Here is a 72,089-nt window from a genome sequence, read left to right as displayed (position 1 = left end):
GGCAGCCAGCCAGAATAGGATCCCTTTCTTTTTCAAACTTTTTATTAAGTTTCAGATTAATATACATAACAATATTAATGGTACAAAGGGATTGGTATAACATTGATAATTGTTAACATATACAAGCATAATTCGAGTAAAATATATAATTCAAGCCTCCCAATCTCTAAGTAATTGAACATGAAAAAAGAATTTTATAAAGAACCCCCTAAATTAAAAAAAAACAAAACAAAACTGGGCTGTCTCATTCCTTTGGAGTCATTAACTCCACTTCTTCATAGAAAACAAAAAATTATTAAAAAAATAAAAGGGTTCTGAAAGGGACAACTTACATCATATGAAAGTGTTGAATAAACGGTCTCCAGGTTTCTTCAAATTTAACTGAAGAATCAACCATACCACACCTAATTTTTTTCCAGGTTTAAACATAATATGGTTTGAGAAAACCATTGAAAAGTAGTAGGAGAATCAGAATCTTTCCATTTAAGTAAGATGGATCTTTTAGCTATTAGTGTAACAAATGCAATCAAACGGCAAGCTGAAACGGATAAGTGACCAACATCTGTCACTGGTAATCCAAAAACTGCAGTAATAGGGTGAGGTTTTAAATTAATACACAAAACTGTTGAAATAATATCAAAAATATCTTTCCAATATTTATCTAAAAGAGGGCAAGACCAAAACATATGTGTCAGAGAGGCCATGTCAGAATTACATCTGTCACACACAGGATTTATATGTCGGTAAAAACAAACTAATTTATCCTTAGACATATGAGCCCTATGGACTATTTAAAATTGTATCTGTGTGTGTCTATCACACATTCAGGAAGTATTAACTAGTTGAAGAATTTTCTCCTATTTCTCTATAGGTAAAGATACCTGAAGTTCTCTTTCCCATTCATTTTTTATTTTATCAGATGTACCTAGATGTAATTTCGTAATTAAATCATACAAAACTGCTATTAAGCGCTTCTGATAGGGATTTAAACCTAAAATTTTTTATGTAATATTAGTTGGGTGAAATATTGGAAAGTTAGGTAAAATACCATTCAAAAAACTTCTAATCTGCAGATATCTAAAAAAATGTGAATTAGGCAACTTGTATTTATTAGATAATTGTTTAAATGACGTGAAACAATTATCCATGGATAAATCATGGAAGCATGCTATTCCCCTCATTTTCCATAAGGAAAAAGCTTGATCAATTCCTGAAGGTTGAAAGAAAAAATTAGATATAATAGGACTAGATAAAATAAATTCGTTCAATTCAAAAAATTTGCGAAATTGAAACCATATTTGTATTGTATGTTTAATTATTGGATTAATTGTTTGTTTATTCAGTTTGGTTAATACAAAGGGGAGCGAAGCTCCTAAAATAGAAACTAATGAGAACCTCTACACAGGCTCACCCTCAAGGTTCACCCATCGTGGACAATGAATTTCATCCCAATCTTGCGTACAAAACATTAAATATCAGATATTAATTGCCCGATAATAAAATCTAAAATTCGGCAATGCTAAACCACTGTCCTTTTTTGATTTCTGTAGATATTTCTTACTCAATCTAGGATTTTTATTCTGCAATATATATGACGAAATTTTAGAATCAATAATATCAAAAAAGGATTTAGAGATAAAAATTGGTACCATTTGAAATAAATACAGAAATTTAGGTAAAACAGTCATTTTAATAGCATTAATTTGACCAATCAATGATAAGGACAGTGGGGACCATTTAGTAAACAATTATTTAACATGGTCAATTAAGGGTAGAAAGTTAACTTTAAATAGATCTTTACATTTTTTTTTACTAATTTTGACACCCAAATAAGTGAAATAATCAGTAATTAATTCAAATGGTAATTGTCTATAAATTGGAACTTGCATATTTAATGGGAAAAGCTCACTCTTATTAAGACAGCTTATCCACTGATGTCTACTATAAGCCTACTGACTCTCACAGCTATCTGGACTATTCCTCTTCTCACCCTGTCTCTTGCAAAAACGCCATCCCCTTCTCGCAATTCCTCCGTCTCCGCCGCATCTGCTCTCAGGATGAGGCTTTTCATTCTAGGACGAGGGAGATGTCTTCCTTTTTTAAAGAAAGGGGCTTCCCTTCCTCCACTATCAACTCTGCTCTTAAACGCATCTCCCCCATTTCACGTACATCTGCTCTCACTCCATCCTCCCGCCACCCCACTAGGAATAGGGTTCCCCTGGTCCTCACCTACCACCCCACCAGCCTCCGGGTCCAACATATTATTCTCCGTAACTTCCGCCACCTCCAACGGGATCCCACCACTAAGCACATCTTACCCCCCCCCCCCCGCATTCCGCAGGGATCGCTCCCTATGCAACTCCCTTGTCCATTCGTCCCCCCCATCCCTCCCCACTGATCTCCCTCCTGGCACTTATCTGTGTAAGCGGAACAAGTGCTACACATGCCCTTACACTTCCTCCCTTACCACCATTCAGGGCCCCAAACAGTCCTTCCAGGTGAGGCAACACTTCACCTGTGAGTCGACTGGGGTGATATACTGCGTCCAGTGCTCCGGATGTGGCCTTTTATATATTGGCGAGACCCGACGCAGACTGGGAGACCGCTTTGCTGAACATCTAGGCTCTGTCCGCCAGAGAAAGCAGGATCTCCCAGTGGCCACACATTTTAATTCCACATCCCATTCCCATTCTGACATGTCTATCCACGGCCTCCTCTACTGTAAAGATGAAGCCACACTCAGGTTGGAGGAACAACATCTTATATGCCGTCTGGGTAGCCTCCAACCTGATGGTATGAACATCGACTTCTCTAACTTCCGCTAAGGCCCCACCTCCCCCTCGTACCCCATCTGTTACTTATTTTTATGCACACATTCTTTCTCTCACTCTCCTTTTTCTCCCTCTGTCCCTCTGAATATACCTCTTGCCCATCCTCTGGGTCCCCCCGCCCCCGTCTTTCTTCCCGGACCTCCTGTCCCATGATCCTCTCGTATCCCTTTTGCCTATCACCTGTCCAGCTCTTGGCTCTATCCCTCCCCCTCCTGTCTTCTCCTATCATTTTGGATCTCCCCCTCCCCCTCCAACTTTCAAATCCCTTACTCACTCTTCCTTCAGTTAGTCCTGACGAAGGGTCTCGGCCTGAAACGTTGACTGTACCTCTTCCTAGAGATGCTGCCTGGCCTGCTGCGTTCACCAGCAACTTTGATGTGTGTTGCTTGAATTTCCAGCATCTGCAGAATTCCTGTTGTTTGCTCTTATTAAGATTTAGTTTATAACCAGAAAAACTATTAAACTGAGCTAGTGGTGATAAAACTGCCGGGATGGATTTCTCTGGGTTAGAGATATATGGTAACAAGTCATCTGCATACAATGATACCTTATGCGTCTCCTTCCCATGAGTGATTCCAAATATATTGGGTGAATCACGAAAGGCAATTGCCAAGGGTTCCAAAGCTATATCAAATAACAAAGGACTTAATGGACAACCCTGTCTAGTACCTCTGAAAAGCCTAAAGAAGGGGGATCTCTGATTATTGGTAACTGTGGAAACCAAAGGTGAATGATATATCAATTCAATCCAAGAAATAAATTTTGTGCTAAAGTTGAATCTCTCAAGCACATTAAATAAATATTTCCACTCAACTCTGTCAAACGCCTTCTCGGCGTCGAGCGAAATAACACATTCCGGAACTTTAGATGAAGGAGTATATACAATATTCATTAATCTCCTAACATTGAAATACGAAAAGCAATTTTTAATAAATCCTGTCTGGTCATCAGAAATAATTTGTGTCAGTACCTTTTCCAATCTATTTGCCATTATTTTAGAAAAAAATTTGGAATCTACATTCAACAAAGATATAGGTCTAAATGATGTACAGTCAGTAAGGTCTTTATCTTTTTTAGGAATTAAAGAAATGGATGCTTCATAAAAGGATTGTGGTAATTTACCTACAAGTAAGGCATCCTTAAAATTTTTACATAGCCATGGTGAAAGTAAATCTGAAAAAGATTTATCAAATTCTACTGTAAATCCATCCAAACCTGGTACTTTTCCAGTATTCATCACAAAAATTACTTTCTTAATATCACTTCCGTAATGAATGCATCTAGTTCTAAGCATTCATTAAATGGTAATTTCGGAATGTTCAATTTCCTTAAAAATTCATGCATAATGGTAGACTCTTCAGGAAATTCCGATTGATATAGAGAGGTATAAAAATCTTGAAAAGATTTATTAATTTTGTCATGATCAACCGTCAAGGTACCATCCTATTCAAAAACTTTACTAATCAAACATTTAGCAGAAGCAGCTTTCAGTTGGTCTGCCAATAATTTACCCGATTTATCACTATGTGACTCTTAGTTTTAAGTAATTGATTTTCAATCGGGTAAGTTAATAGCAAATTATGTTGCATCTGAAGTTCAACCCTCTTCTTATAGAATTCTAAATTAGGAGCAACAGAATACTTTTTACCAATTTCTTTAATCTTATCAATTTTGTTATTAATTCATTTTTTCAATCCAGCAGAATGTGAAATAATTTGCCCACGAATATATACTTTAAAAGTATCCCACAATATTCCACTGGAAATTTCATCCATAGAATTAGTTGAAATGAAAAAAATCAATTTGTTCTTTAATAAAATTGGCAAAATTTAAATCCTGAAGTAAAGTGGAATTGAACCTCCATTGTCTAGCTCTAGAAGTTACATCAGTGAATTATAGAGCCTCAACATCACATCCCTGCTCTTATATTCTATACCTCTAGAAATGAATGTCAACATTGCATTCACCTTCTGTACCACTGACTCAACTTGGAGGTTAACCTTTAGGGTATCCTGCAAAAAGACTCCTAGGTCTCTTTGCATCTCTACATTTTGAATTCTCTCCCCATCTAAATAATAGTCTGCTCGTTTATTTCTTCCACCAAAGTGCATGACCATACACTTCCCAATATTTGCCACTTCTTTGCCCATTCCCCTAAACTATCTAAGTCTTTCTGCAGGCTTTCTGCTTCCTCAACACTACCTGCTCCTCCAACTATCTTTGTATCATCAGCAAATTTAGCCACAAATCCATTAACCCCAAAGTTCAAATCATTGACATACGTTGTAAAAAGCAGCAGTCCCAACACCGACCCCTGTGGAACTCCACTGGTAACCAGCAGCCAGCCAGAATAGGATCCCTTTGTTCCCACTCTCTGTTTTCTGCTGACCAGTCAATGCTCCACCCATGCTAGTAACTTCCCTATGCAGGAAGGTTGTCATGCAGAATTTTCCTTTCAGGAAACCATGCTGGCTTTGGCCTTTCTTGTCATGTGCCTCCAGGTATTCCGTAATCTCATCCCTAACAATCAATTCCAACAACTTCCCAACCACTGATGTCAGGCTAACAGGTCTATAGTTCCCTTTCTGCTGCCTCCCACCCTTCTTAAATATGAAAGGTCTGAAGGTAGATAAATCACTTAAACCAGATGGACTACATCCCAGGGTTCTGAAAGAGGTAGCTGAAGAGATCGTGGAGGCATTAGTAATGATCTTTGAAGGATCATTAGATTCTAGAATGGTTCCAGAGCACTGGAAAATTGCAAATTTCTCTCCACTCCTTAAGAAGGGAGGGAGGCAGAAGGAAGGGAAATATAGGCCAATTAGCTTGAGATCAGTGGTTGGGAAGATGTTGGGAAACCCATCATTAAATACGAGGCTTTGGGGTACTTGAGGCACATGATAAAATAGGCCAAGGTCAGCGGGGTTTCCTAAAGGGGAAAACTTGCCTGATAAAACTGTTGAAATTCTTTGAGGGAATAATAAGCAGAATAGACAAAGGAGAATCGGTGAATGTTGTTTACTTGGATCTTAAGAAGGCCTTTGACAAGGTGTGGCACATGAGGTTGCTTAGCAAGATAAGAGCACATGGTATCACAGGAAAAATCCTAGCATGGATAGAAGATTGGCTAACTGGATGGAGGCAAAGCATGGGAATAAAGTGGGCCTTTTTGATTGGCTGCCGGTGACTAGTGGTGTTCTGCAGGGGTCGATGTTGGGATTTGGATGACAGAATGAATAACTTTGTGGCTAAGTTTGCGAATGATATGAGAAAGGTGGAGAGGCAAGTAGTGTTCAGGAAGTAAATGGTCTGCAGAAGGACAGACAGGTTAGGAGAATGAGCAAGGAAGTGGCAGATGGTGTAGTGTATAGTGTAGGGAATATATTGTATAGTCATGCACTTTGGCAGAAGGAATAAAAGTATATACTGTTTTCTATATGGGGATAAAATTCAAAAATCAGAGGTGCAAAGGACTTGGGAATCCTTGTACAAGATTCTCTAAAGGTTAACTTACAGGTTGAGTCTGAGACTGAGAAGGTTAATAAATTGCTCATGATAGAATGGCAGAGCAGACTTGGCCTAATTCTGCTCCTGTGGTCATATGGCATACCTTTTCACCTCTATGTGCACTGTAACATCAGATTAAGATTTCACCTTTGTAGTGGATACTCGAACAAACCATCACCGCTGTTAGAGATTTAGAATGGGGAGGGGTTAATCCATTCAAGTCCAACAATAAGGTTTCAAAGTTAAAGAAATGTATTGAGCAACTAGCAAAACAATCTTGAAGCAATAAAACTAATGAAGCTAAAACTAGTGATATAACAAAATAAAGTCTTAGCATAATAAGCATACTTAAGCTTTCAACGTAGTTAAACATAATTGATTTTAAGCAAAGTTAAGCAATGTTTCAGTGAAATTAACTGATCAACAAAAAATATATCATACTCAGCTATTTCTAACTCTAACTCTAGACTTAAGTCAAGACAAATCATGAATAAGCATTGATACATGGCTCCTACAGCTTTCACCATTCTCTTCTACAGTACAGTGAGTCAATTATACAGGACTATCAATAAAGTTTTGCAGATTATATGCAAAGCGTATAGGATTAAGGACAAAGGCCCTTTCTAAGAGCCAAAATGGACACATCACGTCAAATTGTCTCCTCCTCTGAGTTTCTAAGATTCTCTGATGTGAGCACATGCGAGTCCATACTAAACTGTAGAGCTGCAGCAGAAGTGGAAATAAAGGAATAATAGCTTACTTCCTTTAAATAAGATTGATGAACAAGGTACATCACAAAACCTAACACAATTTATTCAAGTCTTAAAGGAAGATACAGTACTGTGCAAAAGTCTTAGGCCCATATACTCGGCTGCCTAAGACTTTTGCACAGTACTATATTTGTCATGTGGAGTGGAGAATGAGTGTGTAAATCTGGCGTGAGCAAAGGATGCTGGGAATGGCATGGATGGAGTGCCATGGGGCAGGTGGCAGAGAACAAGTACTAGGGGCAGCACACAGAAAATGCTGGAGGAACTTAGCAGGCCAGGCTGCATCTATGGAAAAGAGTAAACAGTTGATGTTTTGGAATGAGACCCTTCATCAGGACTGGAGAAAAAAGATGGTCAGTCAGAGCTTCCAGTCTTTTTCCTCCAGACATGAAGAAGGGTCTCTGCCTGAAACATGGAGTATTTACTCTTTTCCATTGATGCTGCCTGGCCAGCTGAGTTTCTCCAGCGTTTTGTGTGTGTTACTTTGGATTTCCAGCTTCTGCAGATTTTCTCCTGTTTGAAGTGCTAGGGCAGCAGTTGGCACCGAAACCAGGCAAGGTCATATGATTCCGACAGTTGGTTTATTGATCATTACAGAATGTCAGAATATCACTCTGGTGCTTCCCACTCCCTGTCCTCTCTCTTCCCCTTTTCCCAGCCATAAATCCCTTCTCCCAAGCCCCCTTCCTACTCTCAGTCCATAAAAGAGACCCATATCAGAATCAGATTTATCATCACTCACATATGTCATGACATTTTTTTGTTTTTGAGGCAGCAGTACAGTGCAATCCATAAAATTACTACAGTACTGTGCAAAAGTTCGAGGCACCCTCACTATGTATGTGCCAAGACTTCTGCATAGCATTGCATTTTACGGCTGCTGGGGTGGAATCAATTCATTTTATCATGAAGCAATTTATTGCCTTTTACAGGATTCAAAATGCCAAGGCAGTAGTACATCTCCATTCCAGGCAAGGATGGAAACAAGTACTGCAGTTTTACTTATTTTGGTAAATCGTGTCAGTATGATTTATTCAGTGGCATAAAAAAGTTATTACCAAAACAACTCAGGTTTGAAGCAGAACTGATGGAATTGGGCAGGAGTTTAGATTCTGTTAAAATAGAATCTAATGCAAATAATTAAATACCAATCATAAGAAAATCTATCCAACTCACCCTGCTGTTTTTTGAATTTAAAACCGAGGGAGATGATTTTGGCCCATATCAGCACTGGTTTAGTTCAACAGAATCAGTCAAATAATAATGTGGCTTTTCATGTCTTTATGCACTTATTTATTTATATAGTTCATGATACATGAAGTTATAGTTCATATCAATTTCTAGTTGTAGCAAACCAGTACATATTCTAAAACCTTTTTTTAAAAAGAAAAAGGGATCAGTTCCTTGAACATTGTAATCAAAATATTAATAGGACAAGAATTCTTGTCAATAATTTCATAACATGTGTAACTGAAATAAACTGATTTTAATGAACTCAATCTATCAAAATTCTTATCAACAGGCATGTAAATTTGCTGCCAAGGATTCTATTACTTCACTTTTTCAATTTTTTAAATAATGTTCACTCAGTATTATGAGCTAGAACTCGGTGAGTCGGCCAGAACAGGCTAATAGTTCACAAAACGTACTGCAAAAAATGAAAGGCAAAAGACATTATGTATAACAGTTTATAATAGAGTCTATGGGCTGTTCCAGATCCAGCTGTTCAGTATATTTTTTTCTTTGGTCAGCTGGATTTCTGACACATGGAAATGCTTCAATTCACTTAATTCTCTATAAATCTAAGTACTGAGAAAACAAGACTTGAAGCTCAAAGTCTCATGATCAGTGAGCCCTGAAGTCCAGACCAGAGATCCAGGATAGAAATCAGCAAGTCCAGAAGTCGAAGGCATAATGTCATAGAGTCATAGAATACTGCAACATAGAAACAGGCCCTTCAGCCCATCTATTCTGTGCTGAACTATTGTTCTGTCTAGTCCCATCTACCTGCACCCAGACCATAACCCTCCCATCCACGTACCAATCTAAATTTCTCTTAAATGTTGAAATCAACCCACATCCGCCACTTATGCTGGCAGTTCGTTCCACGCTCTCAACCCCCCTGAGTGAAGTTCCCCCCCAAGTTCCCCTTAAGCATTTCACCTTTCACCCTTAACTAATGATCTCCAGTTTTACCCTTACACAATCTCAGAGGAAAATTCCTGCTTGCATTTATCATATCGATACCCCTCATAATAGCAGTGGCGTATCTAAGGTATGGAAGGTGTGGCACGTGCCCTGGACGCTACTTGAAGGGGGGTCGCCACTGAGAAGTTTCTATTAAAGTCAGACAAGCCATCCTCGGATAGTGAAGAAAGAATTTTCTTCTGATGTATGATCTGTCTTTGATTATCATGGGTGAGAAGCACTAGGATGGCCTTATTGCAGTGCATTGTGTAAGAAGACCATGGAATGTTTCTTCACGAAGAAGAAGGAAAGCGGAGCTGAAGGATGGAAGGGATGAAAGTTGGAGGCGGAGGAAGCCAAGAAGTCGAGCAAGTTCTTCATGCCCTTCTTGAAAAGCCTGGAACAAGTAGTTCAACACGTTCCATAGAGTCACCTGCACCTGCTACAAGTTTGTTAGAACCCGAAGGTGGATCAAGTACAAATGTGTTACAAGCGGAGGAGGAAGTCAAGTCATATAAAACCAAGGTTAAGAGTGAGGCTGCCACAGAGAACGTGGATACGACAGGAGGGGAAGACGATGGTGGTGGTGGTGATGTTGAGATTATTGATGAGATTTTACCTGACGAGATTGAACCTGACGACACTGAACCTAGTGAACTGGATGGTGTCAAAGAGCCTCGAACTGTCATTCCAGAAGTGATTGAACAGCATGATATTGGACTTCTGAAGTTCGACAAAGATACTGGGAAAGCAATTCTGCCTGACGCGTTGAGAACAGAAATAATAAAGCTGGGTTCGAAGTATTTCCAGAACAATGAGAGGCCTTTCCTACCAACAAATAACCGCTCAATGAACGAAACTTAGTTCAAGAGGAAATTGGGAAATGGTTGTGGTGAGGAAGTGACTTGCTCATGGCTGGCCTATTCCATAAGACCATAAGACAAAGGAGCAGAAGTCGGCCATTCGGCTCATCGAGTCTGCTCTGCCATTTTATCATGAGCTGATCCATTCTCCCATTTAGTCCCACTCCCCCACCTTCTCACCATAACCTTTGATGCCCTGGCTACTCAGATAGCTATCAATCTCTGCCTTAAATACACCCAATGACTTGGCCTCCACTGCTGCCCGTGGCAACAAATTCCATAGATTCACCACCCTCTGACTAAAAAAATTTCTTCGCATTTCTGTTCTGAATGGGCGCCCTTCAATCCTTAAGTCATGCCCTCTCGTACTAGACTCCCCCATCATGGGAAACAACTTTGCCACATCCACTCTGTCCATGCCTTTCAACATTCGAAATGTTTCTATGAGGTCTCCCCTCATTCTTCTAAACTCCAAGGAATACAGTCCAAGAGCGGACAAACGTTCCTCATATGTTAACCCTCTATTTCCCGGAATCATTCTAGTGAATCCTCTCTGTACTCTCTCCAATGTCAGCACATCCTTTCTTAAATAAGGAGACCAAAACTGCCCACAGTACTCCAAGTGGGGTCTCACCAGCGCCTTATAGAGCCTCAACATCACATCCCTGCTCCTGTACTCTATTCCTCTAGAAATGAATGCCAACATTGCATTCGCCTTCTTCACTACTGACTCAACCTGGAGGTTAACTTTAAGGGTAACCTGTACGAGAACTTCCAAGTCCCGTTGCAGCTCCGAACTTTGAATTCTTTCCCCATTTAAATAATAGTCTGCCCATTTATTTCTTCTGCCAAAGTGCATAACCATACACTTTCTAACACTGTACTTCATTTGCCACATCTCTGCCCATTCTTCCAATCTATCCAAGTCTGCCTGCAGACTCTCCGTTTCCTCAGCACTACCGGCCCCTCCACCTATCTTTGTATCATCAGTAAACTTAGCCACAAAGTCATCTATTCCATAATCCAAATCGTTGATGTACAATGTAAAAAGAAGCGGCCCCAACACGGAACCCTGTGGAACACCACTGGTAACTGGCAGCCAACCAGAATAGGATCCCTTTATTCCCACTCTCTGTTTCCTGCCAATCAACCAATGCTCTATCCACGTATGTAACTTTCCCGTAATTCCATGGGCTCTTATCTTGTTAGGTAGCCTCATGTGTGGCACCTTGTCAAAGGCCTTCTGAAAATCCAAATATACATCATCCACTGCATCTCCCTTGTCTAGCCTACTGGTAATTTCCTCAAAAAATTGTAATAGGTTTGTCAGGCAGGATTTTCCTTTAAGGAACCCATGCTGAGTTCTGCCTATCTTGTCATATGCTTCCAGGTACTCTGTAACCTCCTCCTTGACAATCGACTCCAACAACTTCCCAACCCCTGATGTCAAGCTAACAGGTCTATAATTTCCTTTTTGCTTCCTTGCCCCCTTCTTAAATAGCGGAGTGACATTCGCAGTCTTCCAGTCCTCTGGAACTATGCCAGAATCTATCAACTTTTGAAAGATCATCGCTAATGCCTCTGCAATCTCCACAGCTACTTCCTTCAGAACACGAGGGTGCATTCCATCTGGTCCGGGAGATTTATCTACCTTTAGACTATTCAGCTTCCTGAGTACTTTCTCTGTCGTAATTGTGACTGTGCACACTTCTCTTCCCTGCCATCCTTGAGTGTCCGGTATACTGCTGATGTCTTCCTCAGTGAAGACTGATGCAAAATACTGGTTCAGTTCCTCTGCCATCTCCTTATCTCCCATTACAATTTCTCCAGCATCATTTTCTATCGGTCCTATATCTACTCTCACCTGTCTTTTACTCTTTATATACTTGAAAAAGCTTTTAGTATCCTCTTTGATATTATTTGCTAGCTTCCTTTCATAGTTAATCTTTTCCCTCTTAATGACCTCCTTGGTTTCCTTTTGTATGGTTTTGAAAACTTCCCAATCCTCTGTCTTCCCACTAATTTTTGCTTCCTTGTGTACCCTCTCCTTTGCTTTAACTTTGGCTTTGATTTCTCTTGTCAACCACGGTTGCATCCTTTTTCCACTCGAAAATTTCTTCTTTTTTGCAATATACCTGTCTTGCACCTTCCTCGCTTCTTACATAAACTCCAGCTACTGCTGCTCTGCCGTCTTTCCCGCCAGTGTCCCTTTCCAGTCAACTTTGGCCAGTTCCTCTCTCATGCCACTATAATTTCCTTTACTCCACTGAAATACCGACACATCAGATTTCGGTTCCTCTTCTTCAAATTTCACAGTGAACTCAATCATGTTATGATCACTGCCTCTTAAGGGTTCCTTCACCTCAATCTCTCTAATCACCTCTGGTTCATTACACAATACCCAATCCAGTACAGCCGATCCCCTAGTGGGCTCAACAACAAGCTGTTCTAAAAAGCCATCTCGCAGACATTCTACAGATTCTCTCTCTTGAGATCCAGTGCTGACCTGATTTTCCCAATCCACTCGCATGTTAAAATCCCCCACAATTATCATAACACTGCCCTTCTGACAAGCCTTTTCTATTTCCAGTTGTAATTTGTAGTGCACATCCCTGCAGCTGTTTGGAGGCCTATAAATAACTGCCATCAGGGTCCTTTTACCCCTGCTATTTCTTAGCTCAACCTATAAAGATTCTGCACCTTCCAATCCTATATCACCTCTTTCTAACGATTTAATATAATTTCTTACCAATAAAGCCACACCTCCCCCTCTGCCTACCTTCCTATCCTTCCGATACACCGTGTATCCTTGGACGTTCAGCTCCCAGAGACATGCCTCCTTTAGCCAGGAGTCAGTGATGGCCACAATATCATACTGGGGTACTGATTGTGGGTGATCAGCCATGATCACAGTGAATGGCGGTGCTGGCTCGAAGGGCTGGATGGCCTACTCCTGCACCTATTGTCTAAGTAGCGAGGTATGTGGAAGTTGATTTTGAGAGGAAAACAGTCCGTGTTAGAGAGTCCTTCCTTGGTCTTATCCAGATAAGCCAGAAGGATCCTGAGAGCTCGGTTGAAGACATTTTGAAACAGCTAGAGAAGGATGAAATGGAGCTATAAGATTGTCGGTCACAGTGATATGACAACGCTGCTGTGACGGCTGGACACAGCAGTGGTGTTCATCAAAGAAACAGTGAGAAAACACAACCTGGTGGTGTTTGTGAATTGCAACAATCACTCACTCAACTTGGTGGGTGTACATGCAGCCAAGCAGGATACAATGATCGTCATGGTTTTTGGAACTATCGAAGCTCTCTATGTGTTTTTCTTTAGTTCAACACAGCGCTGGGAAAAACTCAAAAATGCCGTGCCTGTGGTTGTTAAGTCGGAGTCCAAAACCAGGTGGAGTGCAAGGACAGAAGCAGTGAAGCCTGTCAACAAGTACCTTGAGGAGATACTTCAAGTTCAGCAAGACATGATAGACAATGAAAACGAGACCAGTGAAATAAGAAGTGATACAAGGCAGCTGTACAACTGCATGTTGAGTTACGATTTTCTGATTTTGTTAGGATTTTGGAACAAGGCACTCATTCGCATTGACCGTATTCAAAAGAGGCTGCAGGATCCTAGCATGAACTTCCATGATGCTGCCCTGGATTTCAAAACCCTCTGAGATCATTTTTATGATGAAAGAGAAGTGTTGGTCAGTGAGTCACTTGAAGAAGGAGTTAGTCTCCGTCAAGAATGGAATATTGAAGTTGAAAGACGTCCGGGACGAAAGAAACGAATGGCTGATGAGAACTCGAGAGATGCTGGGTTAACAGCTAAGGAGGAAATGGAAAGAGTCATGAAGGGAACACTTGACCATCTTCACAGAGAAACGGACAAAAGGTTTGCTCGTTTGCACAACACTGACGCCAAATTTGGGTTCCTTCTCGATGTCAAGGGACTGGCGCCGACAGTAACAACCTAAAGAAGAAGTGTGAAAATTTGGGTGAATTGTACAGCTCTGATGTTGATGGACAGCAGCTATATGAAGAAATTTTGGATTGGAGAATGTTGCTATCAAGGCGGGTCAACATGAAAATATCAAGACCTGAAGAGCTTCTTGAATTTATTGCTCAGTATGGAGATGAGAGCGTCTTCCCCAATCTTCGCAATGCTATTCAGATAATGCTAACTATCGTAGTTTCCATCGCCAGCTGTGAGAGATCATTGAGCAAGTTAAAACAAATACTTTCATATTTGAGAGCCTTCATGGGTCAAGGCAGACTCTGTGATCTTGCTCTGCTGAGTGTAGAAAGAGAAGAAACTGACAAAATGAATTTGATCACATCATAGACCAATTTGCATCAGTGTAAGCAAGGAAGATGCAGTTATAATCATCATGTAGTGCTATAATTTGTTAATTAAAAGATTAATGAGCTCGACTTGTATTTTTGAGCTGATATTATGGTAAAGTTATCTAAAAGATGGGTGTCAGATGTTTGGAAAGGGGTGCAATTTCAGTGCTTGCCATAGGTGCTATTTTCCATAGATACACCCCTGCATAATTGTGTATACCTCTATCAAACCTCCCCTCTATCTTCTACTGCACATTCAAAGAAATAAAGTCCTAATCTATTTGACCTTTTCCTGTAACTTTGATCCTCAAGTCCCGGCAACAACCTTGTAAATTTTCTCTGCACCCTTTCAATCTTATTTATATCTTTGCTGTAGATAGTTGACCAAAACTGCACACAATATTCGAAACTAGACCTCACCAATGCCTTCAACATAACATCCCAACTCCTGTACTCAATACATTGATTTATGAAGGCCAATGTGTCAAAAGCTTTCTTTACAGCCCTACTTACCTGTGACGCCATCTTTAAGGAATTATGAATCTGTATTCCAGATCCCTCCTTAGTACCCTATTGCTCACGGTGTTTATTCTCCCAAAGTGCAACACCTCACACTTGTCTGCATTAAATTCCGTCTGACATTTTCAGTCCATTTTTCCAGATGGTCCAGATCCCAATGCAAGCTTTGCTAGTCTTCCTCACTACCCACTACACCCCCAATCTTGGTGTCATCCACAATTTTGCTGGTCTAATTTACCACATTATCATCCAGATCATTGGTATAGATGACAAACAGCAATGGACCCACAATGGATCCCTGCAGCACTCCAGTAGTCACAGGCCTCCAGTCAGAGATGCAACCATCTAGAATCACTGACTTCTTCTGCAAGGCCAATGTCTAATCCAATTTACTACCTCATCTTGAATACCAGTTATTGAACCTTCTTGACCAGCCTCCCATATGGGACCTTATCAAAATACTTACTGAAGTCCATGTAGACAACATCCACTGCCTTGCCTTCGTCAACTTTCCTGGTAATATCCTCAAAAACTCTAAGATTGGTTAGAAATTACCAAACATGCGCAAAGCCATGTTGACTATCCCTAATCAGTTCTTGTCTATCCAAATAGTTATCTATTTGTCCCTCAGAATACCTTCTAATAACTTTCCCACTAGTGATGTCAGTCTCAGTGGCTTATTCTTAAAGCTTTTCTTAAACAGCTGAACAACATTAGGTATCTCCAATCCTTTGGCACCCCACTCACGGCTAAGGATGCTGTTAAAGTCCCAGCAATTTCTGCACTAGTCTCTCCCAGTGTTTGAGCAAGCACATTGTCAGTCCCTGGGGATTTATCCACCTTGTTTGCCTCAGGACATCAAACACCTCCTCCTCTGTAATCTGTATAGAGTCCATGACTTTGCTGCTGCATTGCCTCACATCTATAGACTTTGTGTCCATCTACTAAGTAAATACAGATGTAAAATACTCCATTTGTCCCTTGCTATCCTTTTGCTCTTATTATATCTGTAGACGCCCATAATATTCTTCTTCACCTTGTCAGCTAGAACAACATCATGTCTTCTCTAAGCCCTCCAGATTTCCTTCTAAAGTGTTCTCTTGTATTTCTTATACTCTTCAAGTACCTCATTTGTTCCTGTGTGCCTATATCTGCTGTGAACCTCCTTCTTCTTCCTAAATATCTCTCGAAAACTAAGGTTCTCTACAACTGTAGTTATTGCCGTTCATTCTGCCAGAAACATATAAACTCAGTACGTACTCTCAAAATTTCACTTTTGAAGGCCTCCTACTTACCAAGTACATCTTGGCCAGAAACTGCCTGCCCCAATCCACACTTGGCAGATTCTTTCTGATACCATCAAAATTGGCCTTTCTGCAATTTAGAATCTGAACCCAGGGGCCAGACCTATAATCTTCCATAATTATCTTGAAAATATGGTATTGTGATCACTAGGTGCAAAGTGTTCCCCTGTACAAACTTCTGTCACACACCCCGTGTCATTCCCTAATAGCAGATCTAGTATCGCACATTCTCTCTAGTTAGGGCTTCTACGTACTGATTAAGGAAACTTTCTGAACACATTTAATAAACTCTTTCCCGTGCAGCCCTTTTACAGTATGAGATTCCCAGTCAATATGTAGAAAGTTAAAATCACCTGCTATCACAACCTTACGTTTCTTGAAACAGTCCGTGATCTCACTACAAATTTGTTCCTCTAGCTCCTGCGGTCTATTAACGTAGCCATACTTTTCTTATTCCTCTGTTCTACCCATCTAGCCTCAGTAGATGAGCTCTCCAGTCTGTCCTGACTGAGTACTGCTGTAACATTTGCCTGACTAGTAATGCCACCCCTCTCCCTTTAATCTCTCCGCTCTGTCATGTCTAAAACAATAGAACCTTGGAACAATGAGCTGCCAGTCCTACCCCTCATGCAACCAAGTCTCTCTAAAGGTTGCAGTGTCATAAGTCCATGTGCTGATCCAGCTTCTAAACTCATCCGCTTCTTCTACTTGTCTTTGAGTCCACTGGAGGTTGGCGGCCTGTCTGTGTGTGTGTGGGGGGTGGGGGATGCTGGTGGTGGTGGTGCATGGGAGGGAGGAAACATTCTGTCTTTTGTTCAGGAAACTAGAGCTGCCCTTGTTGGCATGTTTAATGATGCTGAGGTCGATCTCTGGTGAATATAGGGTAGCAAATTCAGAAATTGGAAGCAAGTAGCTTGAAATGAATAAGTGGAGTAGAAAAATTCAGATGGTTGATGTTGTGCTTGTAGTTTATGATGAAAAGGCTGAAAGAATTGAAAGAAGTGCATTAGAAATTCTGAAAACAGAGTCAAGCTCCACTAACCATGCTGAAAAACCCATGCCGAAAAAACTCAGCATCATGTCAATTTTGAAATAAAGATTCTGAGACAAAAATAAGAATTGATCATTTGAGATAAGAGAGGAGAAGGTCAGAAAATATAGTTTAAAGATAGGAAGGGTGAGATTGGGAGGAGAGATGGCTTCAGATGAAAGTGAAGGGAGGAGCTGGCCAAAATTGATTGGAAAAAGACACTGGCAGGGATGATGGCAGAGCAGCAATGGCTGGAATTTTAGAGAACAATTCAGAAGGCACAGGATATACACATCCCAAAGAGGAAGAAGTATTCTAAAGCAGGATGACTCAGCCTTGGCTGACATGAGGAGCCAAAGCCAACATGAAAGCCAAAGAGAGGGCATATAATAGAACAAAAATTACTGATAAGTTAGAAGATTGGGAAGCTTTTAAAAATCAACAGAATTCAACTAAAGAAGTCATAAAGAAGGAATAGATTGAATGCAGAGGTAAACTAGCCAATAAAATTAAAGACGATACCAAAAGTTTCATCAATTACATAAAGTGTAAAAGAGAGGCGAGAGTAGGTATTGGGCCGCTGGCAAATGATGCTGGAGAGCTAGTAATGGGGAACAAGGAAACGGCAGAAGAACTGAATCAATATTTTGCATCAGTCTTCACTGCAGAAGACACTAGCAGTATGCCGGAAGTTTGAGTGTGTCAAGAGGCAGAAGTGTGTGGAGTTGCTATTACTAGGGTGAAGGTTCTTTGGAAACTAAAAGGTCTGAAAGTAGATAAGTTACCTGGACCAGATGGTCTACACCCCAGGTTTCTGAAAGAGGTGGCCGATGAGATTGTGGAAGGCATTAGTAATAATCTTTCAAAAATCACTAGATTCTGGCATGGCTCTGGAAGGCTGGCAAATTGCAAATGTCACTCTACTCTTCAAGAAGGGAGAGAGGCAGAAGAATGGAAATTATAGGCCAGTTATTCTGACCTCAGAAGTTGGGAAGATGTTGGAGTCAATTGTTAAGGATGAGGTCTCAGGGTACTTGGAGGCATATGATAAAATAGGCCATAGTCAGCATGGTTTCCTTTAGGGAAAATCTTGCTTGACAAATCTGTTGGAATTCTTTGAAGAAATAACAAGCAGGATAGGCAAAGGTGGTTGTTGTATACTTGGATTTTCAGAAGGCTTTTCACAAGGTGCCATGTATGAGGGCGATTAACAATTTAAGAACCCATGCTGTTACAGGAATGATACCAGCATGGATAGAGCATCAGCTGATTGGCAGGAGTGGGAATAAGGGGAGCTTTACCTGGTGGGCTGCTGGTGACTAATGGTGTTCCACAGGGGTCTGTGTTGGACTGCTTCTTTTTACGTTATACATCAATGACTTGGATGGCAGAATTGATGGCATTGTGATACAAAGATAGGTGGAGGAGTAGGTGGTTTTGTGGAAGTACAGAGGTTACAGAAGGACATAGACAGATTAGGAGAATAGGCAAAGAAGTGGCAAATGGAATACAGTGTCAGGAAGTGTATGGTCATGCACCTTGTTAGAAGAAATAAAAAGTTAGGCTATTTTCTAAATGGAGAGATAATTCTAAAAACTTAAGTGTAAAGGGACTTAATAAATGAGACCCCACATGGAGTACTGTGCTCAGTTCTGGTCGGCTCACTACAGGAAGGACGTGGAAACCATAGAAAGGGTGCAGAGGAGATTTACAAGGATGTTGCCTGAATTGGGGAGCATGCCTTATGAGAATAGGTTGAGTGAACTCGGCCTTTTCTCCTTGGACCAACGGAGGATGAGAGGTGACCTGATAGCGGTGTACAAGATAATGAAAGGCATTGATCGTGTGGATAGTCAAGAGCTGAAATGGCTAGCACGAGAGGGCATAGTTTTAAGGTGCTTAGAAGCAGGTACAGAGGAGATGTCAGGGTTAAGTTTTTTATGCAGAAAGTGGTGAGTGCATGGAATGGGCTGCCGGTGGCAGTGGTGGAGGCGGAAACAATAGGGTCTTTTCAGAGACTCCTGGATAGGTACATGGAGCTTAGAAAAATAGAGGACTGTGGGTAAACCTAGGTAGTTCTAAGGTAAGGACATGTTTGGCACAGCTTTATGGGCCGAAGGGCCTGTATTATGCTGCAGGTTTTCTATGTTTCTATGACTAGGGTGTTCTTGAGCAGAATTCCCTAAAAGTTAAATTGCAGGTTGAGAGTAAGGGAAGTGCGATGTTAGCATTCATTTCGAGAGGACTAGAATACAAAAGCAATGATGTAATGTTGAGGCGTTATAAAGTTAAGGTCTCACTTGGAGTATTGTGAGCAGTCTTGGACCCTTTATCTAAGAAAAGATGTGCTGATATTGGAGACGGTCCAAAGGAATTCATGAAAATGATCCTGGGATTGAAAGGCTTGTCGTATGAGGAGCATTTGATGGCTTTGGGCCTCTACTATCTGGAATTCAGAGAAATGAGGGGTGACCTCATTGAAACCGTTTTAGAATGGAGATGAGGAGGAACTTCTTTAGCCAGAGAGTGGTGAATCTGTGGAATTTGATGGCACGGCCAGCTGTAGAGGCCAAGTCATTGGATATATTTGATAGATTCTTGATTAGTAAGGGCATGAAAGGATGTGGGGAAAAGGCAGGGGATAGGGGCTGAGAGGAAAATGGATCAGCCATGATGAAATAGCGGAGCAGACTGGATGGGACAAGTGGCCTAATTCTGCTCTTATAGTCTTATGATCCACAGTTGTTTGCATTCAAGAGTTGCTGAAATCTTGTTGAAATGCTTGACAGAAGGAAGCTAAAAAATCTTTTATTGAAGCGCCAAGGTATGAAATGAAACTGAAGTAATTTGGTAAGTTGTTGTTGCAGTAGAGCTCAAGGGCATGCAATACCGTTCCCTCCCACTGGATGGCAGTCCTGTATTTGGAGACCATATTTAAGTCTCCACTTGTTGGTTCTGCTTAGAGGAAAGGTCCAGACCTATACAATAGAGGATGGACTTTAACCACCAAACCAACTCTTTAATGGAAGTTTACTAGATTAAGTATGTTAGATGATGAGTTTGTTATTTTTTCAGATGATGATCAAATGTATCATGTGACAAGGTCACTGCATCATATGACAAGGTACAGGCATTGCTAGCAGCAATGCTTTTGAACATTGTTCTGGGCAATTTTAATTACTCACCCATCGATGGGGCACAGAAAAATTAAATTGAACATTGGAGCCAAATTCTTATTATTCAATTTCATACAGGGAAAAAAACAGTTGAGTATAACACAGATCAGGAAGGTGGTTAGAGCATATTTTAGTATAGCAACCAGTTAACTCACATTGCTTGTTCCTATGCTGCAATTTCTGTTTAGTTTAACCATGCTTAATATGTGTGAACGTATTCCTGAAATAAGGAAACGTACGTCGCATCTGGAGTTTCTCTGGTTAGCAGGCGATTTCCCTCCATGCCTCCCTGACGTAGTGAGGAAGTGCATACGAGGCAAGTTACAGCAGTGGTTTGCCATTGCCTTCTGCCAGGTGAGTTTCCAAAGAGATCACCAGCTCGTAACCCAGCACGGATGGAAAGCGTGCAGGGGAGCCCGCTGGATTCGAACTCGGGACCTTTCGTGCCGAAGTCCGGCACTGATGCCACTACGCCACCAGCCGGGTCACTATGAGAAACTAGCTATATAAAAAAGAGGATTTTTTGATGGTAGAAGTAACAAAACAGATTTAGATACTGTAGGTGAGTTAAGTATAAAGGAATATTGACACAAAAGGGAAACATTGTACGAAATAAGACATCAAGTTAGAATAGGGGTGAATTTAGAAACATGAAAATGGAATCTAAAGAGAAACTGAATACTGTACAGTCTGATTGTCAACAATAGGATATGTTTAAATAAAGAGTTCAGAGATTGATTAAAACTGGTTTTAAAAAGGAGACACAACATTGTTGGCCGACAGGCCTGTCACGAAGGGATATGGGGGGTGGGGTGATAAGGCAGGAGATTGGGGCTGAGAGGAAATACGGATCAGCCATGGTGAAATGGCAGGGCAGACTGAACGGGCCAAGTGGCCAAATTCTGCTCCTATGTCTCAAGGTTTAAATTTCCTCCAATAAACTACCTAAAAATTTGATAATGTTAATGTGACCAGAACTAAGATTGATTGGATCATACACAGCAAACAGACGAGACAGATAAACACACAGTGTTAGTGTATAATGTGGAAATACTACTAGGAATGAATCTCAGAAAATAAAAAGTATTCTGCAAGTATAAGAGGATTATTCTATAATTGGGCCATCTTGAAAGGGAAGGAGAATGTGTGGAAATTGACTGGAATATTTGGTAAGCATTTTTCTTCAAAATTTAAGGATATTTAAGTCAAAGCTGAAATAAAAGCCAAAGAGAGGGCATATAATAGAACTAAGATTGGTGGGAAGTTAGAGGCTTGGGAAGCCTTTAAAAACCAACAGAAAGAAACTAAGGAAGTCACTATGAAGGTAAAGATGGAATACGAAAGTAAGCTAGCCTTTGCTGACTGGCTGCCAGTGACTTGTGGTGTTCCATAGGGATCTGTGTAGGGACCAACTCTTTTTATGTTATATGTCAATGACTTGGATGATGGAATTGATGGCTTTGTTGCAAAGTTTGTAGACAATATGAAGATAGATGGAGGGGCAGGTAGTTTTGAGGAAGTAGAAAGGCTACAGAGTGAGTTAGACAGATTAGAAGAATGGGCAAAGAAATGGCAGATGGAATACAATGTCAGGAAGTGTATGGTAATGCACTTTGGTAGATGAAATGAAAGGGTTGACTGTTTTCTAAATGGAGAGAAAATACTGAGGCGCAAAGGGATGGGAGTCCTTGTGCAGGATTCCCTAAAGGTTAATTTGCAGGTTGAGTCTGTGGTGAAGAAGGCAAATGTGATATTGACATTCATTTCAAGAGGTCTAGAATATAAAATCAAGGATGTGATGTTGAAACTTTATAAAGCACTGGTGAGGCCGCATTTGGAGTATTGTGAGTAGTTTTGGGTCGCTGATCTTAGAAAGGATGAGCTGAAATTGGAGAGAGTTGAAAGGAGGTTCACTAAAAAGATTCCAGGATTGAATGGCTTGTCATATGAAGAGCATCTAATGGTCTGGGCCTCTATTCACTATTCAGAAGGATGAGGGGTGACCTCATTGAAACCCATCAAATGGTGAAAGGCCTTGATAGAGTGCATGTGGAGAGGATGTTTCCTATGGTGGGAGAGTCTAAGACCAGATGACACAGTCTCAGAATAGAGGGTGTCCTTTTAGAACGGAGATGAGGAGGAATTTCTTTAGCTAGAGGATGGTGAATCTGTGGAATTATTTACCCAAGGCAGCTGTGGAGGCCAAGTCTTTATGTATATTTAAGGCAGAGGTTGATAGATTCACGATTGGTCAGAGCATGAAGGGATACGGGGAGAAGGCAGGGGATTGGGGCTCAGAGGAAAATTGGATCAGCCATGATGAAATGGCAGAGCAGACTTAATGGGCCAAATGATGTAATTCTGCTCCTATATCTTATGGTCTTAGATTGGGAGGAGATGAGCTTTGTGTTTGTTCCAAGATAAGCTATCATAATCAAAAACAAGTATTCATTGAAGGAAAGGAGGAAATGATGCCAGGTAATGACAGAACACATTCAAAGATCCAGAAGGTATAGTGGGGAGATAAATAAAAATTTATGGTTTTAGTGATATAATGAAGAATAACACTAATTCTAAATGGACAATCTTATTATGTTATTCGGAAGAGTCAAGAAAAGTTTTCAAGCCTTTGGCTCTTATTTTGAATAACATAAGATACTTTACATTCACTTCAAAAAGTCATGCAAATCTCATAAAAAAGATTATGTCAAGCAGCACAGTTCTCTTAAAGCTGCATTGAAATATCCAGATAATGCACTCCAATTGCTGCAATTAATCTTGAAATGATAACTTTCAGACTCAGTTACGGAAGTGGTACGATCATCATAGTTAAATATAGGAAGCCTTTAGCCCGGAGATGCCTATTTGCTTAAAAGATAGGAAAACACATAGAGTCATAGAGAAGTACAGCACAGAAACATGGCACATGGCTTCTCATTTTTTTTTTCTGTCACGTGGACTATGCTGGTGAGACTCAATTCTAACTGTTCTTGCTAAGGTGGTGCAGAGTCAACTTCTTGACCACTTACATTCTTTCACATGAAAGTACTCTTAACAATTCAATTTGGGTATAGAATATGATTTAGTTAAGCTTTTGCATTTAAAACTTGATTTATAGTTTCTTTCACAGTAGAGGGACCAGTCTTCACTAAGATGCCTGTTAGTTGCAGTTGAGTAGTTAGATAGCAAGCTAACAACTGATAAAATTATCACCCAATATATCCATAATCCGATCTTATAATGGAATAAGAGTCCTTGATGAAGTAATTTATCCCGAGTTGCAAATCGGCAGATGATTGAGTGTACTACTTAAACAAAGTTGGTCAAGCTATTTACTCCTAATTTTATCATAATTTAGTATAGAGATAATTTATTATCAAAATACCAATTTTTGTTAATTTTTGCACTAGACTATAATTCATGAACCCCTTTAAAATAAAGAGAAAAATAATGCAATATTCACCAGCTTTGATTTTTCTGTAAGGTACAAACTTACCTATTTTATCACCCACTTTGCCAAATTTCCCCGTTCACCAGAATCCTAAATTTCATATGCTTTTAGTATTCATACTCTATGGAACTAAACTCAGTGTGTTATCAGAAGACTTTTTTTTGCTGTCTGAAAGTCAAGAGACCCCAACAGCACTTCCTGGTGGTGACTACCAGGTAGCCAAATCTGGCTGGCTATTTACAACTGTTCAACAGCTATTAATAAGCAGCTTCTTTACTAATATTGTCAAAGAAAAAAGGTTAAGGTTGTTAAATGCTAAATTCAAAACTTAATTTAATCTTACTTGACAATCAGGGAAGCTTTGACATCAGGGGAGAATTTGGCTATGGCAGGAAGGAACCCTGGTAAAATCAATGGGCATAAAGGGCTAAGCACTGTAATGCCTGGAGCCATGCCTTGCACAAAGGAAGTTGGCTGTGGTTGTGGTACATTTAGCTATGACATTCCTGCGGGAATTCTTTAGAGCAATGCTATATGGTTGCGGCTGCTTTTATTGTTTTTAAATCATTCTAGCTCTTGGCCTGGGTGTAAAATAACATTTGTAACATATCTGCCAGCACAACGTTACGTATTTGCAGAGACCATGCACAGTAAACAGTTGATCAGTAATATCAGTCATTGAAGAAAGATAAAACAATGTGGCCTCCTCTACATCAGGAAGACCAAGCGAAGGTTAAGCACAAACAACAGGAATTCTGCAGATGCTGGAAAGGCTATTCTGAGCTCCCAGTTACATACTTCAATCATCACCCCCCCCCACCCCCAGTCCCACACCAAACTGTCTGTCCTCGGCCTTCTTCGCTGCCAGGGTGAGGCTCGAATCAAATAAGAGTGACAATACCTGTCTGGGTAGTCTACAACCCAGCAGTATGAACACTGAATTATCCAGCTTCAGGAAATCATTGCCTTCTGTTCTACCATGCAAGTCCTTTCTGATCTACCTCTGGTCTTCACCTTTCTGGCCATTTTCCCATTCCATAACAGCCCCCCCCCCACCTCACCATTTTCTTCTCCCTCCCCTTCTCAATTCCATTCACTCACTACCTACACATTTTAACCACTGGAATCCCATCAGATTTCACTTGCCCTTTATCTGTCCCTTAATGGTTCTCAATATCACCTTCCTTACGTACCAGTTTCCAGTACTAATATAGCTTTTGTGCTCCTGCTGGAGATGACTTTGCCTTCACCCTCCCCTTGCACCATCTGCCAATTTTTTTGTCAGCCTCCACCTGCCTCTGTGTCCACCCTTCATCTGGCTGGGTTCATCCTTCACCTCCCCTTAGTTCACTGATCACCCACTGTCCCATGTCACTACTTCTCTCCACTTTATACCAGTTGTCCTCCCTCTCCATTCTGCTGCAGAATCACAACCAGAAACATCATCACTTCCTTTCTTCCACGTATCTTTCATATACACTCAGTGCCACTTTATTAGGTACATTGCTCATTAATTTAAATATCTAATCAGCCTAACATGTGGCAGCAACTCAATGCATAACAGCATGCAGAGATGGTCAAGATGTTCAATTGTTGTTCAGACAGAACATCAGAATATGATAGAAATGCGATCTAAGTGAATTTGACTGTGGAATGATTGTTGGTGCCAGACGGGGTGGTTTGAGTACCTCAGAAACTGCTGCTGTCCTGGGATTTTCACGCACAAGTCTTTCCAGCTCACAGGGAATGGCGTGAAAAACAAAAAAAAACATCCAGTGAACAGCAGTTCTGTAGTTAAAACACCTTGTTAATGAGAAAAGTCAGAGGAGAATGACCAGACTGACTCAAGCTGACAGGAAGGTGACAGTAACTCAAATAACCATGTGTTACAACAGTGGTGTGCAGAAGAGCATCTCTGAACACATAACACATTTAACCTTGAAGTGAATGGGCTACAGCAGCAGAAGATTATGAATATACACTAAATGGCCACTTTATTATGTACAGAAGGTAAAACATTCCCTGGTAAGTTTTGAATTATTGAATTTTTTAAAGTAGGAAATAAAAAAAATTTGTTTGGATTGTACTTAGTACCTACTCTGCTTGGATGCTATTCAAATCAAAGCTTTTCACTGTACCTTGTTGTTGTGTTCTTTATATTCATATGTACCTTGGGTTACTAATAAAGAACCATCTTCCGGAAGAAATAGAAGTTTTATTTAACAACAACCACAATGTTTTTACAATACCATGTTTCTCGATCTTTCTATCATCCCTGCGCATGCTCAGAACTCTCTCCAATCACGTTCGTACACGTCGTATCACCATACATGTGACAATAATAAACCTTGTGACACTGTACATGTGATCATAATAAATCAATTACCAATTGTAAACAATGATTAAATCCTGCAGATCTGCTGTGTTTGTAGATGTATAATTATAGATTCAATAGTAAGTGGTGGCGTTTGAGTTGTGTCTAGCCATATAGTCAAGACTGTAGAGAGAGTAGAGTAATGGGCTGAGCACGCATCCTTTAGGTGCATCTGTGTTGACTCTCAGTAAGGAGGAGATGTTATTTCCGATCTGCACTGACTGTGCTCTCCAAACGAGGAAATTAAGGATTATGTTGCAGAGAAAGGTACAGTGACTTAGGTTTTAAAGCTTGTTGATTAGTACTGAAAAGATGATGGTACTGAACACTGAGCAGGGCTATGTAGGGCTATGCCAGTCCACAGTCATACTTCTGGTCTGATCTTGTCCCTGCATATGTATTCGTCGTACACTGCTCATAAAGAGATAGTTTTTTTTTCTGCAAAGCAACCAGGTTATCTTTTAAAGATATGTGCACCAAACCAGGGCACAACAGAAGAGAAAAGATGTTTTTGCCCAATGGTTCTTGACCTTTCAACAAATAGCAAAAACATCCTGATTCCTTAAAAGAAATATAATCCCAGATTTTATGTTACATATAGACTTATCATGGCAACAGATAGAACGTTTAATACATTATACATGTTTATTGTATGCCACTGCTCAATGAATATTCTCTTGTAAATCAACAGAGATCAGTGATCTAGAAAAAATACATGCAAACTATTACGCGAATTATCATTTTGATTCATTATAAAATCATGAGGGTACAATTTCCTGGGGTGCTTTCTTGATAAAATTTTACTGAAATTTTGATATATACTATCAGAATAATGCTCATAATTTCTCCATTGTTCCAACAGATTGTCAGAGGAATCCCTGTGGATATTCCACTCCTGTATATTTATTTTCACATTTTAGGTAACAAACCCAGCAAACCAGTACTTCAGAAACCAAATCTTAAAAAAAATAGCAAATATATCTGAAGAAGAGGCTTCCTTTTTGTCCATTTAAAAAAGACTTTTCCATTACAAGTTATTTTTCCACTTCTGGATTTCATTATCGTGGCCTGCAAGACATTATAGGAATTTTGATCAAAAAACAGTAGATTCTGACATTAAAACTGCAAAACTACAGTCACTAACTCAATAATATTCTGAGGGTTAGTATTCAGGCTACCACACTAAACATTTCTAAATTAGCAAATGGAAATAGTATTTACCAGTTTTTCCTATTTCCTTTGATAAATCACCAGTTCTTGCGATTAAGTATCGCAGGTGCAGTCACTTTCCATTGTCTAGATTACTATTTTTCATGAATGATTTTAAGTAACAGGTCTATTCAATTGTGTTGGTAATTTGAGTTTTCACATGACATCTATTGCCTCACACTTCAAGCAGGTCGGAAGTAGACACACACAATTCTTTTCCTCTGTTCTTATGTCATAAAGTTAAATTGTGGGGTAGCACTATCATTCCTGCACAGATCATTCAATTCAGCACCTAGCAGTGAATAAATATGCAATCTTAGCCCATAAAATTCTGTTGATGTCTCAATTTGGGTGGCGAAGTGGAGATACATCTCTACCAAAGGAAGGCATTCCTTTGCAGGTCACCCTTGAGCAAGATGTAGCACCTGCTTAGCCCCCCAATCATGGTCATGAGAAGTCGTGGGAGCAGGTGGTGGATGGTCATATGAGCAGCTGGTGTATATCATAGCTCCTGGTTATCAACGACTGACGCCAGGTAATCTCTGAAGAGTATTGATAATGGTTGGGGTCACCCGTCATGTAAAGACACTGACTGGAAGATGGCAATGGCAAACCACTTCTGTAGAAAAATCTGCCAAGAACAATCATGGTCACCATGATCACCTACGTTATATGACATGTCACATAATGATGATGGTGAATGTCTCAATTGCAAAAACGAAGTGAGTTCTTGGTGCTAACATAACAAAGTTGTAGTCAATAAAATTGAAATACAGTGGACTCGCGTTAATTGGGACACATCAGGACCAGTACATTTGGGCCCAATTAAATAGTTGCCCCAATTAGCCGAAGTTCCATGGAAATAGTTGAAAGGTATAAAAAAGGCAAGCTAGTATTTAACTGAGTAACAACTAATGTATTTAAATGAAATAACAGAATAAATTAGAATACTATGAAAACTACTACAATGCGATAAAACTGTACGTATATTAGTTCCTAATCATTATTGATGGAGGAATTAATCTGCCATGTTCTTTTATTTGACTGTAAATGAACGAAGTCAGTACAGTTGAAAGGTGAAATGTTTAAAGGTAACATGAGGGGAAACTTCTTCACTCAGAGGGTGGTGAGAGTGTGGAACAAGCTGCCAGCAGAAGTGGTGGATGTAATGGTAATTTCAATGTTTAAGAGAAGTTTGAATAGCTACATGGATAGGAGGGGTACAAATGGCTATGGTCCAGATGCAGGATGATGGGACTAGGCAGTTTAAATGGTTCAGCATGAACTAGACTGGCTGAAGGGCATTTTTCAGTGCTGTAGTTTTCTACGACTTTACAATGGACTGCCTTCATACTATTTTATAGAGAACTGCATCCTTCAAATCTTCATTTTGATTGTAACAAGATAATTGTCAATACTTCCAAATTCTTCGCAATTCCTAACTCGATGAAGTAGTAAAATAATTTCATTTTCACTCCTGACCGCTTTTTTTTTGGCATCTCCGAGCCTGAATCCTTAAATATGTGGTTTGAATGGTCTTTATTTCTCATCATCTATCAGTAACTAAAATCACTGCTTTTTGAACACAAATATAAGCAACTAATGCTATTTGAAAACTGATCGCTGCAAGCATGATGTAGTGCCTAATGACCATTCAAGTGAACGCAACTGAATCTAATTAGGAACAGTTTGGAAAGCCTCCTGCCCCAATTAAGACCACAAGACCATAAAATACAGGAGCAGAATTATGCCTTTAGGTCCATCGAGTCTGCTCTGCATTTCATCATGGCTGATCTATTTTTCCCTCGCAGCCCCAATCTCCTGCCTTCCCACTGTATCCGTTCAAGCCTTGACCAATCAAGAATCTATCAATCTCTGCCTTAAATATACATAAAGACTTGGCCTCCACAGCTGCCAGTGGCAACAAATTCCACAGATTCAACATCCTCTGGCTGAAGAAATTCTTCATCTCCATTCTAACTGGATGCCCCTCTGTACCGAGGCTGTGTCCTCTTCACATCCACATAGGAAATGTGGACTCCACATCCACTCTATCAAGGCCCTTCACCATTCAACTCTTCATTCTTCATATGACAAGCCGTTCGATCCTGGAATCATTTTTGTGAATTGAGTTCCTTTCCGGGATGTCCTTTCTAAGATAAGGGGCTCAAAATTGCTCACAATACTCCAAGTGAGGCCTCACCAGTGCTTTATAAAGTCTCAACATTACATCCTTGCTTTTATATTCTAGTCCTCAAATTAAGCAGGATAATGTCCAAAGTAAATGAAGGTAATCCTGACGAAGGGTCTCGGCCCAAAACGTCGACTGTACCTCTTCCTAGAGATGTTGCCTGGCCTGCTGCATTCACCAGCAACTTTGATGTGTGTTGCTTGAATTTTCAGCATCTGCAGAATTCCTCGTGTTGGCCTATAGTTTCCTTTCATCTTCCTCTCTCCCTTGTTAAGAGTAGAGTGACATTTGCAATATTCCAGCTTTCTGGAACCATTCCAGGATCTAGTGATTCTTGAAAGATCACTACTAATGCCTGTACAATCTCTTCAGCCTCCTCTTTCAGAACTCTGGGTGGTCACCATCTGGTCCTGGTGACTTATCTACCTTCATACCTTTCAGTTTCCTAACCTTCTCTCTAGTTATGGTAACCACACACTTCATAACCCCTGACACCTGGAACTTCCACAATACTTCTGGTGTCTTCCACAGAGAAGACTGATGCAAACTACTTATTCAGCTCGTCCGCCATTTCATTCTCCTGATTACTACCTCTCCAGCATCGTTTACCAGTGGTCCAATATCCACTCTCACCTCTCTTGGTGCGATCCACAAATTTGCTGATCCAGTTTAGCACAATATCAACTAAATTATTAATATAGATGATAAACAACAATGGACATAGCACCAATCCCTGCGGCACATCACTTGTTAAACATAGAAACATAGAAAATAGGTGCAGGAGTAGGCCATTTGGCCCTTCGAGCCTGCACCGCCATTCAGTATGATCATGGCTGATCATCCAACTCAGAACCCTGTACCAGCCTTCCCTCCATACCCTCTGATCCCTTTAGCCACAAGGGCCACATCTAACTCCCTCTTAACCAGCCTTTATCAGAGACAGCCATCTACCATCACTCTCTGGCTTCTCCTAAGCCAATGTTGATCCAGTCGGTTACTTCATCCTGAATACCAAGCAACTTAACCTTCTCGACCAGACTCCGATGCAAAGGCTTGCAGCTCCTGTAAAAGAGGAAACTGGCAACAAGCTTAGGCTATTTAAAGTCTCACTGAAATATCAGAATCCGTCTTTTTCAAAAGCCTCTTTCTCCAAACATGAATCAAAATACTTCTTCTAAAACATTTTGACCTTACCAAACCACAATTGTTTCGTTCTAGATAACGTGCTGCTGATGGACTGCAGTTCCAATACGGAACTGACTCCAGCTAACAAGATCTCATGATGTATCATCTTGTGGAAGCTGTCAGTATTTTCATAGATTTGGTCCCAGGCTTAGCAGTCAGCAATCTTTTTCCTGTGAAAGGCATAACTAGGCTATCATTTGGCAGACTCTGCTCAGAGGCTGTATGATAAGTGCACTCAAATGCCCATTGGGAACAAAAAAGTATTGATACTTTGAACATTTTTAATCTTCACTGTTGAGAACACTCACTCAGTTTTCCTTCCTTTCCCAACTTTTTCAGGTGGTGTGTAAGATTAACTTCAGCTGCATGATGCAGATGAGGAGGGGTATCCTATTGGCAAAGCAAGCCACAGGTTATTCATTGTTCTTAGATATTTTCTAAAGTAAAGATAAACACCAAATATATATTCTTTTAATCTAATGGAGAACATATCAAATGACTTTATTTTGATAAACAGATTAATATATTCTTATTTGAAACCCTTAACCTGATAAATAAATGCTTACATGTGCCTTTTACAACCAAAATACTTTATAGTTAATTAAATACTTTTGACACGATCAATACCACAATGTTGGAATCCCTGCACTTAATATTAGCATAACAATATGATTGATATATTGATTGAGAACTGTTGAGAATTAACAACCAGGCTATGGTTAAGAACCATCTTACACAAACTACAGATAGTTTTTAATCATTATACTGTACATTGTTAAGAGTAATTGAAAAGATTTTTTATATGCCACATATTCCCTACAATATCTAGCAAGGCTGCATTCATTTTCCATCTTTTGAATAAAATATTCTAGAGAGTATGTGTTAGTGGTAAATTCAACATTTACCGCCCTATTTGAGTTGCAAGGGTAATTACAGGTCACTTTCTCTGCTAAGCTATTTCGTGAGAGAAAGATGCCCCAACAACTTTGTTAGCATTTCATAATGCAGTTTTTTTATTGATCCAAGACTGATGAAGGAACACTAATATGTGCTCATGACAGGGTGATATGGGGTTCTTGGTGCTTGCTGCAGTGGAAGGTACAAACTTTGGAAATGCAGCTACAGATGGTCTGATGTGTTGCTTCAGTGCTTTCTCCAAGTAACACATGGTAACGTAAGTTTAATAAAGCAAGGAGTCTGTTTATTCCCCCCTAGAATTTCTCCACCTGTACTCAAACATCTAAGAGTAGTTTATTATATAACACTCCTGATATACACTGAAGCTGATGGTCAGGTTTTAAAAACACAGGATGTGACCCAACAGACATTAGAATACGCAAACAACAGGAATTCTGCAGATGCTGGGAATTCAAGCAACACACATCAAAGTTGCTGGTGAACGCAGCAGGCCAGGCAGCATCTCTAGGAAGAGGTACAGTTGACGTTTCAGGCCGAGACCCAAGTCGACTGTATCTGTTCGTAGAGACGCTGCCTGGCCTGCTGCGTTCACCAGCAACTTTGATGTGTGTTGCAGACATTAGAATAGGTGGGTCCTGGTACGTTCCAGTAACCACAACATTTAAATCACTTATCCTCATAACCTTCCATTTAATCAGGAGACAGGTGATAGAAGACACAAAAATATTAAGGTTTAACATGATGGAAAGGCGATTAGGTCTCTTTTTGCATTTTTCAGTCCCTGTCTGGATGTTGTCCAGGACTTGCTGCATATGGACTAGTTAATTATACAGAAATTATCTGAACAATTTGTGATCATTAGCAAATGGACCAACTCCGACATGGTGGCAGGAGGTCAGTGACAATACAGTTGAAGACAATGGGCCTATTACGCTATCATCAAGAATTCCAACAGTCAAAATGAATCTCATGGTAGAATATGGTGATATACAGTTGAAGTCAGAAGTTTACATACACCTTAGCCAAATACATTTAAACTCAGTTTTTCACAATTCCTGACATTTAATCTTAGAAAACATTCCCTGTCAGTTAGGATCACTGCTTTATTTTAAGAATGTGAAATGTCAGAATAATAGTAGAGAGAATGATTTATTTCAGTTTTTATTTCTTTCATCACTTTCCCAGTGGGTCAGAAGTTTACACACACTTTGTTAGTATTTGGTAGCATTACCTTTAAATTGTTTAACTTGGGTCAAATGTTTTGGGTAGCCTTCCACAAGCTTCTCACAGTAAGTTGCTAGAATTTTGTTCCATTCCTCCAGACAGAACTGGTGTAACTGCGTCAGGTTTGTAGGCCTTCCTGCTCACACACGCTTTTTCAGTTCTGCCCACAAATTTTTTTATTGGATTGAGGTCAGGGCATTGTAATGGCCACTCCAATACCTTGACTTTGCTGTCCTTAAGCAATTTTGCCACAATTTTGGAGGTGTGCTTGGGGTCATTGACCATTTGGAAGACCCATTTGCGACAGAGCTTTAACTTCCTGGCTGATGTCTTGAGATGTTGCTTCAATATATCCACATAATATTCCTTCCTCATGATGCCATCCATTTTGTGAAGTGCACCAGTCCCTTCTGCAGCAAAGTTGCTACCCCCTTGCTTCATGGTTGGGATGGTGTTCTTTGGCTTGCAAGCCTCACCCTTTTTCCTCCAAACATAACGATGGTCATTTTGGCCAAACAGTTCAATTTTTGTTTCATCAGACCAGAGGACATTTCTCCAAAAAGTAAGATCTTTGTGCCCATGTGCACTTGCAAACTGTAGTCTGGCTTTTTTCTGGCGGTTTTGGAGCAGTGGCTTCTTCCTTGCTGAGCAGCCTTTCAGGTTATGTTGATATAGGATCCGTTTTACTGTGGACATAGATACTTGTCTACCTGTTTCCTCCAGCATCTTCACAAGGTCCTTTGCTGTTGTTCTGGGAATGATTTGCACTTTTCGCACCAAAGTACATTCATCTCTAGGAGACAAAATGTGTCTCCTTCCTGAGCAGTATGACGGCTGCATGGTCCCATGGTGTTTATACTTGCATACTATTGTTTGTACAGATGAACGAGGTACCTTCAGGAGTTTGGAAATTGCTCCCAAGGATGAACCAGACTTGACATCATTTTTTGACCTCAATCTGATAGAAAATTTGTGGGCAGAACTGAAAAAGCATGTGTGAGCAAGGAGGCTTACAAACCCAAAATGTTTGACCCAAGTTAAACAATTTAAAAGCAATGCTGCCAAATACTAACGAAGTGTGTGTGAACTTCTGACCCACTGGGAAAGTGATGAAAGAAATAAAAGCTGAAATAAATCATTCTCTCTACTATTATCCTGACATTTCACATTCTTGAAATAAAGTAGTGATCCTAACTGACCTAAGACAGGGAATGTTTTCTAGGATTAAATGTCAGGAATTGTGAAAAACTGAGTTTAAATGTATTTGGCTAAGGTGTACGTAAACTTCTGACTTCAACTGAATATGGAATTTGATAATAAATTTAGACCATAAGACATAGGATCAGAATGAGACCATTTGGCCCATTAAGTCCGCTCCACCATTCAATCACGGCTGATCTTTTTTTCTCATCCTCAGCCCCACTCCCCGGCCTTCTTCCTGTGATGCTTTGTCCAATCAAGAACCTATCAATCTCTGCCCTAAATACACACAACAACCTGGCCTCCACCGCGGCCTGTGGTAACAAATTCCACAAATTCACCACCCTCTGGTTAAAGAAATTTCTCTGAATTTTCATTTTAAATGGATGCCCAACTTAAATGGCTGCGCCCTCTTATCCTGGACTCCCCCACCATGGGAAACATCCTTTCTACATCTACTCTGTTTAGGCTTTTTAACATTCAAAAGGTTTCAATGGGATCCCCTTTCATCCTTCTAAATTCCAGTGGGTACAGACCCAGAGCTTTCAAATGTTCCTGGTATGGTAACCCTTTCACTCCCAGAATCATCCTTGTGAACATCCCCTGGACCCTCTCCAATGCCAGCACATCTTTTCTTAGATGAGGAGCCCAGAACTGTTCACAATACTCAAGGTGAGGCCTCACCATTGCCTTATAAAGCCTCAGCATCACATTCCTGCTCTGGTACTCTAGGCTCTTGAAATAAATACTAACATTGAACTTGCCTACCTCACCACCAACTCAGTCTGCAAGTTAACCTTTAGGGTGTTCTGCACGAAAACTTCGAAGTCACTCTGCAGCTCAGAGTTTTGGATTTTCTCCCCATTTAGAAAATGGTCTGCACATTTATTTCTACTACCAAAGTGCATGACCATGCATTTTCCAACATTGTATTTCTTTTGCCACTTTCTTGCCCATCCTCCTAATCTGCCCAAGTCCTGCTGCAACCTACTTGGTTCCTCAAAATATCTGCACCTCACACCAAACTTTGTATCATCTGCAAATTTGGCAACAAAGTAACCTATTCCATCATCTCCATCATTGATATATACAGCACAAAAAGCAGCAGTCCCAACACCGACCCTTGCGAAACACAACTAGTCACTGGCAGGCAACCAGAAAATTTTATTTCCACTCGCTGACTCCGACAAATCAGACAATGCTCTAACTATGCCAGTAACTTTCCTGTAATACCATGGGCTCTTAACATGGTAAGCAGCCTTACGTGCGACACCTTGTCAAAGGCCTTCTGAAAGTCCAAACATACAACATCCAGTGCATCTCCTTTGTACACACGGATTTAAACCATGCTGACTTTGTCCTATCTTATCCTGTATCACCAAACACTTGATAACCTTATCCTTAACAACTGACTCCAACATCTTCCCAACCACTGAGGTCAGGCTCTGGTCTATAATTCTCCTTCTGCTGCCTTCCTCCTTTCTTAAAAAGTGGAGTGACATTTGCAATTTTCCAGTCCTCTGGCACCATACCAGAGTCCAATGATTTTTGAGAGATCATTATTAATGCCTCCACAATCTCTACCACTACTTCTTTTAGAACCTTAGGGTGTAGTTCATCTGGTCTGGGTGACTAACGTACCGTTAGGTCTTTCAGCTTTTTGAGCACCTTCTCCCTTGTAATAGTAACTGCACTCACTTCTCTTCCCTCACACCCTTCAATATCTGGCACACTACAAGTGTCTTCTACAGTGAAGACTGATGCAAAATACTCATTTAGTTAATCTGCCATCTCCTTGACCCCTGTTATTATTTCTCTGGCCTCTTTTTCTAGTGGTCCTATATCCACTCTTATATCTCTTTAATTTTTTACATACTTGAAAAAGCTTTTACTATCCACTTTGCTATTGTTTGCTAGCTTGCTTTCATATTTCATTTTTCCCCTGCTAATGATACTTCTAGTTGCTCTCTGTAGGTTTTTAAAAAGCTTCCCAATCCTCTGCCTTCCCATTAAATGTTGCTTTGTTGTAAGCCTGCTTTTGCTTTTACATTAGCTTTGACATACCTTGTCAGCCATGGTTGTATTATTTTGCTATTTGAGTATTTCTTTGTTTTTGGAATACATCTATTCTGCACCTTCCTCATTTTTTCCCAGAACCTCACAACATTGCTGCTCTGCTGTCATCCCTGCCAGCAGCTCCTTCCAATTTACTTTGGCCAGCTCCTCTCTCATACCACTGCAATTTCCTTTACTCCACTGAAAAACTGCTACATCAGATTTTACTTTCTCCTTATCAAATTCCAAGTTGAACTCAAGTTTGAAGGCTTCCCACTAATGAGGCATCCCTTTGACAGAAAATTACCTATCCCAATCCACACCTGTCAGATCCCTTCCAATGGCATCCAAATGGGCCTTTCTCCAATTTAGAGTCTCAACCCAAGGACCAATCCCATCTTTTCCATAACTATCTTGAAACTAATGGAGCAATGATCAGTAGATCCAAAGTGTTTTGCTACACACACTTCAGTCACCTGCCCTGTCTTGTTCCCTAATAGAAGATCCAGTATCATACTCTCGCACTAGGACCTCTACATTATTAAGGAAACTTTCCTGAACACATTTGATGAAGTATCACATCCAGTCCTTTTACAGTACGGGAGTCCCGGTCAATATATGTAAAGTTAACATCACCTACAGTATGTCATAACCTTATACTGTACGAGTATTTCTTGTAACTGCTTGCTATCCCTCTGCCAAATTGCTCCTCTAAGTCCCACTGACCATTTGGAGGTATATAATATAAACTCCGTTAACGTGGTCATCTTCTCTTATTTCTCAGTTACATCTATTTTGCCTCGGTAGATGAGCCCTCCAGTATGCTTTCTCTGAGCACTGCAATATTTTCTCTGATGAATAATGCCCCTCTCCCCATTTAAAACCTCTTCCTCTATCATGTTTAAAGCAACGGAATCATGGAACACTGAGCTGCCAGTGCTGTTCTTCTCACAACCAAGGCTCACAAAAGGCGACAATGCCGTAATTCCATAAATTTATTCATGTACTGTTAATCTGCCTTATCTACAACACTTTTTGCATTGAATTATATAGACAGATACTTTCTTGAATTCAAAGGAAATTACAGTGTCACAGTAGCATTATAAGTGCACAAATATACAAATATTAGAAGGGTATTGAAAGCAGAGCTTAGGAGGGTTAATGGCACCTAACGGCAACTCCTTCGCTTGCACCTTCGGAAACAGCTCTATTTCCATCTTTAATATCTCTATTTTACCCTTTCAGGGTTCTTTTGAAGACCTTGAATTGGAGTTACATGCTGACTACTGTTCTTTGCAGGAATGGGATCCGCTCTCGGGGTTTCACAACCAACCGTTGTTGTTTGGCCTAAGAGTCCAGCTTGGATTCGGAAGCCTGGGATCTCGGGACTCTGGAGATGGGCGGATTGAGGGTCGGTGTCACGACAGGAGACCTGTGTGTCATCGGGGGACTCGGAATATCTGCAGTTGTGTGCCCAGTTTTTTGTGTACAGGGCTTGAAAAAAGCAACCTGGCTGACTTTGAACATTGTAAACAGTGAGTTGGTTGTTATGTCTCCCCACTTGCTGGGAAAATGGAGACACCTCTTCCTCCCTTATTAGGGAGAGAGAGAACCTGTGGGATGTTGAAACGCGAAGTCTTTGGGGTAACTGCCAGTCTGTGTCTTTGCTGTTGCTTTGCTCACGCTTGAGTGCTCGGTGGCGGTGCTGATGCTTTTTTTTTGCCGGTGGGGGGAGGGGGAATTGTTGCTCATTGCCACTTGCACATGGGAGGGGGAGCTGGGGGTGACTTTGGGGTTCTAACATTTAACTGTCGTTCATTCTTTGGGCACTCCTCTGTTTTCGTGGATGGTTGCGAAGAAAAAACATTTCAGGACGTATATTGTATACATTTCTCTGACATTAAATTGCACCTTTGAACCTTTGAGTAGTAAGAAAGAATAAAACAATAAGTTACCTCAGTTTAACAGGAGCTTTTGGTTGACTCATTATAGAGCCTAATGGCCAAGAGTAAGAGTGACCTCATATAATGCTCTTTGGAGCAGCACAATTGTCTTACTGATATTAAGCTGCAGATGATACAGATAGCACCATTTGACAAAGTCCTCCACCAGGGCCCTGTATTCATCCTCCCATTATATATCCAACCATTGCTGAGTCATCAGAGAATTCCCGTAGATGACGTGACTCAGTGTTGTATCTAAAGTCCAAGGTATACAGTGTAAACAGGAAGGGAGCAAATACAGTATCCTGTGGGGCCCTAGTGCTGCTTACAGCCACGTTTGACATACAGCTCTGAAGCTGCACAAGCTATGGTCTGGCAGTAAGGTAATCCATTATCCAGGATACAATAGAAGTGGCAAGCTGCATTGAATGGAGCTTTTCCCCCAGCAATGAGGGCTGTATGGTATTGAAGGCACTCGAGAAATCAAAAAACATGGTCCTCACATATGATATTCATCTGAGGTCATTAGTCCCTCCCTTTCAGTTTTGTTTAGGCTTAACATCTACTTTCCCCACAACCACTCCACCTGCTGACCTTCCACTCTGGTTCCCATCTCCCTCCAACTCCAGTTTAAACCCCTGGTGCAGAACTAGAAAACCTTCGTGCAAAGATATTGGTCCCCCTTCAGTTCGGGTGGAAAATGTCCCATTTGTACAGGTCCTATTTTTTTTTCTGAATGAGAGCCCAATGATCCAAAAATCTGAAGTTCTCACTCCTGTACCATCTCCTTAGCCACATGTTAAAAGGCATTATCTTCCTTTTTCAGGACACGCTAGCATGTGGCAAAGGTATCAACCTTGAGATCATTTTCTTAGAAGTCCTGTCCTTTAACTAACTCCCTGAAATCACTTTGCAGGACCTCATCACCCTTTCTGCCTATGTCATTGGTACCAATGTGGACCAGGACTTTGGGCTGCTCACCTTCTCCCTTAAGAATAGATTTGATCGAAGCTGACTCTGACCTTGGTACTTGAGAGGCAACATACCATCTGGGAATCTTGTCCTTATCCACAGACTCTCCTATCGGTCACTCTAACCAGCGAGTCCCTTATCTACTGTTTGCCTATTTTTTCTCTTTTGCTACTGATCCACAGAGCCAGACTCAGTGCCAGAGACCTAACTGCTGTGGTTTTCCTCTGCAAGGTTGTCCCCCCACAACTGTATCCAAAATGATATACTTGTTATTGAGGGGAAAAGCCATACGGGTACTCTGCTCTGACTGCTTATTCCCTTTCACACTCCTGACAGTTACCGTGTCCTGCAATTTAGGAATAACTGTCTCCCTGTAACTCTTGTCAATCAACCCCTCTATCTCCTGAATAATCTGTAGATCATCCAATTCCAGCTCCAGTTCCATAATGTGGTCTGTTAGGGGGTGCAGCCAGATGCACTTCTCGCAGGGGTAGTCATCAGGGACACTGCAGGTCTCCTGGACCGCCCACATCATGCAAAAGGAGCACACCACTGCCCTGCTCTCCATTCCCACTGCTCTGGCTTGTGCTATAATATCTTGTATGGTTCTCAATCAGAAGGATAGTGACTTCATATGTAAGTTTTTAAATCACACAATTTAAAACCTTTTCTTGTGTAACTATCAAGGACACAAACCCAATATTAAGCATGCATGTAAAAATAAAGGTTACCTTATACACAATTTTAACAAGTTCCACTGGGGTGAAACACTTCCCAGGATGCTCCTGAAAAACTTTTAAAATTTGCTCTTCCCTCAAGTTTCTGTGAAATATATATTCTCTGATTTTATCAGAAGCATTTTGCACAACTGGACCATGACCTGGAATGCAAAATAGGGCATGAAAAATCAAAAAAGCAATTATTTCAATTGTTCATTCAGATAACACATGGCTATATACTGAATGCTATTTATTATCTCAACCAGCTAGCTAAATTATGGAATTTCTGTTTTGTATATAATTTGAATATATAAAATCTGAGAAGAATAATTAGTTGAAAAAAAATTATATTAAAGGTTTGTTTTCGGAGTTCAAATACATTTTTGGCATTACAGAAGACATCACAGATGAGTTCAATGTAAAGAAAAAGTCGCCCCCCTCTGCAGATCACAAATATAGAGCAAATAAAGGTTTCTAATTTGCTCAAAACTCATGTTTTTTCCAATCCTGACAATGATTTGTGACTCAGTCTTTACAAAGTAACTATCTGGCATCAGAATAGATCACTATATTAATGATTACGAGGAACCACATCTCCTTACTACATACAGTCTGGTTAAATTGGAATGCAAATATACCTTTGTTCTTAGCTCTTTTCACATAACAAGCCTGGATCCAACAGTTCTGTGCTGGATCCAAGCTCAAGTGCCAAGTTCATGACACGCGTACTGCACAATAACACAAGAATGCAAACTGAACTGCTGGTGTCGTGGTTTCTCGTTTCTTACAAACAACAAGGAGACGCAGAAAATCCTTCAAGAAGTTTTAAACTTTAATTTGCAAAACAAAGCTGAGACAATCAGAAAGCTAGTAGCTGACTGCCCATCGAGGCTTGTACACAGCATTCTTTATAGCAATCTCCTATCTTAGCTACATTATCATATCCAGACGGCCTGTGATCACATATCATCAATACATCCGCTCTCGACCTTCCACTATTGTTTTACTCCCCAATTTAATTATGTCCTAGTTTACTTTTTAGACCAGGTGTCCCCTCATCCCTAACCACAGTTATTTCTTAATTGGTCTTGTTTTGACATACTGCCACATATTTCATTACCTTACTCGCCACCGTTATCTTCCTACTTGGTTTCATTCTAGTTCTCTTCATGAATTAATAGTGATTAGGTCAAAAGTCATGGCTACATAGTGAATACCCTCTATTCAGCTAGCAGTGGTTACATAGTAAATATAGAAAATATAATGTGTGCATTTAAGTGAATACTGAAATACTGTTGAATAAATACTGTAATACATAGAAAATACAATGTATGCGTTTATTTTTTCCAATACTGGCACCCTTTTCCAAACATGCTGTGACGGCATAAATTCTGGGAAATCTGCTAGAAAGACCTGTGAAGGTTAGACCTGCAACAAGAGTACCATCTCCATCAAAAGACCGACGAGGAAACAAGTGTAGGAGCCATGTATCTGTTTTCTATCTGCAGTGGTATTCTGTGTTGCACATTTATTATATTTATTATGGTAGATAGTCACATGGGGGTGTGGTAAAAGTGTAGGGTTTAGTTCCGTATTTGTGCTTTCTTCTTGGCACTTTAGTACTAGGACAGATGGATGTCATATCTTTTGTTATGCTTAACTTCATTTAATTACATTTGAAATCATTTAACTCTACTTAACTTCGATTAACTTTAATTATGTGTAATATCATTTGTCTTAGTTTCAGAAATTGCATTGCTTCAAGATTATTTGTTTTGCTAATTGCCAATAAAGGATTGAATACATTTCTTCAACTTTGTGGAACATGATTATTGGATTGATCAGAGGGTGTGTCATACAAGGATAAGAATCCAAGGGGTTTACCAGCATTGGCTTGTTAGAGTTTGCCACTGTAACAAGCAAGAACATTTTTGTGTGTTTAGAATTTTAATTGCTTGTTATTTAATGTTTTCTATCTTTTTGAATGCCAGTGGGTAGGATATGTTAAGGACTATCAATATATTTTCCACCAGTTTTATGAACAGAGTTTGCCAAGATGCCTATTTTGCATTTGCGCTCTTCTGAATAAATAGATTGTAAACCTATTATGATATATATATCGTACGTACAAACTACTGGAGAAACTCAGCAAGCCAGGCTGCATCAATGGAAAGGAGTAAACAGTCGAGATGTCTTCGCCCAAAACGTCGACAGTTTACTCTTTTCAATGGACGCTGCCTGGCCTGCTGAGTTCCTCTAGCAATTTGTGTGTATTGCTTTGATATCCAGCTCTGCATATTTTCTCGTTTAAAATATACGTGACAAGTACAGTAACCTGTGGTGACTTTTCTGACCCAATGTATAGAATATTTTCCCATTGTGGATTCTTGGAATTTTTGCCAATATTAAATAGAGACTCCCTGAAATTACAAGTAAACATGGGTAGAATATATAGAATATACCATGAAACAAGCAATGCCACATATAGGAAGCTGTCTCTACTACCTGAATTACCACATTTTTTCTGAAGTATTTGAATATAGAAGCTGTTGGAACCAATTCAGACCAATGAAGTGCATTTTACAAGCAATCTCCCTCTTTCCAAGGAAATGCCCCAGTTCACTCCTCTGTTCCCACTGGCCCCTTACATTTTTCTCCCCACCTGCTCCTTCTTGTCCCTTTTCTCAGTTCCTCCTCCCATTTCGTTTGCTCTCTCCAAGAGTATATTTTGTGCCCTTGCTTTCCTCACTAGTTCTTTCCAGAAATGTTTAACATGGATATTAGGGAGTTGACAAACTGGTCTTCTCCTTAGCCTTAGTAAGATATGATTCAGAGACCTCATCCCTGTCAACAATGTATGGATTGTAGGGCGCTTCTCAATCATCCACATCCCAGTGCATGAAAGTTCCGACTTTCTAATATCCAAGATGTGAAGGGTAATCACAGAAAATTGGATAGAAATGGACCAACAATAGGTTAAGTTATTGATCATTACTATTACTCTCAGCACACATAATGGAAGATCCTGTATTACATGCATCTAAGCTGGTTTAAACAAAAATGCCCTGGAATAAACACAGGAATCAGTTTTTATTGCACTATGTTAGTTTTCACATCAGAAAGCTCAAGCTGTGAAAAGCTGTAAAAGCTCCTCAAAAAGGCACCTTGCTCGGTGACGTGTGAATGTGATGTTGGGCCTTCCAGCCATTGCTGAATTTATTTATTTGCTAGGTTACTCCAAAGAACATTAAGTCAACGGCAGAATGCAGGCAAGGAACATCTATGCAAACATGAGGAATTCTGCAGATGATGGAAATTCAAGCAACACACATCAAGGTTGCTGGTGAACACATCAGGCCAGGCAGCATCCCTAGGAAGAGGTACAGTCGACGTTTCGGGCCGAGACCCTTCGTCAGGACTAACTGAAGGAAGAGCTAGTAAGAGATTTGAAAGTGGGAGGGGGAGAGGGAGAATCCAAAATGATAGAAGAAGATAGGAGGGGGAGGGATGGAGCCAAGAGCTGGACAGGTGATTGGCAAAAACTCTTGCCAGTCACCTGTCTAGCTCTTGGCTCCATCCCTCCCTCTCCTGTCTTCTATCATTTTGGATCTCCCGCTCCCCCTCCCACTTTCAAATCTCTTACTAGCTCTTCCTTCAGTTAGTCCTGACGAAGGGTCTCGGCCCGAAACGTCGACTGTACCTCTTCCTAGAGATGCTGCCTGGCCTGCTGCGTTCACCAGCAACTTTGATGTGTGTTGAAGGAACACCTATGGAATAGTTAACGATTATGCTCTGCCACAGACTGTGGTGGAGGCTGAGTCTGTGGGTATATTTAAGGCCGAAGTTGATCATTTCCTGATCAGTCAGGGCATCAAAGGATATAGCGAGAAGGCAGGTGTATGGGGTTGAGTGGGATCTGGGATCAGCCATGATGGAATGGCAGAGCAGACTCATTGGGCTGAATGGCCTAATTCTGCTCCTATGTCTTTATGGTCTTATGATGCAACATTCATTACCAAACAAGCTAATCTTGAATGAATGAATGAACGAATGAACATGAATCTATTGGCTTTGATGGTTTTCCTCATTTCTCAAGTAAAATGTTATTGAACTCTATTTCACAAAGTCATGAGGGGAATTAAACAATATTCACTTAAATGGAAGCTATTAATGCTTCATGCAAATGATTATTTCATTAATTAGTCCCATTCTTTGTTCAGTTTTCTCACTCCTCTCAAGATCTCAGCTACTGGGATTTGATTCTATAGTCCACTGGTATTTAGACCCAAGTGACAAGAACACAAAGTTCTGTAGGCAATTCAAACATGAAAACATTACACAAATAGTCCTGATCATGCTAAATGGACACAAACTCCTTATCCAGTGGATCTTATAAAATACAAACCAAGAATTTTCCCTCCATCATCACCCAAGTCTACTTTGATGACTTGAATGGTGCTCTGGAGCGGATCAGATAAATTGTTTCAGGTAAATATGAATTTTCAATGATGAACTAGAATAGTTCATTGGTACTTTTTAGTTCAAACTTTTGTAGTGATAACCTTATCTCCAATGACTCATCTGTTTATGTTATTGACATTAAAATTCAATAATTTATAATGCAAAGCAATAGGGGAAATCCACTTACCTGGATATATTAAATCAGCTTTAATTTCTAGTAATTTTTCCAGTGAAGTCATATAATCATACAAGTCCTCAAACACAGCTGTACCTTCTCCCAGAATACAGTCTCCAGAAAATATAGCATTTTCCTCTTCAAGTAACAATGCCATATGATCACTTGCATGCCCAGGTGTGTAAATAGCCCTGGCAGCAAAAATATCATTTCAAACTACTTTTTTATAGATATGTGAATTTCATAAACAATATTTTAGAGAACACTAGTGTGTCACAGATATAATGCATAATCTTCAGTCTTCTGGGTTACAGAAAACCTGATTCATGAAAAGCTGAATTCTCCCAGTCTCTCAAGTATAATATTCTAATCTCTTTACCAAAGCAAAAATAACCCATAGCAAAAAATAATGCTTTTTCTAAACTGTCCTTCAGGTAGGATCAATCATGACGAACCTGAGTCACCTTTTGTTTGTGCAGATTTCTGTCATTAAGTTGCTAATAGCTTTCTTGTCACTCCACCCAAACTGCACACTATCCATTAATGGATGTTATTTAACTTTAGTGAGTTACCTAACATTAGTAAGAGTTGTTTTGAACAGTTGGTGGGACAGGAGATTCAGAAATAATTGCTATGGCTCAGCTGCCAATCCAGGTCGAGATATACTGAACACCTGGATCCAGAGCAAATGCATAGGTAACAGGCTGATCACAAAGAGGCAGATCAAAACAGCTTGCTTTATGGTAATAAAGAGGGATTTAGGAAAAGGCATATTAGTAAACCCTCCATAGATAACACTTTGAAAGCTCTTGGACTGAATAGATTTGATTACAGCTAACCCCGCCCCCCCAACAACCGTTCATCACCACAAAACCTCTCATATGCTTGCTAAAAGCCAGTTGCTTGACCCAAGACTGACCTAATCAAACGCTTAGCATTTGGTTTAGATTAGGTTGGGTATCAAAAATAAAATATATAATAAACAAGCTCAGACTTAGTTTTATTCTCAAGCACAACTCTATATGGAAAGAGCAACAACCAAAAACAGAGAAACAGCTAAAAACAATGTACGATAGAACCTAAAGCTAGTACTGCTCTCAGGACCAGGGCAGCAGAAGTATTTGGAGAGGTTTGGCTGATGGACAAAAGGGGTGTGGTTGAATCTCAATCTTTATTTTAAAAAATGAAGATATTTTCATATTCCTGAATAAAGTTTGGAAAATAGAAGTTTCGGTCAACCCAATAATATGGTTCAACAAATCAAGATGTGCATGGTTAAAGAGGTTTTGATGGAGCAGCATGACTAATGACAGAGCATAACTGTTTAAATGGAGATAGGCAAATTAACAGTAGCAGAATGTATGTTTTGCCAGTAAACGATGAGGGGAAAGAGAATATATAACTGAGAACCTGGACAAAAATTGCCAAAGAACTGAGGAGCATTTAGTCCAGGAATGGACACATAGTGGAGCTTGGAGCAGGAAGGGAATATGAGTAAAACAGAGATTCCTTTTCCATTATAGGCACAGTGGGACCATAAAAGCCAAATGAAATGACAACTTTTAGGGTATGGCTAAGAACATGGATGAGAGAATTTAGGATGAAAGTTTTTTTGAGGAGAAGTAAACAATAAACACTTGTACATTTCTATTCACCCCCTACATTCATCTTCAGACTAAGCTGTTTCTCCTAGCCCCAGTACTGTACTAAGGTTCAAAGTTCAAAATGTATTTATTATCAAAATATGAAGACTACATACAACCTTGAGATGTGTCTTCTTGCAGGCAGCCACAGAACAAAGAAACTCAATAGAATGCACAGAAAATCCCACACAACAAAGACTGTCAAACACCCAAATGCGAATAAAAGAAGGAATTGTGTAAACAATAAAAAAGTAAACAAATAACACACTGTGACTGATTACTTGTACTATTTCAATTTCTTCATTTTATAAAAATCAGCATTTTGCTATTTAATGGTAAATAACTGAATCAGAACCTCTAATGTCAAATGAAAATGTTTACAAATGTTAAAAGCAATTACAATGTCCTCATTAAAATTGTGAATACCTTAGTGTGGCTCCCTCAGTCTCCAACACATTTCCATCCTTTAGATAGGTATATTGGGCTTCACCGTTTCCAACCATTTCTTTCTCAGGTGGTTTGCGTGGAAGTTTGCTAATCTGAACATTGCCACCTTATAACATATAATCAAATATTGACAAAAAATATATATAATTAATTTACAATCTAAAATGATATTGCAGAACTGGTTGATAATACAAACTCAAAATACATTTCAAAAATAAATCTGCACAAGATGCATGTTTTCGTGGGCCCACACTGTGGGGCGAAGCACTGTAATGGTCTATATTCAATGTTTTCAGACAATATAGACAAATGAATGTCAGCCTTTTCAAATTAAAGTACCATTTTTAATTCATGTATAATATTCCATAATTATACAAATAATGTTGAATAGTGAAATAGAAACATATTTCATTTATTTTAAGATTCTACTGACCACTGCCATTGCATGCCATAAATTCTGGAATTTCCTTATTGAATATTACACTTCAGAGAATCTGAAGGAATACAACATCTTGGAAAATTAATGTAGAGAAACACTGTGCATGTGATTTCCTTCTGTTTCTTTTTCATATTATACAAACAAACTTCCTGTTTAATTTGGTGACTTCTGGCTGGTGGCTAATGAAACAAGGAAAACAACTAAATCAGAATCAGATTTAATATCACCACACATGTTGTGAAATTTGTTAACTTTATGGCAGCAGTACAATGAAATACATAATATGTTTATGTAAAAAACTGAATTACATTAAGTCTATTATATATGTCTATTAAATAGTTAAAATAAGTAGTGCAAAAAAAACAGAAATAAAAAAGCTGTGAGGTAGTGTTCATGGGTTCAATGCCCATTTAAAAAGTGGATGGCAGAGGAAAATACCTTGTTAATCACCCTTTTTCTGGTAAGTGATCATTGCAAGTGATAGTCTGTAACTTCCCTTTGAACTTGGAGGCAATTCGATGTGGCAGAACTGAGGCGAGGTGAGGCAGCAGGCCCGTTGCCGAGAGTGAGGAAGACAGGGTTTGCTCGAATCAAGTGCCAGGCTGAATCGGAAGGACTGGGTACAGGCCGAATTGAGGCAGCGGAGTCCAGTCCCCAGAGTGTATCAAAGCAACTGAACCCGATGTTTGGACGATTTTTGAAGTGCCAGGCCGAATTGGAAAGATTGGGTACAGGCCAAATTGAAGTGGTGGGGTCCAGGCCCCAGAGGGTATCAAAGCAACTGAATGTGATATTTGAATGACAATTTAAGTGCTGGGCTGATTTGGAAAGGTCGAGTACACGCTAAATCGAGGCGTAGGGTCCAGGTCCTAGAGCATATCGAAGTGACTGAACCCAACATTTGGAAGATGATTTAGGTGCTGGGGTAGATTGAGAACGTCAGGGTGTTGGGGCCCAAGGTGAGGGTCAGGCCGGTTCAATTCGTTGCTCTGCGACGTTTAACTCGGCTCTGCGCTGAACTAAGGGTCTGGAGACAGACTTTCGGTGGACTTCAGTTCAGAACGCTATTTGCGTGTATTTATTATTTGCATGATTTGTTTTTTTTCTGCACTCTGGGTGTTCGACTTTTTTTTATGGGTTCTTTAGGGTTTCTTTTTTTCATGGCTGCCTGTTAGGAGATGAATCTTAAGGTTGTATAATGTATACATACTTTGATAGTAAATGTACTTTGTACTTTAAAAACCTCAATAGGTATTTTAGTGTACAGTGAAAATTAATGCTATCTAGCATCAATGCAATTATTCTATCTTGGGATCCCAAGTATCCTATTTATGCAGCTACACCCAATCCATTAAAATATAACTGGAATTTGAATTTCAAAGTGACACAGAAATTACACAAATTCCTATTGATAAGGTATTTTGTATTTTTTAAGGGAAATGCATTACAAAACTACCACAGTCTTCATTCAAACTGCTCCGTGCTGTTTTTTGTAAACCACTACAAGCTACTGAGTATCTGAGTTATTCCTGATCCTTAAAGTGCTTCAACATTTTATTCAGAGTTCTGTGTCTCTAGTTGCTATGAGTAACCTCTGAAGGAAGATGATAATCACCATATGGGTGAGAAATTTCTTTTTAAATTACATCATGTTAATCCTTACTATAGAAATCTCATTTACAGAAAATGCTGGAAATACTCAATATTATCAGGAAGCAACTATGAACAGAAAAACACTGTTAGTACTTTAGGTTGAAGACCCTTCATCAGAAAGAGAGAAAATAAGCTACTTTAAATTGCAGAAAGGATGGGTGAACGATTGGTAGGGCAAGGGTTATATTCTGACACAATGAAGCTCAGGCAAGCATAAAAATAGGAGGAGGAGGATCTGTTGACAATGACGGTTGGTGGTATGAAATGTGAGGACTGGGGAACTCTTATCCTTTCTGTACACAAAGATTGGTGATGACAGCAGACATGCTGAGAATAGATCTAAGAGCAAGGAACGAGCCGACATTTGGTCATTGCTGGAATGGACTTGGGGCTGAGTTGAAGTGGCAGCACCCAGGTCCAAGAACGAGGAATGAGCCACTGTTTGGCCGATTTAAGTACCAGGCCAGATTGAAAAGGTTGGGGTGTTGGGCTGGAAGCCATGGACGGGCCGGTGTTCATCTCACTGCTCCACGAGGTTTACTTGTCTCTGAGGCTGTGGCCTGCAACTAACAGACTCCTGGACTGACTGCAGCAATGATCTGGCTTCATGGGGTGGAATCACTTTTGTGAACTTTAGCTCTGAGTGCAATTTGATTACTTTTTATTGGTTGCATGATTTGTTCTTTTTATTTTCCACACATTGGGGGTTTGACAGTCTTTCTATAAAATGGGGTTCTATTGGGTTTCTTTATTTTGTAGCTACCTGTATGTTGTGTACAGTATACATACTTAAATAATAAGTATACTTTGAACTTTGAGACTAGATGGACACTTCACAATTTCCAACACCTTTAATACGATTTCACCACTAGATGCATCCTGCCTTCTTTTCAGTGTTACATAAGACATAGAAGCAGAATTTGGTCATTTAGTCTGTTGAGTCTGCTCCACCTTTTCATCATGGCTGATCCATTTCTTTCTCAACTTCATTTTCCTGCCCTGACTAATCAAGAACCTATCAGCTTCTGCCTTACATACACACAACGACTTGGCCCCCACAGCTGCCTGTGGCAATGAATTCCACAGATTCAACACCCTCTGGCTAAAGAAATTCCTCTTCATCTCCATTCTAAATCGACATCACTCTATTGAGACACTGCCCCCTGGTCCTAGACTCCTCCAACATAGGAAACATCCTCTCCACATCCACCCAATCTGGGTCTTTCAACATTTGACTGGTTTGAATGACATTACTCTCATTCTTCTAAATTCCAGCAAGTACAGGCCCGGAGCCATCAATCGCTCCTAAAATGATTAGCCTTTCATTCCTGGAATCACCCTTGTGAACCTCCTCTGAACCTTTTCCAAAATCAGCATATCTTTTCTTAAATAAGGGGCCCAACACTGCTCACAATACTCCAAATGAAGCTTCACCAGAGCTTTATAAAGTTTCATCATTAAATCAATGTTTTTATATTATCATCATCATCATGTGCCATGTCATACGATGTGGGCAATCATTCTCTTCCATCTGTCCATGACCATGATAGTTCTTGGCAAATTTTTCTGCATAACTGGTTTACCATTGCCTTCTTCTGGGCAGTGTCTTTACAAGATGGGTGACCTCAACCATTATCAATACTCTTTAGAGATTGTCTGCCTGGCATCAGTGTTTACATAACCAGGATTTGTGATATGTACCAGCTGCTCATACGGCTATTCAACAATTGCCCAATTGTCCTCTTGGTTCACGTACCCTGATTCGGGAAGGTGGGTGCTAAGCAGGTGCTACACCTTTCCTGAGGGTGACCTGCAGGCTAATGGAGGGTAGGTGTGCCTTACATCTCCTTTGTTACAGACATATCTCCAACCTGCCACATATTCTAATCCTCTCAAAGTGAATGCTAACATCACACTTGCCTTCCTCACCACTGACTCAACCTGCAAGAAAATCTTTAGGGAATCCTACACGAGGATTTAGAAAATACTCTATGCTTTTATTCCTCTTATCGAATGCATGATCATACACTTCCCGATACTGTACTCCATTTGCTACTTCTTTGCCTATTCTTCTAATCTGTCCAAGTTCTGCAGCTTCCCTGCTTCCTCAGCACTACCTGGCCCTCCACTTATCTTTGTATCATCTGCAAACTTGGCCAAAAAGCCATCAAATTCTATTATCCAAATCATTGACATATAATGTAAAAATAAGTGGTCCCAACAGAGACCCCTGTGGAACATGACTGGTGTCCTGTCGTACTCACTTCAATAATAAGCAAACACTTTGAGAGGCTGCTCAAGGGCTACATCTGCAGCTTGCTACCACCCACACCGGACCCCCTACAATTCGCCTACCAACACAACCGATCGACAGATGATGCAATAGCCACTGCTCTACATACCATCCTTACACATCTGGAAGAGAAGGATGCTTATGGGAAAATGCTGTTCTTGGACCACAGTTCAGCATCAACACCATAATTCCCTCCAGGCTCTACAAGAAGCTCAGAGACCTTGGCCTTTACCCTGCCTTGTGTAGCTGGATCCTGGACTTTCTCTCAGATTGCTGGCAAGTGGGCTCTCTCACCTCTGCCCCTCTGACCCTCAACACAGTTGCCCCTCAGGACTGTGCTATAAGCCCCCTCATTTACTCTCTGTATACCCATGACTGTCTCGCTACCCACAGCTCCAATCTGCTAATTAAATTTGCTGACGACACTGCACTGATTGGCTTGATCTCTAATAATAAGACAATAACCTATCCCTCAACGTCAGCAAGACGAAGGAATTGGTTGTTGACTTCAGAAGGAGTAGCGGACCACACGACCCAATTTACATCGGTGGTGCGCAACTGGAACAGGTCAAAAGCTTTAAGTTCCTTGGGGTCAATATCACAAATGACCTGACTTGGTCTAACCAAGCAGAGTTCACTGCCAAGAAGGCCCAACAGCATATTTACTTCCTGAGAAAACTGAAGAAATTTGGCCTGTCCCCTAAAAACCCTCACTAGTTTTTATAGATGCACCATAGAAAGCATTCTTCTAGGGTGCATCACAATCTGGTATGGATGTTGTCCTGTCCAAGACCGAAAGAAGCTGCAGAAGATCGTGAACATGGCGCAGCACATCACACAAACCAATCTTCCGTCCATGGACTCACTTTACACCACACGCTGTCAGAGCAGTGGTGCCAGGATAATCAAGGACACGACCCACCCAGCCAACACACTTTTCGTCCCTCTTCCCTCCGGGAGAAGGTTCAGGAGCTTGAAGACTCACACGGCCAGATTTGGGAACAGCTTCTTTCCAACTGTGATAAGACTGCTGAATGGACCCTGACCCGGATCTGGGCCGTACCCTTCAAATATCCGGACCTGCCTCTTGTTTTTTTGCACTACCTTACTTCCCATTTTTCTATTTTCTATTTATGATTAATAATTTAAATTTTTAATATTTACTAATTTAACTATTTTTAATATTTAATATTTGTAATCCAGGGAGCGTGAAGCGCAGGATCAAATATCGCTGTGATGATTGTACGTCCTAGTATCAATTGTTTGGCGACTATAAAGTATAATGAGGCAGCCTACAGGGAAGAAGTCACCACCCTGACACAGTGATGTCAAGAAAACAACCTCTCCCTCAATGTCGCATAAACAAAGGAGCTGATTGTGGACTACAGGAGGAATGGAGACAGGCTAGCCCCTATTGACATCAATGGATCTGGGGTTGAAAGGGTGAACAGTTTTAAGGTCCTTGGCATAAACGTCTCATGTGGTCTGTACATACTGACTGTGTGGTATAAAAGGCACAACGGCGCCTTTTTCACCTCAGACCGTTGAAGAAGTTTGGTATGGGCCCCCAAATCCTAAGAACTTTCTATAGAAGCATAATTGAGGGCATCCTGACTGGCTGTATCACTGCTTGGTATGGGAACTGTATTTCCCTCAATTGCAGGACTCTGCAGAGAGTGGTGTGGACAGCACAGCGCATCTGTAAATGTGAACCTCCCACTATTCAGGGCATTTACAAAGACAGGTGTGTAAATAGGGCCCGAAGGATCATTGGGAACCCGAGTCACCCCAACCACAAAGTGTTCCAGCTGCGACCATCCGGGAAACGGTACCGCAGCATAAAAGCCAGGACCAACAGGCTCTGAGACAGCTTCTTTCACCAGGCCATCAGATTGCTTAATTCGTGCTGACACAACTGCATTTCTATGTTATGTTGACTGTCTTGTTGTACATACTATTTATCATAAATTACTATAAGTTGCACATTTAAACAGAGATGTAACGTAAATAGTTTTACTCGTGTAGATAAAGGATGTAAGAAATAAAGTCAATTTAACTCACTGGCAGCCAACCAGAAAAGGCTCACTTTATTCCTACTCTTTGCCTCCTGCCAATCAGCCACTACTTTATCCATGATATTATCTTTCCGTAATACCGTGGGCTTGTAGTTTGTTAAGGAGCCTCACGTGTGGCACCTTGTCAAAGGCCTTCTACAAGTCCAAGTACACAACATTCCATCAATTCTCCTTTGTCTTTCCTGCTTGTTATTTCTTTGAAGAATGCCAAAAATTTTGTCAGGCCAGAATTTCCCTGAAGGAAACTATGCAGACTTTGGCCTATTTTATCATGTTCCTCTCAGTGCCCCAAAACCACATCCTTAATCAACTCTTAACATCTTCCCAACCACTGAGGTCAGGCTAACTGGCCTACATAATTTCCTTTCTCCTGCCTTCATCCCTTCTTTAAGAATGAAGTGATACTTGCAATTTTCCAGTCCTCCAGAACCATTTCGGAATCTAGTGATTCCAAAGGGATTGTGGCTTTCACATCTCCCTGGACCACACTTCCATCTCCACCAACTACCTCCTCTCTTATAGTACTTTCTCATGCAACGAGATACAATACCTGTTGCCACCAAACAGGAACCTAAGCATTCCTTCCATGGGAAGCAATGGATCACATGCACTTATTCTATCCTAGGGTACAGCAATTGGTTTCCTCTGCACTGGAGAAAATAAACACATACTTGGTGACCGCTTTGTCGAGCAGCCGTGTTCAGTCTGGACTTCCTCTTGTCTGCCACTTTAATTCTCTAACCTTTCCCCATTCTGACCTGTCTGTCGCTTCTTGCACTGTGATATGGTGGACTAATGGAAACGAAGCACAGTACCACAGGAAGATGTAGTACCTTCCATTTGGGCATCTTACAGTATTACAGATTCTAATCCAATTAATAATTCTACTAATTGGATAATTAATAATTCAATAATTTGTTTTCTCTGTTCCAATAGACGTGTCTGATTTTACTGTGGTTCATTTTCCAGCAAAATGGTGCCTGTGACTAATGTCAACATCTTACAAAACTACCGGATACTCTCCTTCTCCTAGACATATTTCTTCTTCTGAACTGCGATCGATTGCAGCCTATAATTTCCTTTTTAAGAATGTATTTTTTGGCTGACCAAGCCATCTGGTGCTTCTGCAATCTCTTGGGGACTTGGCATGGTGTGCAACTTTGGCCGTCTCTGGGCGTGGCTGCACCGATTCCTAATGGCAGAAGGCAAACCCATGGTCAGCTCCATTACTCTGCACTGAGGATGATTAACGAGGACGACAGCTGAAAACGAATGGGTGCTCAGTGCTGTCTGCTTGTGTTGACTGGTCTCCCTCTCACTGCTGCCAGCGGAAGGTGAAGAAATCTTGGGTCAAAGACTCAAGTTCAACCACCTCGGCAGCTCGTGGATGTTGACTCACATCTGGCTGTGGCTCGATGTTTAATGTCCCCAGTGCTGAACAAGCTTTACTATTTGAACAATGTGATTGAAGTGCTTCGGCACTGAACTAGATCTGCAGCTGTGGCCTGCGGCCATCGACACAACATTGAACTGACTGACTCGGTGACTGTGGTTGCAGCCATTGACTTCTCATCTAGTTTCACTTGCCTCAGTGGGTATATACATACTTTGATAATAAAAGTGCTTTGAACTTTTGAACTTGGTCTGCGTTAGTCATTTTTTCCCTGTATAACCACAGCTTAATCAGCTGACATGTTCTACACATCTGCATTCTGCAACTTCTATTTGCATTTTAGCTGTTTTTATTAATCCATCAAGTAGATAACTTCATCCAGAGATTATCCCTTGGCCTCTATCTAGATATTCCCTTTGTCCTATCCATCCATTCCCCACCCCTGCCAATTTAATAATAACTTATTTATAGAGCATTTTCCATACAAGTACTACAAAGTGCTTTACAAAGGGATAAAGTGCAACCATGAAAATAAAAGACAAAAAGATGTTAGTTAAAGCAAGGTTAAATAAATAGGTTTTGAGCTGGTGTTTAAATGTTACGTGAGTGTTAATAATCCTTATAGTTTTAGGTAATGAGTTCCACAGTTTAGGAGTATAGTGCAAAAATGCTGACCTGCCAATTATCTTTCAAGGAAAATTGTTTAAATTTAAAAGATCAGTGAAAGAATATGTGACAGCTCGTGCAGGCTTATAAAACAAAAGGGAAATTGCATTGTACTCTGGTCCCAGACCATTGAAACTTTTAAAACCAAGTAACAAAACTTCAAAATAGATTCTAAAAATTACAATTTAAAACTATGCATACATCAGAATGTTCAATATCGACCACAGATCAGCATTCATTATTATCAACTTCTCAAAACTAATCAATAAACTTCGAAACCTGGTCTCAATACTTCCTTATGCAATTGGACCCTCAGTTTCCTCTCTGGCAGACTCAAGGTGCACCACAGGCTGTGTGTTTAGTCCCCTGCTCTTCTTGTTTAGTACCTATAATTTTATGGCTAAGTATAGCTCCAAAGCCATATTTAAGTTTGCTGATGACACCACTGTTGTATGCTGAAACAAAGTTGTGATGAATCAGCACAGCATAAAGGAGGTAAAATGAAAATCTGGCTGAGTCGTAGTACAACAATGACCTCTCACTCAATGCTAGCAAGACCAAGGAGCTGATTATTCACTTCAGGAGGAGGAAACCGGAGGTCCATGAGCCAGTACTCATAAGTGGAGAGAGTTAGCAATTTCAAATTCCTCGGTGTTATCACTTTAGTTGTCCTGTCCTGGGCCCAGCACGTAATTGCAATTACGAAGAAAGCACGCTACTTCCTAAGCGGTTTGTGAAGATTCAGCATGGCATCTAAAACTTTGACAAACTTCTATAGATATGTCATGGAGAGTATATTGATGGGTTGCATCACAGCCTGGTAGGGAAACGTCAATGCCCTGGAACAGAAAATCCTGCAAAAGTAGTGGTATCAGCCCAAACCATCATGAATAGAGCCCTCCGTACCAACGAGCACATCCACACAGAGCGTTGTTGCAGGAGAGCAGCATCCATCATCGGGGACCCCCATCACCCAGGTCATGCTCTCTCTCACTGTTGCCAACAGGAAAAGGGTACAGGGACTTTCAAGGACTCTTCATCTCATGTTCCCAATACAGTATTACTTATTTACTTACTTTTTCTTTCTCTTTAAATTTGCACAGTTTGGTGTCTTTTGCATATTGGTTGTTCGCCCTGTTGGTGTGCTCTCTTTCATCGATCCTATTATGTTTGTTGAATTCATTCAGTATGCCTCCAAGAATTAATCTCAGGGTTGTATTTGGTGGCATATATGTACTTTTGATAATAAGTTTACTTTGAACTACTCTCTTTCCCTCCAGTCCACCCAGCTGAAAATGGGTACCAGCAAAATGCTGGGCTGGGGGTTAATCTCGCGATAGACTGGCGTCCTATCCGGGGGGGGGGGGGGAGTCTCATACTCTCAGTCGCTTCACGCCACGGAAACTGGCATAAGCACTGGCCTGACAAGCCTAAAAGGCTCGGGACAGACTTTAACTTAACTCTCTTTCCCAGTCCTGAAATGTTAACTCCACTGTCCAACCTGCTGAGTATTTCCAATATTTTATAATTTTATTCTTGATTTCTAGCGTTTATTGTTTCTTTGATTTTCATCCGTCATTTTCAAATGAGAAATCACCGTTCATTTGAGAGGAAGACTTGGTTATTTTGAGGAAAATTACCAGTGGCAGGAAAACCCTTCAAGTTGGCAGACTTACCTTCAACAACATTTTTCAAGATATCTGGTATGCCTCCAACATGATCAATGTGCCAATGTGTCACCAGAATTTCTTGAATTCTGGTATTCTGTTGGACCAAAGTTTCTTTCAAACAGCTGATGTATTCAGGTACCGCTGGTTCACCAGTGTCAATTAAGAATCGTCTGTAGGAAAAGTATTATGATATCTCTCAGGAACTTGACAATTTCTTTTTAAATTTACTGCTTGAATTTTTAAATCTTCAGTATACTAAATGGAGTACCAGTTCCTAAGCCAAATGATTAAGTATTAACAGGCAATAATATTTGAAAAGTCAGAAGAAAGGATTAATTTCAATGTGGTCCTTGTTTTTTTTTAATTCCTTGGAGATGTGAGCTGATCAATCGTTAGGTTTCCCATGGTTAGCAACTCCCCAAAACTTCTCCTCCATTTATGAGACATGAGCCAGGAGTGCACCTGAATACTCTCCACTTGTGGGAAAATAATAGTCAAGAAATCAGACACTGCCTGCTTGATTGGCACCCCATTTAAAAACAAAAATTGCTTCAACCATTAAAGTATCACAGTTACTATGTACTATCCACAATATATCTACTGCAGTTACTTGCTACTCTGGCAGCAACTGGGGAAACACAAAGCTTCTTACATTAATTACAAGGTCAGCAGGTTCATAGGAACACCTCTGTCTGCAGATTCCCCTCTAAGTCACATAATTAAAAGAGTTTGGATGAGACCACATCTATATTCTGTTGATGATATTTTATTTAACTGGGTGGCAAACTTCAGAGAACAAGCACAGACTTTTTTTTTTGCTGAGCACAGAAAAAGATGATGAAGGGAATCCAGGTTCAGGAGAATAAGAAAGTCATTAGCAGCATAAAGATCAAAGTCAAGTTTATTGTGATATGCACTGGTACATATATGCACAGGTGTGATGAGAAACTTACTTGCAGCAGCATCACAGGCATATATCATCATATAAGCAGTATTCACAACAAATTAAATATAATTTATACACATCTTTACAAAAAATAACAATTAAAACATGTCTATTTTACTGTATAGTGTTGCTAAACTGTAATGATTATGGTTTTGTTGGTTGGTTCAAGAACCGAATGGTTGATGGGAAGTAGCTGTTCTTGAACCTGATGTGGCACTTCAGGCCTTCTGTACCTTCTGTTCAATGGGGAAAGATGGCAGGAGTAATTGAGTCATGCAAAACATATTTTTCTGCATACTGTAAGATGACTATGGTATTACATAGAAACATAGAAAATAGGTGCAGGAGTAGGCCATTCGGCCCTTTGAGCCTGCACCGCCATTCAGTATGATCATGGCTGATCATCCAACTCAGAACCCTGTACCTGCCTTCTCTCCAGAAGGAGAGGGAGCTGAGGGAGACTTGTTCATTCTGAGAATATGTTCTGGATGTACATTAGAGTGTGCAGGATAATATTTGCATATAACAGTCGTAGCTATGTGCGAAGCAAGGACAGAAATAGAATAAGCAGTTAAGTGGCAGATAGAATTTAATACAATGTATAATGAATGAGGGAAGACAATAATCTCAACAGCACGGTGCTAAAGGGTATGTACAAACCCAGAGAACTGGTATACAGTATATCCAAAATCTTTGAAAGTGGCTGGGCATACACATGTATAGCAGAAAGCAAGATCCTACAGTTCACTGAAGTGTGAGTACGAAAGCAGCAGTACTATTTAGTACCTTTATAAAACACTATGGCGCATGATGTCCAATCTGATTCACCAAAAAGAAGGATGCCAATACATTCTGGAGGGTGCAGAAGATTTCTTGTAATGGCTCCAGTAATTAGGGATCTCAATTACAACGTTAGTCTGAAGAATCTGATGCTGCTCTCCTGGGAGGAAAATTTGAGGAGATTATAGAAGTGTGCAAGATCACAGTGGGTTTAGTTAAGGGAGAGAGAAGCTATTCACTTTAACAGATGCTTAAAGACTAGGATTACTGATATAAAGTGATGCATAAAAGATGCAGGTAGATATTAGGACTTTTTTAAATAGAGACACTTGGTGATGATCTAGAACTGCTTGGCTCATTAAGTCCCTGAGCTTCCAATTGCCTGCCACTTTAATTCACCATCCTACTTCACTTTCTGTCAGTGTCCTTCTGCACTATTACAAGGTATAGCACAAGCCAGAATCGCAATACGTCATCTTCAGTTTGGTAACATTGTAACCTACAGCTCTGCCTTTAATACCATCATTCCAAATAAACTGATTCCCAAGCTCCGGAACCTGGGCCTTAGCACTCAGATCTGCAGCTGGATCTTCAACCTCCTCACAGACAAGACCCAGACTATAAAAATAGGGGACAAGGTCTCCTCTACGATCACTGTGAGCACCGGTGCCCCACAAGGCTGTGTACTCAGCCCCCTGCTGTTCTCACTGTACACCCATGATTGTGTAGCCAAATTTCCATCAAACTCAATATATGAGTTTGCTGATGACACAACAATTGTAGGCCGTATCTCGGGTAATGATGAGTTTGAGTACAAAGAGGAAATTAAGAACCTGGTGGCATGGTGCGAAGACAATAACCTTTCCCTCAACGTCAGCAAGACGAAGGAATTGGTTGTTGACTTCAGAAGGAGTAGCAGACCGCACGACCCAATTTACATCGGTGGTGTGCAAGTGGAACAGATCAAAAGCTTTAAGTTCCTCAGGGTCAATATCACAAATGACCTGACTTGGTCCAACCAAGCAGAGTTCACTGCCAAGAAGGCCCACCAGCGCCTTTACTTCCTGAGAAAACTGAAGAAATTTGGCCTGTCTCCTAAAAACCCTCACTAATTTTTATAGATGCACCGTAGAAAGCATTCTTCTAGGGTGCATCACAACCTGGCATGGAAGTTGTCCTGTCCAAGACCGAAAGAAGCTGCAGAAGATCGTGAACACGGCGCAGCACATCACACAAACCAACCTTCCATCCGTGGACTCACTTTACACCGCACACTGTCGGAGCAGTGCTGCCAGGATAGTCAAGGACACGACCCACCCAGCCAACAGGCTTTTTGTCCCTCTTCCCTCTGGGAGAAGGCTCAGGAGCTTGGACTCATATGGCCAGATTTGGGAGCAGCTTCTTTTCAACTGTGATAAGACTGCTGAACGGATCCTGACCCAGATCTGGGCCGTATCCTCCAAATATCTGGACCTGCCTCTCGATTTTTTGCACTACCTTACTTTACATTTCTCTATTTTCTACTTATGATTTATAATTTAAATTTTTAATATTTACTAATTTTAACTATTTTTAATATTTAATATTTGTAATCCAGGGAGTGGGAAGGGCAGAATCAAATATCACTGTGATGATTGTATGTTCTGGTACCAATTGTTTGGCAACAATAAAGTATATAAAGTACCTTCAGGAGTTGATATTGAGGTTTCCATTTTTACTTACATGTGCTTTCTTTTTGTACAACATTTTGTCATTTTTGCCTGCTATTGTTTTGGCTCAGATTTTCCTTTTTCAGTGTTGCCTGGCCTGCCAACTATGTCTCACAGCCTTACCCACATAAAGAACCTTAATCTGATTTTAACTGTCAAATTCCTTAATTTAACCTCTTAGAAATTTTTCTGCATTCCACCCATCCCCTCCTTCATCTTTTCTGCTATCTACAGCTAATTTGTTTCATTTTCCTGTGTGCCACTATTGCAGAGGACCTGCCCTGGACCCATCATATAAATATAATTGTGAAGAAAGCACGACAGCATCTCTACTGCCTCAGGAGTTTGCAGAGATTCAGCATGTCATCAAAAACCTTGGCAAACTTCTACAGATGTGTGGTGGAAAGTGTGCTTACTGGCTGCATTGTGGCCTGTTATGGGAACACTAATGCCTTTGAGTGGAAAATACTTCAAAAGGTAGTGGATTCAGCCCAGTACATCATGGGTAAAACCCTCCCAACCATTGAGCACACCTACATGAAAGGTTGCTGTAGAAAAGCAGCATCCATCATCAAAGATCCTCACCACCCAGGCCATGCTCTTTTCTCATTGCTGCCATCAGGTAGAAAGTACAGGAGCCTCAGGACTCGCACCACCAGGTTCAAGAACAGTAACTACCCCTCAACCATCAGGCTCTTAAACAAAGGGGGATAACTACACTCATTTAAGGACTCTTCTATCTTGTTATTTCATGCTCATTATTTATTGCTATTTATTTATTACCTGCAATTTCAGTTTGTTTACAGTTTCAGATCCTGTTTACAGTTACTGTTCCATAGATTTGCTAAGTATGCCTGCAGAAAAAGAATCTCAGGGTTGTATGTGCTGACATGTATGTACCCTAATAATAGTTTTACTTTGAACTTTCCCAGTCCTTTGACAGTTCCCACTTTTTCTCTTTCCATAGATGCTGCTTGACATATTGAATGCTTCCAACATTTTGTGCTTTTTTCAGATTTTTAGCATCTGTATCTTTTTTTGATCATTTTCCACTAAAGCCATTTCCAACTTTGAAGAGAGATATGGCTGGCTGCTTTGAGTAAATGTGCACAGGTACAAAGTACAGAGCACTTTCTATAGGCATTACAATTTGTAAGAGTATGAGGCTTAACAAGTTGGGTGAAAGTGGGTCAATATTGTACCACCTTGTAGTGAATCGTGACACAAAAGAGACTGCAGGTGCTAAAAAACCGGATCAATGCACACAAAATGCCAAGGAACTCAGCAGGCCAGGCAACATCTATAGAGGAAAATGAACAGTGGATGCTTTGGGCAGAGATTTACTGGAGAGCATGCAGAAAAAATTCACAAGGATTCTTGAGTGGATTGGCGTACTTTGGGCAAAATTTGGAGTGAAGGAAGCTAAGGAGTGACCTAATAGAAGCATCTAAGATTTGAGCGCCACAGTGAGGGTAAATGGTCAGAATCTTTTTCCCATGGTAAGGATATCAAAAACAAGACAGCATAGCTGTGGGAGGAAGGAATTTAAAAAGGGATCTGAGCGGTAAGTTCAACACACTCAGCGCTGGAGGATCTCAGCTCTAAACACCGACTGTTTATTTTTTTCCATACGTATTGCCTGATCTGCGGAGTTCCTCCAGCTGTTTGTGTGTGTTGTGGCGAGTGTTAGAGAAGCAGTGATAGCCAAACACACCAGGAAGGGCGAGGAGTAGGTAGGTAGGTGGGATCACCTGTCTCTCCTTGGGAGGAGGGGAGGGACACCTAATTCCACTCGGGACAGTTCCGTCCTCTAGGTACGACTCTTCCCACGCCTTCGGTCTTTACTCACCGGGGACCCGTACCCACCAGGTAGGTGTTGGTACCCTGGAGGGTCATCGGGCCCGGGTTGCAACCCAGCACCCGGACCACCCGCGTCGACAGCCGCTGCACCTCGGACAACACCACCGACATCCAGCCGCCGATCAGGCAGGAAGGCCCCTGTGCGCGCGCTCCCGCACCCGCACCCGCACCCGCGCCGTCTCGCGGGGCCGCGCACGGAAACAGACGATCGGGTCCGCCATCCGCCGTGCAGACTTGAGGCAGCTGGTAGGGAGGGGAACGGGACCCGAAGCGCTGAGGGCGGCGGCCGGGATGTGTAGCCACTTGTGGACGGGGCATCGAGCTTCGGGTGGCGAAACCTAATGTACTGGAGGAACTCGGAGTATGAGATAGGGAATGGGGAGCCTGTGTGTCGTCCACTCCTTTTTTAATATTACTGATATTTTCTTAAATGTTGGATCAGTAATTTCCAAACCGTTATGTGCTGATGTGGCACAGAACCAGGAATATATATAGTTAGGAAAATGCTTTAACGAAGTAGAGGAATGGGAATGTCAGCGGGGGTTAAATTTTTCTGTTGCAAAGACTCAAGTTATTTGTGTTTTTTCTAAAAGAAACATCACGCCCAAAATTGATCTCAAATTATACGGTATACCTCTTAAACAAGAGTCCGTGGTAAAGTTTCTAGGTGTGCGGATGGACACAAGGCTAACGTGGAAGGTGCATGTGGATAAAATTCAAGAGAAGTGTAATAAAGCCCTTAATGTACTCCTTTGCTTAGTTGGTATGATTGCGGTGCCAGTAGGTCACTTAAATGTGTATTGTCTTTTATTATGGATGTGTTGCTTAGTATTCAGCCTCACCAGTGGTTTTATAGCCCCTTGATAAAGTTCAGGCTCAAGCATTGAGATTATTTTGTGGTGCTATTAAATCATCTCTGGTTTCAGCACTACTGGCAGAAATGGGTGAAGAACCTTTACATTGACACAGGTCATAGTCACCAATGGGGACATATGTAAGGACATAAAGTTGCTCATCCAGTATTAGCAAAATTAGTAGACTGCATTCATGAGGCCTTCAGTTTTGGGGGGATGGGAAATGAATGGGCACAAGAACTTGGGTTGTTTAATGTTGAATATGTCATTCCATGGTGGGTTTTCCCTTTGCCTGTGGCTGATTTAGGCTGTCAGGAAAAGATCAAGATGAGGATAGTGGCACAAGAAGTTCAGCGATATATGCAAAGCAGATATTATGGTTTCTTACGTATCTACACAGATAGTTCAAAAGACCCAGTGACATCCTTTCTTTAGAATTAATATGCATGGTACAGGTATCTGTAGGGAGTCCACTTGTCAAGAAACGACACAGCATACATTGTTTGAACGCAGTTCCTATGAAGTGCAAAGGAAACATCTAATTGCTAAAGTAAGACCTTTCGGACAGACACAGTTTAACATGGAAAGTTTGGCAGGATATCGCTGCCATCGTAGAAGTGCGTATTTGACTTTTTGTAAAGTATTAGAAATTCAATGGGATGCTTCCTGTCTCTTTGCTCCACACTCCAACTCAGTAGGTGGTTGGTCTGCCAAATGGCATTAAAATTAAGAAGAAGCAGCAGCAAGGGGAAATTGTGAGCACTTCTACATGGAGCAGAATTGGGCCATTGAGTTCACTCTGCCATTCCATCATGGCTGATCCCAGATCCCATTCAACCTCATACATACAACAAACTTCTCACTATATTCCTTGATGCGCCAATTAATCAGGAATCTTCAACTTCTGCTTTAAATGTATCCGTAGACTTGGCCTCCACTGCAGTCTGTGGCAGAACTTTCCATAGATTCACCACTCTCTTGTTCTAAAAGGTCTTCCTTTAACTTTGAGGCCGTGCCCTCTAGTTCTGGATACGCCCACCATAGGAAACATCCTCTCCACATCCACCCTATCTAGTCCTTTCAATGAGATCCCCACACATTCTTCAAAATTCCAGTGGGTACAGGCCCAAATCTGCCAAATGCTCCTGATATGTTAACCCCTTCATTCCCAGATTCATGAACCTCCTCTGGGCTCTCTTCAGTGACAACACATTCTTTCTGCGATAAGGGGCCTAAAAATGTTAATACTGCAAATGCATCCTGACTGGTGTCTTGCAAAGCTTGTTTATATTCTATTCCTCTTGAAATAAATGCCAACTTTGCATTTGCCTTCTTTACCACAGAATTGACCTATAAATTAACCTTCTTGGAGTCTTGCACGAGGATTCTTAAGTCCCTTTGCACCTCTAGTGTTTGAAGTTTCTTCCTGTTTAATAGTCTGCACTATTGTTTCTTTTACCAAAGTGCATTATCATACATTTCCCAATACTATATTCCATCTGCCACTGTTTTTGCCCTTTTTTCCAATTTAAGTCTTGCTGCAATTGCATTGCTTTCTCAACACTACCTACCTCTCCACCTATCTTTGTACCACCTGCAAGCTTTGCCACAGAGCTGTCAATTTCATTATCTAAATCACTGACAAACAATGTGAAAAGAGCGGTCCCAATACTGACCCCCTAAGGAACTGGCAGCCAACTGGAAAAGACCCCCTTATTCCCACTCACTGCCTCCTGCCTGTCAGTCATTCTTCTATCCATGCCAGTATCTTAACTGTAGCACCATAGGATTTTATTTTGTTAAGCAGCCTGGTGTGAGGCACCTTTTCATATGCCTTTTGAAAATCCAAGTAAATGACATCCACTGCCTCTCCTTTGTCCACCCTGCTTGTTATTTCCTTGAAGAATTCTAACAGATTTGTCAGGCAAGATTTCCCTTTACAGAAACCATGCTGACTTTGACATTTTGAAGAGTGGAGTGACATTTGCAATCTTCCAGTCCTCTGGGACCATGCCAGAATCAAGTGATTCTTGAAAAACATGCATCTGTTATCTCTTCAGCAACCTGTCTTGGGAATCTGGGATGTAGTCCATCTGGCCCAGGTGACTTATCCGCCTTAAGACCTTTGAGCTTGCATTGCACTTTTTCCTTTTGTAATAGCAATGGCACTCACTTCTGTTCCCTGACACTCACGGACCTCTGGCATACAGCTAGTGTCTTCCACAGTGAAGAATGATGCGAAGTACCCATTCAGTTCATCTGCCATTTCTTTGTCCCCCATTACTACCTCAGCAGCATCATTTTTCCAGTGGTTCATTATTAACTCTCACTTCCCTTTTAAGTCTTTTTATAAGACCATAAGATATAGGAGCAGAAGTAGGCCATTTGGCCCATCGAGTCTATCCACTGTTCAGTCATGGGCTGATCCAGTTCTTCCAGTCATCCCTATTCCCCTGCCTTCTCCCCATATCCTTTGATGCCCTGCTAATCAAGAACCTATCCATCTCTGCCTTAAATACCCCCTATGATTTGGCCTCCACAGCCACTCTTGGCAACAAACACCACAGATTTACCACCCTCTGACTAAAGTAATTTCTCCGCATCTCTGTTCTAAATGGATGTCCTTCAATCCTGAAGTCATGCCTTTGTTATCCTAGACTCCCTTACCATGGGAAATAATTCTGCTGTTATGTCTTATGGTCTTAATATAGTCCACAAGTTAATAGCAGCTTTTTTTTCTTTTCAAAATGGAACTGTTTAGAAAGGCCACTGAAGCCACTTCAGAGTAGACTCTACCCACTCCACTAAATTAGACTTCACTATTTTAATTGGATCAGGAAAGTGGCAAATATCATTAGGGACCCCCATCACCCAGGCCATGCTCTCTTTTCACTACTGCTATCAGGAAGGAGGTACCAGAGCTTCAGGACTCACACCAAGTTCAGGAACAGTTATTACCCTTCAACCATCAGGCTCTTGAACCACTGGGCAGGTATCGTCAGGTAAGGGAGGTAAGCGGGGGTGAGATTTGGAGACTGGCAGATGAATGATAGTTGGAAGCAGAGAAAAATAGGAAAAAGGGAAAGAGGAAACCATGGAGCAAAGGGAGTGTGAAGATGGGAGACAGGAGGGAGATAAATTGGAATGGAAAGATTTTCCGGAGCTGGCTTTGGGATAAGTAAAGGAGGTGAGAGTAGGAACCATAGAAGAGAAAGGAGAGGTGAATGATAATTGGAAACAGGTCGGAGAGTAGGGAACCTGCATGTGAAGTGGATAGACAGGGCCAGGAAGGGAAAGGGGACAAGAATGGGCGAAGAGAGGACTGAGGGAAGGGTTGAAAGGGGAACAAAAATGGAAGGACCAGAGGATTAGAGGGGGGAGGTTAAAGGGGGTAGAAGAGGGAAAACAATAAAATGAAGGGGGATTAATCTAATTGGGGGAAAGGGGTGGAAGAGGGAAAATGATAAAATTGAGGGGGGTGGTTTAATCTAAAATCAGAAATCTCAATTTTCAAGTCGTGGGGTTGTGGACTACACTGGTGGTATATAAGGTGCTGTCCTCCAGTTTGGTTTGGGCTTCATCCTGGCAGACAAGATGACCAGGGACAGAGAAGGAGAGTTAAAATGATGTCCCTTTGGGAGCACAGGATCGCCACTGTGGACTGAGTCTCGGTGTTGTGCAAAGCGGTCACTGAGTCTGCGATTGGTCTCACTCATGTAGAAGAGGCAACACCAGGAGCACCAAATGTTGTAGACAAGGTTGAAAGAGATGTGTGTGCTTTTTTACAGTTTTTATGGGATATTAGCATCAGTGATATTGCTAACAATTATTAGCCTTTTGCATTATTGAGGTGGTTTGGTGAAATGAAGGTGAAACTTCTAAGCAGGAGCAGGAATAAGCCTGTGATGTGGTCTCAGTAACGTCCTGTACAACTGTAACAGAACATCCCAACTTATATACTCATTGCTCTGACTAATGAAGGCCAACATGTCAAAGCCCTTCTTCACCACCCTGACTACCGATGATGCCACTTTCAGGCAAGGAAAATATCTTCCGTATATCTAGCCTGTCAGGCACTTGAAAGATTTTATGTTTCAATGACATCTCTTAATTTTCTGAGCTCTAATGAGTGCAGTCCTATCTATACCGTCTGCACACAGCAAACCTACTGTCCATGGAACTAATCTAGTAAATCCTTGAGGCACTCCCTCAAAGAACTTCCTTTCTGAAGTAATAAGATTCAAACTCGGCACTCTATTTCAGATGCATTCTCACTAATTGTAGTAAGTTTTCTTATTCCTGTAATAAAGGCTTCGTGTCGTGAAGACTAATATAACATATGTCCTTTAATTGCCTGCAACATCTGCACGTTTGCTATGTACAAGTACCACCCAGGTCACCTTAGTATAAATACTGTTGACCCTCCCACTGTTTAACAAACATCCCACTTTTTCATTATTTGTATTAAGAGGATGATTTCACATCTTTCCACATTGTATTCCATATTCTCGCTAACTTACTCAGTTTGTCCATTTTCCTTTAAAGCCTCTTTATCTCTTTTTTTTCTGTTCAAAATCCCACCTGGTTTAGTATTGTTAAAGATTACTTGGGACATCTTCAGGAGTTGTGGAATAAAGGGAACAGCTAGTAATTCAAATGAGGATCGGTTTTCAAAAAAAAAGTTCACAGTTTACCTTCCACTGATACTTTAAGGATTCAAAATCAGTCATCAGGTGTGATTGTGATCCTGTACCACTATAATTACACAGGGGAAAACAGGAAAAGAATGTTCATATTAATCACCCACATTGAAAACCTCATAATGAGACACAGGAAGACATTAAGGGGCCATTTCCTCTGGTAAGACTTTGTTAAAGTTATATCCCTGCCACTCAATGCACAGCTCAGGACATACTAATTTTGTAAGTTCATATTTTGCTTGTTCACATATTCAGGGAGCCATATCTCAACCTAGTTATAAAGAAAAGTATTCCAATCACAAACAAGAGAAAATCTGCAGATGCTGGAAATCCAAGAAACACACACAAAATGCTGGAGAAACTCAGTACGTCAGGCAGCGTCTAAGTACGGTCAACGTTTTGGGCTGAGATCCTTTGGCAGGACTGACCAAAAATGAAAGTATATTTACAGTGTTTGGTGTTTTATACTCAGACTCTCTTGGACCAGCCACTGGCATTTGAATATTCAAAGGGTTCTGTCATTAATGATTTGCTTCCATTGTAAATATGTACCAGTCTGCATGTAAAATATTTAATTAGGTAATTACAGACATAGAAATGGCAGTTAATGATGGTCTTTTAAAAAGTATGAAACATTTTTATGCTGTTGAATATGGGGAGAAGAGAAGTAGATTCACCAGACCTGCTTTTGCAAGACAGGCAGAAACCAAATGAGATTGTCTGTACATATACTCACTGCTAACCAAATTATAGCACTAGAGAAGACAGCATCCATGTAGACGGACAGCCTGCAGTGGCTCCCACTGTCCGCACTGATGTACACAATGTATTCACGATGTACACAACAGTTTTATTATGGACCAGCAAAGCAACTTGTTAGTGAACAAGGCCATCAGTGTCAGCAACTCACCTATCCTGCCTATAACTGGAGAAGCTATTGTTATTAGTGTATGGGGGGGGGGAACAATAAGGATGGAACAACAAGGGATTGCAGATGCTGTAACCTGGTGAGCCTGTGATAACTGAGATGGAGGGAATGTACCTTGCAGTGGATTTCTTGGTATGCCCAAATAATAAGGGCACTGCCCTGGGGATAGATACATTTGGTAAGGCAGGTGTTAAAAATTTGGGGAAAGGAGAGATTCTTTGGACAGCTCAGGGCCATCAAACTCTGATATCCACAACACGGCCCTTAGGACCACAACAGGCCAGATCAGGGACTGGAGCCAGAGCAGTGAATATGAATTATATCACAAGAACTATAATCAAACTTGAAAATGGGACAACAACAATGTGAGTTAGTCCTGACGAAGGGTGTCGGCCTGAGACGTCGACTGCACCTCTTCCTAGAGATGCTGCCTGGTCTGCTGCATCACCAGCAACTTTTATGTGTGTTGCTTGAAAATGGGACATTTCGTTCCTCCAGCTAAATCACTGAAACAGATTGTGAAACTAAGATGCAAATATTCTTTTCCCTGATTGATTGCTCAATAAACTGTCTCAATTTCCATGAATGTCTTGTATTCATGCAGTCACCCATAATTACTTCATTGCCCCTTTTACAAGCAGCTCTAATTTCTTGATTTATGTCGCTTCTATTAACTACTTATTTGGTGACCAATTGCTATTTCTTAGTGTAACCCAAAACGATCCAAATTGTAAATCTTGATCTATCATGCTGGGTTTATTTTTCACTAATGCACTAATCTCTCTGACTAGTACTGCTGTACTATCTGCTTTACCTTTTCCCCTATCTTTCCTAAATGTTGAAAATCTCGGTCTGTGGCCTTCTCTTGCACCAAGTTGATGCCACTCTCAAAGTGGAGGAGCAATACCTTACATTCCATCTGGGTAGCCTCCAACCTGATGACATAAATATCGATTTCTCTTCCGGTGAAAAGAAATCCCTCACTTCCTCTGTTCCCCACTCTGACCTTTTACTTCTTCTCATCTGCCTATCACTTCCCCCTGGGTTTTCTCCTTCCCTTTCTCCTATGGATCACTCTCTTTTCCTATCAGATTCCTCCTTCTCCAGCCCATGACCTCTCCCACCTGGCTTCACCTACATCTTCCAGCTAGCATCCTTCCCCTCCACCTTTTTATTTTGGTGCCTTCCCCCTTCCTTTTCAGTCCTGAAGAAGAGTCTCGGCCCAAATCGTCAATCGTTTATTTATTTCCATAGATGCTGCCTGACCTGCTGAGTTCCTCCAGCATTTTGTGTTTGTTGTCTTGGAAAATTTAACAGTCAGCTTTTGTCACCCTGCAGCTATGTTTCCATAATTGCAATGAGATCACACCCATATACAGACAAGAGAAAATCTGAGCAACACACACAAAATGCTGGAGGAACTCAGTAGGCCAGTTAGCATCTATGGAAAAAAGTACAGTTGACGTATTCTGGCTGAGACTCTTTGGCTGTCCAGCATTTTATGTGTATCACACACATTAATTCTATTTAAACCATAAGTTCATTTATCTTGTTATGAATCCCAAAAACATTCAGATAGAACATATTTAATTTTATAACTTTCATATTTTTCAATACCTTAACACTCTTTGCTTTTTTGTGCTGTCTGTTTATTTACCTTCCTATTTTTTTAACATCCTCTTTATGCTTTTTCTCTCTTCTTATATTTCTGATGAATTCCCATTTCTCCTGCCACACTAAATTAAATCCTCCCTGATAGTATTGGCCTTAACTTACACCTTACTGCAGAAATGAAAATGCAAAAGAAAAACAGCGTACGCTTAAAAGTTAAAACAAAAATCAGAAAATGCTGCAAAAAATCAGCAGGTTAGGCAGCTTTTGTGGAGAGGGAAACTGAGTTAGTGATTCACATTGAAGAGCCTTTGTTAGAACAACAAAAGAGAGAAAATAATATTTAGTGGTAAAGATGGAGGGGGCCTAGAGAGGACAAAGAAGAAAGCTTCAAATTTAAAGCAAAAGATGTTTCGATGACCAACTCTGCCATCTTCATCAGGGATCATCCCTGATGATGATGGCGGAGTTTGTCATCGAAACGTTGATTATAATCCATACCTGTACCTGGCTGAAAGCCCAAGAAGAGCTTATTTGTCGTATACGCCGAGAAAGCACTAGATCTTTTTCACTTATACTCCACAGTTAAACAATTTGGGACGGGCACATCATTTCATATAGTCTACATATTTGCTTCAGTAGCTCAAAGACTTCCACCTTCTGCAGTACTTCAGTAGATGTATCAGAGTTAACAGGATGCTTCATGTGGGCCTCATAGCTATTTCCATGGGCCTCTTTAGGGCAAGTTTCCAATTATTGGAAACAGAGTGATGAAAGAGTGGGTTGATTCAGGACAAGAGTGGGCTAGAGACACCAAAATCAGGTTATGTCATGTCCTGAGTGCTCCAAGTAACTGGAATCTATCAGTGAGAATGGTCTACCATGCTGCCAAATTACAGCAATTGGCCTCAGCTGAGCAATCCTGAGTAAGATCAAGGGATCTCTGTCACAATTCCTCCTTTGTTTTCCCCAGTGGTCTCTGATTACTGTAGATGAGAATTGCTGCACAATTCAGAGCCCAACAGCCCTTATGAAGTAGGATAAATCACCACATAGAGTCATAGTGCACTACAGGGCAGAAACAGGCTGTTTGGTCCATCTAGTCCAGGCTGATCTGATTTTCTGCCTCGTTCTATCTATCTGTACCCAGAATCTAGCTCTCATAACTCCTCCCATTCATGTGCCTATTCAAAGTTCATTCAAATTCTGCAATTGAACCTGCACCTACCACTTCCACTGGCAGCCTGTTCCACACTCACACCACTCTCTAAATTCAAATTTCCCTCTTAAATATTTCACCTTTCACCCTAAACCTATGACCCCTAGATCTAGTCTCAGCCAACCTCAGAGGAAAATGCCTGCATGCAATCACTCTATCTATACCCCTGGTAATTTTGTATACCCGTAGAAAACCATAGAAAAACTACAGCACAGAAACAGGCCTTTTGGCCCTTCTTGGCTGTGCCGAACCATTTTCTGCCTAGTCCCACTGACCTGCACACGGACCATATCCCTCCATACACCTTCCATCCATGTATCTGTCCAATTTATTCTTAAATGTTAAAAAAGAAACCACATTTACCACTTCGTCTGGCAGCTCATTCCACACTCCCACCACTCTCTGTGTGAAGAAGCCCCCCCCAAATGTTCCCTTTAAACTTTTCCCCCCTCACCCTTAACCTATGTCCTCTAGTTTATTTTCTCCCCTTGCCTCAGTGGAAAAAGCTTGCTTGCATTCACTCTATCTATACCCATCATAATTTTATATACCTCTATCAAATCTCCCCTCATTCTTCTACGCTCCAGGGAATGAAG

The 72,089-nt window shown here is 40.7% G+C and overlaps 1 protein-coding gene across 1 annotated transcript; it reads right to left on the bottom strand.

The window, feature by feature from the left end:
- Nucleotides 1-26,159: 26,159 nt before the first annotated feature.
- lactb2 (lactamase, beta 2) lies at nt 26,160-62,342 on the bottom strand. Its single transcript, XM_072253855.1, has 7 exons — nt 62,171-62,342; nt 56,893-57,056; nt 46,677-46,803; nt 44,620-44,798; nt 39,984-40,132; nt 31,249-31,330; nt 26,160-27,423 (listed from the first exon to the last, which is right to left on the bottom strand). Exons 1-7 carry the CDS (start codon nt 62,290-62,292, stop codon nt 27,383-27,385), a joined length of 864 nt encoding a protein of 287 aa, XP_072109956.1. The 5' UTR covers nt 62,293-62,342; the 3' UTR covers nt 26,160-27,382.
- Nucleotides 62,343-72,089: the final 9,747 nt, after the last annotated feature.

This window comes from Mobula birostris, chromosome 1 (genome assembly GCF_030028105.1).
Source record: "Mobula birostris isolate sMobBir1 chromosome 1, sMobBir1.hap1, whole genome shotgun sequence".
Lineage (NCBI taxonomy): Eukaryota > Metazoa > Chordata > Chondrichthyes > Myliobatiformes > Myliobatidae > Mobula > Mobula birostris.
This window is presented reverse-complemented; position numbering and strand designations above follow the sequence as displayed.

Bases quoted from the DNA above. Each gene is read 5' to 3' on its own strand.
- lactb2 (XM_072253855.1), bottom strand. From the start codon at position 62,292: ATGTCGGTGGTGTTGTCCGAGGTGCAGCGGCTGTCGACGCGGGTGGTC. The intron at 46,804-56,892 runs GTAAGTCTGCCA...ATATGTTATAAG, and splicing joins CTTGAAAAATGTTGTTGAAG to GTGGCAATGTTCAGATTAGC. The intron at 27,424-31,248 runs GTGAGTGTTCTC...AATGTCTTGCAG, and splicing joins GGGAAAGGAAGGAAAACTGA to GCCACGATAATGAAATCCAG.